The sequence below is a fragment of the Amblyraja radiata genome, unplaced genomic scaffold (assembly GCF_010909765.2).
Source record: "Amblyraja radiata isolate CabotCenter1 unplaced genomic scaffold, sAmbRad1.1.pri S117, whole genome shotgun sequence".
Taxonomy (NCBI): Eukaryota; Metazoa; Chordata; class Chondrichthyes; order Rajiformes; family Rajidae; genus Amblyraja; species Amblyraja radiata.
This window is the reverse complement of record NW_022630103.1, coordinates 259748-331836: the sequence shown is the minus strand read 5'-3', so window position 1 is coordinate 331836 and position 72089 is coordinate 259748. Positions and strand designations below refer to the sequence as shown.

Sequence of the window (72089 nt, the reverse complement as noted above, 5' to 3'; positions counted from 1 at the left end):
CACACACACATATACACACACAGACTCATTCACACACACACACTCATTTACACACACACATACACAGACTCATTCGCACACACACACTCATTCACACACACATCCTCACACACATATTCACACACATATTCACACACACACACATATTCATTCACACACGCATATATTCAGTCACACACACACACATATTCACACACATATTCTCACACACACACACACATTCATTCACACACACATATATATACACACACACATATTCACACACAGACACTCACACACATATATTCACAGACATATTCACACACACACATACACACACATATTCACACACATATATTCACACACACACACACACAATACTAAAATGCCAAGTAACTTCAGAACGTGTTTTTTTTTAAATTATATTAGAAGTAAGTACAATAATGTGGTACCTTGTAGACACCTAATATATATTGGCATGTTACATTTTATGTACAACTTTTTTTTTTAGCAGTATATGGAAGAAAATAAAGAATTGTAGAAAAATAGAGAAGTGCGTGATATCGAACATACACAGGTGAAGAAAAGAAGAAAATAGCGAGAGAAAATAGCGAGAGAAAAAATGGCGATAGAAAACCGAGGACTGAAGGAGAAATAGTTATTTATTATTCTTGACCACCCTTCACCCGATCCTGGAACAGTTAATTTCTACAGTTATGTTGCACCATATGCATGTAAGAAGTCGATAAATGGAGACGAAATCATTAAGAATTGGTCTGCTTTGTCTGTTAGGAAGAGTCGCAAGAACGTGTTGAATATACAGTGTGTAAAACAAATCTTTAAATCCTGCTCTGGAGGCTGCTGCTGTAACAAAATGCTGCTTTTAAATAACATCTAACAAACACACACGCACACACATACAACTAAAATGCCAAGTAACTTCAGAACGTGTTAAATATACAGTGTGTAAAACGAATCTTTAAAGCCTGCTGTAGAAGCTGCTGCTGCTGAAATAAAATGCTGCTTTTAAATAACATCTAACAAACAAACACACACACACAGCCAATACTAAAATGCCAAGTAACTTCAGAACGTGTTGAATATACAGTGTGTAAAACGAATCTTTAAAGCCTGCTGTAGAGGCTGTTGCTGAAACAAAATGCTGCTTTAAATAACGTCTAACAAACACACACTGACCATAGACAAAGCAGCCAGCACTGTTGAATTATTCAGCAGCGCCTGCACTCTGTCTCTTCTGCAGTCAGCGCCATCTTGCCACCGACTGGAAATGACGTCATGGACGCCATCTTGCCGCTAACCGGAAATGACGCCAGCGACACCCTCTTGCAACCCAGCCAAAATCACAGAATGAGCGCCAATTTTAAAATTAAACACAGTTCTGATCTAATAAAACGTTTATTCATGCTTTATCTATCTGAAAACGGTTGCAACCATTTTAAAACGCAAGAGAAACAATTTGCAAACAAATACGTTTTCTTTTCTGTAAACATTTATTTTAAACAGCCAACAGAAACAAATTTGCAAACCCTTTTTTTTGTATATATTTTTTTATTTGTTAGAAGTATAGTAAATTACAATAGTACAAGCCAGATATATCTTATTACATTTATTGTACCCCTTCATTTTTTAAGCTTTAAGGAAAGATATAGATAAAGAAAGTAGAGAAAGTGAGAGAAAGAAAGTTATGTTCGTGTAAAAGAGTGATCAATGAAAAAAAAGACCCATTGGTTAGAGAAAATAATTAAGAAATAGACCCTAGAAAAGAAAGAAGGAAAAAGGGAAAATAAACAAAAAACAAAAGCTTTATTATAAAAACCGCGCAAAAGGGATATACCAACTTCATATTTTTCCTCCCCCCTTACCAGATCCTGACACCATTTCTTTTTTTGAAGTACTGATGCACCTTATTTTTGTTGTAAGTCGATAAATGCAGACCACGTCTTTTGGAAGTGGTCTGATTTGCCTGCAATGAGAAGTCACATATCTTCCAGGTGTAATGTTTCAAACATATTTGAAATCCACATATTTATTGTTGGTATAGGAGCGTTCTTCCAGAATTTTAGTTTTTTAAGCTTTTTTCCAGTTATTAGCCCATAATTAAATAGATTATTTTGAAACACATTTAGTTCAGGGCTGCCTTCAATTGTTCCAAAGATAATCCATTCAGGGTTTGGTATCAGTTTTATTTTTAATAGTTTTGTGAAGATTTCAAAAAAAAAATGAGTGCGCTATAGTAGCTTCTTGAGATCGGCATTTATCACAAATAGGTGAGACCTTAGGAAAAAGTTTACTTATTTTGGTTTTCGAATAGTATAATCTGTGTAAGATTTTGAATTTAATTAGAGTATGTCTGATGTTCATCGAGCATTTATGCACATTTTGTAAATGTTTATGCCACTTCTCTTTTGAAATTCTTGTTCCCAGTCTTCTAATACCGTCGGTTGGTGGTAATTCTATATTTAAAATAATGTTATGCAAGTATGATATTAAGTTTGCTGATTCGGCCTTTGTCTTCATTGCTTTGTCCAGTAAATCTGGTGGCATATTATAATAATCTTGTGTATATCTTTTCAGGTAGTCAGATATTTGAAGATATTTAAAGTAATGGTTATTTCTCAGATTATATTTTATTTGTAATTGTTGGAATGATAATAATTTTCAATTTTCGTACAAGTCTCCGAGCGTTTTAATTGTTATTCTGTCCCATTGTGTAAATGATTTATCTATAATAGAGGGGTTAAATGACGGATTATTAGCTATTGGAGATAACAAAGATAGATTTCTTAAGTTTAGGTTATGTTTTATTTGTTTCCAGGTTCTAATTGTACTGTGTATAAGTGGATTTTTATTATAATTTGTGATATTCAAGTTCATTGGTGAGAGGAGGATCGCTCCAATATTACAAGGGGAGTAGTCCTCTCTCTCCATTATAATCCAATCCACCTGCTGGGCAGTATTGTCCAGCAGGTGAATCATAATTTTGATATTTACTGCCCAGTAATAGTACATAAAGTTAGGAAGAGCTAAACTACCCAATTATTTAGGTTTGCTCAAGTGAGTTATTTGTATTCTGTAGGATTTATAGTCCCATATAAAATTTGTAATATCTGAGTCCAGTTTTTTAAAAGCTTTTTTGGTAGATATATAGGGATTGATTGAAATAGGTATAGAATTTGTGGTAGAAAGATCATTTTTATAGCATTTATTCGGCCTATTAAAGACATCAGAAGCGTTTTCCAGAATTTAATTAAAGTATTTAATTTCTTAAGTAAGTAGGGGACTATAATTAGCGTTATACATAGCTTGATATTTTCTAGTTTTCGATTTCGATTCCCAAATATTAAAAAATTTCTGTGGCTATTTTAAAAGGGAATTTTGAGAGTTGTGTTGAGTCTTTCAGTTTTATCGACATAATTTCACGTTTATTCCAATTTATTCTGTATCCTGAGAAAGATCCAAACTCCTCGATTAGGTCTAATATGTTTGGTATATAGTTTGCGGGTTTGTGATGTAAAGTAGTACACCGTCTGCGTATAAGGATATTTTATTATTTGAATATTTTGTATTATAACCATGGATATTCGGATGTGTTCTAAATCTTTCGGCTAAAGGTTCAATTACCAGAGCAAATAACAGTGGTGAAAATGAGCATCCTTGTCTGTTGCCCCTTGATAATTGGAATTTCGTAGATACTATGTTATCAGTTAATATTCTAGCCGTAGGCTTATTATATAATAATTTTATCCATGAAATGAAGTTCTCTCCCATTTGAAATGTTTGCAGTACTTTAACCATGTAGTCCCATTCCACTTGGTCGAATGCCTTTTATGCATCCAATGAGACAATTGATAACTCTTGTTCTTCAATTTTATGGGAATGCATTATATTAAACAGACGTCTCAAATTATTAGATGATTGTCTCTTGGGTATGAATCACGTTTGATCCGCATTTATTAATTTACTAACATACTTACTTAGCCTTCCAGCTAGAGTTTTCGCTAATATTTTCTGATCTGTATTTAACAGTGCAATAGCTCTGTATGATCCGGATTTTTCTGTATCTTTATCTTTTTTAAGTATTAATGTAATCGTTGATTCTGCTAATGTATCAGGTAAGGTTTGGTCTTTAAAAGCATAAGTATATATCTTCTGTAAACGTGGTGTGATTATGTCTTAAAAACATTTGTAAAATTCATTACTAAATCCATCTGGTCCTGGTGTTTTTCCATTCTTTAATGAATTTATTGTGTCTTCTATTTCCTTAATTGAAATTTGTGCTCCCAATTCCCCTTGTTCCTTCTACTCTAGTTTTGGAAGATTACAATTGTCCAAGAACTCTGTAACTTTATTACTGTCTGTTAACGTTTTGGATGTGTACAAGTTCTGATAAAAGTGAGCAAATCTTTTGTTGATATCATTAGGTAATGTTAATAATTCCCCTCTATCTGATTTAACTTTAAGATAGTGTGTTCATTCTCCCTTTTTTTCAGTTGGCGGGCCAGAAGTTTGTGGGGTTTATCCCCGAATTCAAAATGTTCCTGTTTTGTAATTTGGAATAGTCTTATAACTTTTGCTGTTAATAGTTTATTTAATTTAAATTTCAATATTAGTGTTTTATTATGATTATCCATAGTTGGATCTTTAGCGTTATAACCATATAACAATTACAGCACGGAAACAGGCCATCTCGGCCCTTCTAGTCCGTGCCGAACACTTATTCTGCCCTAGTCCCATCTACCTGCACTCAGACCATAACCCTCCATTCCTTTCCCGTCCATATAACGATCCAATTTATTTTTAAATGATTAAATCGAACCTGCCTCCACCACCTCCACTGGAAGCTCATTCCACACAGCTACCACTCTCTGAGTAAAGAAGTTCCCCCTCATGTTACCCCGAAACTTCTGTCCCTTAATTCTCAAGTCATGTCCTCTTGTTTGAATCTTACCTACTCTCAGTGGGAAAAGCTCATCCACGTCAACTCTGTCTATCCCTCTCATCATTTTAAAGACCTCTATCAAGTCCCCCCTTAACGTTCTGCGCTCCAAATAATAAAGACCTAACTTGGTCAACCTTTCTCTGTAACTTAGTTGCTGAAACCCAGGCAACATTCTCGTAAATCTCCTCTGTACTCTCTCTATATTGTTGACATCCTTCCTATTATTAGGCGACCAAAATTGTACACCATACTCCAGAATTGGCCTCACCAATGCCTTGTACAATTTTACATTGCTCTGATTTATAAAGGCCAGCACACCAAAAGCTTTCTTTACCACCCTATCTACATGAGATTCCACCTTCAGGGAACTGTGCACAGTTGTTCCTAGATCCCTCTTATCAACTGCATTCCTCAATTCACTACCATTTACCATGTACGTCCTATTGTGATTTGTCCTGCCAAGATGTAGCACCTCACACTTATCAGCATTAAAGTCCATCTGCCATCTTTCAGCCCACTCTTCGAAATGGCCTAAATCTCTCTGTAGACTTTGAAAATCTACTTCATTATCCACAACACCACCTATCTCAGTATCATCTGCATACTTACTAATCCAATTTACCACACCATCATCCAGATCTTTGATGTACATGACAAACAACAGTGGACCCAACACAGATCCCTGTGGCACCCCACTAGTCACTGGCCTCCAACCTGACAAACAGCCATCCACCATTACTCTCTGGCATCTCCCATTCAGCCACTGTTGAATCCATCTTGCTACTCCACCATTAATACCCAACAATTGAACCTTCTTAACCAACCTTCCATGAGGAACCTTGTCAAAGGCCTTACTGAAGTCCATATATACAACAGCCACTGCTTTACCCTCATCAATACCCGAGTAACCTCTTCAAAAAATTCAAGAAGATTAGTCAAACATGACCTTCCAGGCACAAATCCATGTTGACTGTTCCTAATCAGACCCTGTTTATCCAGATGCTTATATATATATTATCTCTAAGTATCCTTTCCATTAATTTGCCCACCACTGACGTCAAACTAACAGGTCTATAATTGCTAGGTTTACTCTTAGAACCCTTTTAAACAATGGAACAACATGCGCAGTACGCCAATCCTCCGGCACTATTCCCGTTTCTAATGACAATTGAAATATTTCTGTCATAGCCCCTGCTATTTCTACACTAACTTCCCTCAATGTCCTAGGGAATATCCTGTCAGGACCTGGAGACTTATCCACTTTTATATTTTTCAAAAGTGTCAGTACTTCCTCTTCTTTGAATCGCATAGTTTCCATAGCTACTCTACTTGTTTCCCTTACCTCACATAATTCAATATCCTTCTCCTTGGTGAATACCGAAGAAAATAAATTGTTCAATATCTCCCCCATCTCTTTTGGCTCTGCAGATAGCTGTCCACTCTGACTCTCTAATGGACCAATTTTATCCCTCGTTATCCTTTTGCTATTAATATAGCTGTAGGAACCCTTTGGATTTACTTTCACCTTACTTGCCAAAGCAACCTCATATCTTCTTTTAGTTTTTTTAATTTCTTTCTTAAGATTCTTTTTACATTCTTTATACTCCTCAAGCACCTCATTTACTCCATGCTGCCTATAATTATTGTAGATCTCTCTCTTTTTCCGAACCAAGTGTCCAATTTCCCTTGAAAACCATGGCTCTTTCCAATTATCTATGTTATCAGTTTCCAGTTATCTATGTCAAATTGTCTGATTTGTTCTTCTTTGTTCGTTCTTATTCTTTTTATTTCGAAAAGCTTGGTATGAAATTATGACTCCTCTAATAAATGCTTTGAAAGATTCCCATAGTAAAGTCTTGTGTATCATTTGTATCAAAAAATAACTAAATTTGTTGTTTTAGATATATACTCCCTTGCAGATCTTTTAAAGTTTGTGGGTTAAACCTCCTGAACGATTTATTCTTAGACATTCCTTCAAATTTTAAAAAGAAAGTTAGCGGGGAGTGACCTGAAATCGTACTGGTGTGATATTTTGTGTTCATAGTATAGGGAATTAGTTTTGTATCCACTAGGAAATAGTCTATACACGAATATGTTTTGTGTACCATTGAATAAAACGAGTATTCCCTTCCAACCGGATTCACGATCCTCCAAACAACTGTTATATTTGTATTTTTTATGTATGTATTTAAGAGTTCACTAGTTTTGGATTTCGTATTACCTCTCTGTTTTTGCATCGATTTATCTAAGTACGGATCTAAAACACAATTAAAATATCCTCCAATTATAACGTTTTGGTAATTAAACTCTGCAATTGTATTCAGGATTTTATTTAAAAATAATAAGGATTATCAAAATTGGGGGCGTATATATTTACCAAGGTGATTGGCGTAGCGTGGATCTCTCCGGTGACTATAAGATATCTCCCTTACTTATCTGATATGATATTCTTTGATTTAAATGGTATGCCTTTACGAATAATAATTACCGTAACTCTGGATTTCGTGGTGTATGAAGAATGATATATTTGGCCTATCCAATTCGCCCTCAGTCTAGCCTGATCTTGGGATTTGACTTGAGTCTCTTGTAAAAAGGTAATGTCTGAGTTGTACGATTTCAGCTGAGCTAATATCTTACCTCTTTTAATAGGTTCATTAACACCCTTAATGTTCCAACTGCAGAATGTGATTCCTCCCAATTTCTTTTGTTTATCGTCTTGCATTTTAAATGATTTTGACACCCTTGAGTCTGTGGTGCATCCCATGCCTCAGATCTCTGGGTATTGGGGGAACGTTTACGCTACAGAATTCCTTTGGTAGATCCCTTTTGCGGTTATCCTTAAAAAAAAACCCACAAAGATGTGACATATTGTGATTTAAAAAAAAGATTGAAACAGTGAGATTACAGTGTCTAAAATTGTCGGCACTGTAACCCGTGAACAACCGGTGGGTGGGATTGACGTTACTTAGACTTCCATTGTTGATATTATACAATTAGCTCCGCTCCCTAAATTACTCTTAGCATAGGGGGCGGGACCCATTCAAAATCAATTGTGTATCTCCTAAGACTTATCAAATCATGTGTTCAGCTACTCTAAGACTTATATATCTACCACTTATATCTATTAACAGTTTATACATAAAGTTATACCTTCGGTAATAATCAACTGTTGGTTGAAGGGGTTAACCAGAATCAGGCTCCTGGATCTGAGCCAGGTGCCTTCTTCTTCTCCCCTCCCCCAGATGTACTTAGAACTGAAACTTATTATATTATGTGAGTTAGTTCTTTAATTTGATTATTAGTTAGTTCCTTATCTCTACATAACTATCCCACTCAGTATGAGGAATGCTCCATCTTTCTAAGACATTATTACATGTATATTATATAACTAGGATATTATCAGAACCAGTGGCCACAGTTTAAGGATAAAGGCTAGGTCATTTAGGATTGAGATGGGGGGAAAACATTTTCACCCAGAGAGTTGTGAATCTGTGGAATTCCCTGCCACAGAAGGCAGTGGAGGCCAATTCACTGGATGTTTTCAAGAGAGTTAGTTCAGTTCACATTTACTGTCACAATCACCAGTTGAGGTACAGTGATATTTGAGTTACCATACAGCCATACTAAGTAAAAAGCAACAAGACACCCAGCCACATAAAATAAAAATTAACCGAAACATCCACCACAGCGGAATCCACATTCCTCACTGTGATGGAAGGTAATAAAGTTCAATCATCTTCCTTGTGTGTTCACCCGTGGTCGGGGCTGTTGAACCCTCCGCTGTCACTGCTGCCGACGGTCCGATGTGTGAAGGCCTCCTGTCGGAATGACGGAAACTCCGGCGTTGGGAAGGATTTTTACACTCCGCAGAATGGAGCTCCCGAGTCGGCCTCTTCTTACCGGAGACTACGGGCCCCGAGGTTGGAGCTCCTCACGGGCGATCCTCGGCAAAGGAGAAAAATCGCAACTCCGTCGAGGTAAGTGACTGAAAAAAAGTTTCCCCCTATCACCTCCCCCCCCCCCCCCACCACCATGTAAAACAAACCTAGAAACACTAAAACATACTTTTAAAACATACTTAAAATAGGGAAGCGGTGACTCCGGATTAATCCTGACGCCTTTCGCCAGCGAGAAAAATACAGAGGAATGACGAAGAGATGACCCACGAGGGAGAGGGGGGATGTCCGTTTAATTTGGAGAATTCAATGTTCATGTCATTGGGCTGTAAGCTATGAGATGCTGTTCATCCAGTTTGCGTGTCACCTCACTCTGGCAATGGAGGAGGTCCAGGACAGTAAGACCAGTGTGGGAATTGGAAGGGGGATTAAAATGGTTGGCAACCGGGAGATCCAGCAGACCTTGGCGGACCGAGCGCAAGTGTAGGGTGAAATGCACGGCTAGTCTAGATACAAGGAACAGCAAATGCTGGTTTACAAAAAGAGACACAATCTCCTGGAGTAACTTGCATCTCTGGAGAGCATGGACAGGCAACATTCTAGGTCAGGACCCTTCTTCACACTGCTTGGTGTGGGGGGGAGGGGTGGAGATAGTTGGAAAGGAGAGGTGGGAGTGGTTGCCTTAGATTGCCTTCCCTCTACAGATACGGCCTGACCCACTGAGTTCCTCCACCGCTTTAGAGGGAATGGACAGACAACGTTTTGAGTCTGGACCCTTCTTCAGACTGAGTGGAGAGGGTGGGGGGAGGAAGCTGAAAAAGAGAGATGGGGCTGGACAAAGCCTGGCAAATGATAGGTGGAAACAAAATTCTGGAGTAACTCAGCGGGACATGCAGCATCACTAGAGAGAAGGAATGGGTGACGTTTCAGGTTGAGACCCTTCTTCAGAAGTGAGAGGTGGATATAGGTGCGGGAGACACAAGAAACTGCAGATGCTGGAATCTTGAATAGAACACAATTTAGTTAGATGAACAGAATCTCTTGCCCAGAGTGAGGGAATCGAGGACCAGAGGATATAGGTTCAAAGTGAAGGGGAAAGATTTAATAGGAATCTGAGGGGTGGCTTTCAACAGAGTGGGTGTTTGGGACAAGCTGCCGGAGGAGGGAGTTGAGACTGGGACTATCCCAACTTTTAAGAAACAGTTATAGACAGGTCAAGTTTGGAAGGATATGGACCAGATGCAGGCAGGTGGGACTCGTATCGCCAAGACATGTTGGTTGCTGTGGGCATGTTGGGCCGAAAGTCCTGTTTCCACACTGTATCACTCTATGACTAACACAAAGTGCTGGAGTAATTCAACGGGTCAAGCAGCATCTGTAGAGAACATGGATAGGTGACGTTTCGGGTCAGGACCATTCTTCAGACTGACACTATGTTAACAGATGAGGGGGTGATCGGCAGATGAGTGAAGTAAGTGACAGAGGCGAGGGAAAATAGGGAGATAAAAGGATGTGAGATAAGGAGAGAGGAATGTATATGTGCAGCTTTAAGGGATATTGGTCAGGTAGCATTTGGAGTATTGCATACAGTTCTGGTCACTCCAATACAGGACTGAGGTGGAGGCTTTGGGGAAGGTGCAGAGATGGTTAATCAGAATGGTTTAAAAACAAGGAACTGCAGATGCTGGTTTCTAAAACAGGACACAAAATGCTGCAGGAACTCAGCGGGACAGGCAGCATCTCTGGAGAGAAGGAAAGGGTGACATTTCGGGTCGAGACTGAGGTGGGTCTCGACCAGAAATGTTACCCATTCCTTCCAGCATTTTGTGTTTAACTAAACAGCGCCTATCTATCCACGTGACAGTGTGCCAGCAGGCTGGAGGAGCGAGCAAAGGCCTTGCCACATAGCGGGCAGGTTAAGGGGCGCTGACCGGTGTGGACACGCCAGTGCTCCAGCAGGTGGTCAAGGTGGGTGAAGCCCTTACCACAAGACGGGCAGGGGAAGGGACGCTCACCACTTTGGGTACGCCGATGCTGCCACAGGCTGGACATGCGGGTGACACCCTTGCCACTATCAGCACACACAAAGGGTCTCTATCTGGTGTGTATCCGCTGGTGCTCCCGCAGCCCCCATGCTCTCTTGTCACAGTGGGAGCAGCTGCTCGCCGACGTGGGCCCGCCGGTGCTGCCGCAACCCCCGCAACCCCCGCAAGCTGTCAAACGCCTCACCACAGTACGGGCAGTCGTAGGGCTGGCCACTGGTGTCCACGTACTGGTGAGACAGGGCGTGGGAGGCCATGGCAAAGCGCTCACCACTCACCGGGCTGGGGACAGGACGGTCGCCGGCGTGCACCCGCTGTTAGGACAGCAGCCTCGTGGAGCGGATGAAGCCATTGCCTCACTGGGCACAGGTGTAGAGGAGCTCGCCGGTGTGGGTGACCTGGTGATTCAGCAGGTGACTGGAACGGGCGAAGTCCTTGCCGCACTGGGCACATGTGTAGGGGCGCTCGCATGTGTGGGTGCGCTGTTGCATCAGCACGTGACTATTGGTTGAAGTCCTTGCCGCTCTGGGCACAGGTGTAGGGGCGCTTGCCGCAGTCGCTGCAGGTGAAGGGCCGCTCCCCGGTGTGCAGCCGCCTGTGCACCTTCAGGTCTTTGGACGACTTGAAGCCTTTGCCGCAGTCGGAGCAGGAGCAGGGCCGTTCACTACTGTCACCCGTTGGTGCTCCCGCAGCCCCGAAAACACGGTAAAGCTCTTGCCGAATGTGAAGCAGCCATAGGGCTTCTCGCCCGTGTGAACCCGCCGGTGGGCCTTCAGGGCACTCGCCGTCTTAAAACTCTTGTCGCACTCTGAGCAGTCGAAGAGGCATGCGCCCGCCGGTGGCTCTCCAGCTTGCTCGGGCACTGCCAGGCCTTGCCTCACACGTCGCACTCATAACGCTTCTCCTTGTTGTGCCCCGTCATGTGGTCCTCCACTGAAGCTCAGCCCCTCGAAGCTCAGCCCGCACACCGAGCAGATGGGGGGGGGGGGGGGGGGGGGGGGCTCACCTGCACCCTGGCCGCCCTCAATGGCCGCTCACGTCCCCGTCTCTCCGGCCACAGCAACGGCTCCTAAACCCCGCAGGAAAGGAACACAGGGGGTCAACAAGCTGGCAAACATGACTTTACTAACGCGCGAACATTCCTAGTGCTTGAAGTGGGGTGTGAGGGCAGGGCAGGGGGGTGAGAGGGGAGGGGGAGGGGAGAAGGGATGAAGGAGCGGGCGCTGCAGTCGGAGGATTAGAGACGGTGGATCGCAGCCTGCCGCCAACAGGGAGGGGGTGAAGGGGGATGGAGAGGAGGGAGTGATGGGGGGAAGTAGTGGAGATGTGGTGAGCAGGCAAGGGGGGAAGGGGAATGAGGACAGTGGAAGTGAGGGGAAGGGGAGAAGAGTGGTGAGTGAGGGGAAAGGGGACTGGAAGAGTAGTGGGTTAGGGGGAGAAGGGAGTGGGGTGAGGAAGAAGGGGAGCGACCCTCCCCCCGTGACGCACCCCCGCCCTGCCCTGTGACGTTTCCCCGCCCTGCCCTGTGTATCCCCGCCCTGCCCTGTGACGTTTCCCCGCCCTGCGCCGTGACGTACCCCGCCCTGCGCCGTGACGTACACCCGCCCCACACACGCACGACCGGCGCCTTGAAGTGTTCAAGAAGGAACTGCAGATGCTGGAAAATCGAAGGTACACAAAAAAGCCGGAGAAAGTCAGCGGGTGCAGCAGCATCTATGGAGGAAGAAGGGTTTCTGAGGAAGAAGGGTTTCGGCCCGAAACGTTGCCTATTTCCTTCGCTCCATATATGCTGCTGCACCCGCTGACTTTCTCCAGCTTTTTTGTGTACCTTCGGCGCCTTTAAGTCACGCTGCAGTCGGAGGACCAGAGGGCGCCCAGACTCACTCACTGACATCCATCTCCGCCCGCACGCCTCGGGCTCCGGCTCCCCGGGTCCGGCCGCAGGATCGGCCTCGGGGAGGGAGGAGGGGGCGGGGAAAGGACGCGGGGCGGCTGTTCCCAACTGAGCTCCCGGCGCTGAGCGGAGGCCCCGCCTCTTAGTCTCACATCACAATGGACTAGGTCCCGTCCCCTCCTTGCGACCAACCAATCAGAGCCATGACCCCGCCCCTCGTACGGACAGCGCCCTCTGCCAACCGGAGCCGTCCATCCCGCCCTAGCAACGGTTGCCATGCCGCGGCTGGCCCCGCCCCCGCGTTTCCTACACCACGTGGGGAGGAGGGGAAGCAATAGCAGCTGCATAGGCTTCAAACCTGAGATAAAACCTCAAGGGAGAGGAGGGGAGGAGGGGGGCAGACTACAAAATGCTGCAGTAACTCAGCAGGACGGGCAGCATATCTGGAGAGAAGTAATGGGTGACGTTACGAGGTCGAGACCCTTTCTCAGACTGAGAGTCGCAGGAGAAATATAGATGGTGATATGGAGTGAAAAGCTTTTACATAGAAACATAGACAATAGTAGGAGTAGGCCATTCAGCCCTTCGAGCCAGCACAGCCATCCAATATGATCACGGCTGCTCATCGACAAACTGTACCCTGTTCCTGCCTTCTACCCATATTCCCTCATTCCGCTATCTTTAAGAGCTCTATCTAGCTCTCTCTTTAAAGTATCCAGAGCCTTCTGAGGCAGAGAATTCCACAGAGTAACAACTGCATTGTGTGAAAAGGTGTTTCCTCATCTCCGTTCTAAATGGCTTACTCTATGTATTCTCAAACTATGGCCCCTGGTTCTGAACTCCCCAAACATCGGAAACATGTTTCCTGCCTCTAGCAAAGTGTGTCCAGGTTCGTGTTGGGGCACTGGAGAAGCAGCTGGATGACCTCAGGCAGAGCCGTGGTAGTCGGGGACAGACAGGGGTTTCTATGGCAACAGGTGGGAGTGTTGCTTCCCTGGTGCCAGGATCCAGGATATCTCCGGTTTGCTTCCAGTTCCTCGTGCTGGTGAGGGAAGGAACAGGGAGATAGAGTATCTCAATGTGTGGCTGAGGAGCTGGTGCAGGGAGCAGGGATTTAGATTCTTAGACCACTGGGATCTGCTTTGGGGGAAGGGCGAATTGTACAAAATGATGGGTTGCACCTTAACAGGTGGGGAACAACAATGGCAGGTATTTCTGGGAATAATACAGAAGGTGCAGGATTGGTTCATTCCAAAGAGGAAGAAAGATTCCAATGGGAGTAAGGGTCTGGCTGACAAGGGGGGGAGAGAGAGAGAGAGAGAGAGAGAGAGAGAGAGAGAGAGAGAGAGAGAGAGAGAGAGAGAGAGAGAGAGAGAGAGAGCTAGTGAGAGAGAGATTGCGAATAGCCTCTCAGATAGAGAAGAGAGATAGAGAGATCTATGCATCTATCTGACTCGCCGTCGCTCTCTCTCTCTCTCGTCTCTCTCTCCGTCTCTCTCGCCTCTCTCTCTCTCTCTCTTCCATTATTCTCCGCTCATCCACAGAATGCAGGATTCCTTCACACACCCACCACTTCTCATAAAACCCAAATCGTCTTCCTCCCAAAGACATTACCCACTGACCAAATTTATATCCTCCAAAACCACACTGATCCATTAAACACATTACACCAAGCGAAAAATGGGAAAATATTTGCCTGTTTTTTGCCTTTTAGAAAGCATTTGACTCTATTTGGCTCATGAAGGTATATGACCTTATAAATCAATGTATCTGAATAATAAATGGGGCGTTAAAATTGGGAACAAACGCACTGATCTCTTCGCCCAGAGAAGAGGCATCCGGCAAGGCTGCAATCTGAGCCCGACACTGTTTAATGTATATATCAATGATTTGGCAGTAAAGTTGGACCAGAGCACAGCGCCGGGCCTCTGTCTTCTGGACGGAGAGGTAAAATCCCTGTTTTATGCAGATGACTTGGTCCTGCTGTCCCCCACAGAACAGGGACTGCAGCAACAGTTGGACCTACTTGATGAGTACTGCCAAAATTGGGCCCTGGCAGTAAATCTACAGAAAACCAACATCATGATTTTTCAGAAAAGACCCAGATGTCAGGAAGATAAATACAAATTTACTCTCAATGGTATTGTTATCAAACATACTATGAGCTATACTTACCTTGGTCTAACTGTTTCAGCATCAGGGAACTTCAATGTGGCAGTGAATGCACTAAAATAGAAAGCTCGAAGAGCTCTGTATGCAATAAAAAGAAGATTCAACAACATCCAAATCCCAATTAAAATTTGGCTTAAAATATTTGACAGTGTAATCCAGCCTCTTCCGCTTTATGGTAGTGAAGTATGGGGTCCGCTCAGTCACCATAGTTATAGTAAATGGGAAAAACATACAACGGAATGCTGAATTTTGTCGGAACAATCTCCGTACCCAAAGAAAAACACCAACAAACGCATGTAGGGCAGAACTAGACAGATACCCACTGATAATAAATATCCAGAAAAGAGCACTAAATTTTTGGAGTCACCTTAAATCTAGCCCCCCAGATACCCTCCAGTTTAAAGCCCTTCAAACACAAGAGGGGAACCCAGAAAAGAGTTCCCTGTGTCAGTTGGTACTGAGACTAACTACCCCTATTCAGTTAAACCCTATTCAGTTAAACCCTGACCGGCCCCAGATCAATACTGACCCCCAATCACCAGTTAGAGTGAACCAAATTATCAAACAATGTAAAGAAACGTACTTGGAACATTGGGATAAAGAAACCAAAAGCCAAAGCAAATTAGAATGGTACTGTTCCCTAAAAAGAGATTATAAATTGGCAGACTATCTCTCAACTGTTAGAGACATAAAGCAGAGACAGACCCTCACCAAATACAGGTTAAGTGATCACTATTTGGCAGTTTAAAAAGGAAGACAGAAGAGATGCTGGCAACCAAGAGAAAACAGAATATGCGGCCACTGTTTGACAGATGAGGTTGAAAGATGAGGTGCAATTCCTCCTAAAATGCAAAAAATTTGACAAAACAAGGAAAGCATACTTTGACAAACTCAGTGTGGCAACCCCTGACTTTAAAGAACTAGATGATACATCAAAACTAAGAATAATCCTTGGCGAAGGAAATACAGCACATCTTGGTGCACAATACATAACAGCATGCCATAACCTGAGAGACGGTGAATGACCAACATGCACATATGTACATGCACACTAATCGACAATAACTAACACTAAGAAATTAATATTGAATTGCTAAACTTGCTATTGTGTTGTACTGCTTACAGCTGCAAGAACGTGTAGCAATCAATAAAAGGCTATAGGCCTATTGCAAGTTTATGTACAGGGACATATCTATCCATGCACTGTATACTTGTATTTATACTTATTCATTTCAAGTATGTATGTCATGTTTTATACTTTGGCAATATAACAATGCAATTTGTTATCATGCCAATAAAGTTTTTAATTGTTCACATTGTTTGGGGATGGGGAGGGTCTTGCAGTATAGGAAGTCAAACCAGGGCAGGATCTTCACTGTGAATGGCGGGACACTGGGGGAATGTGGAAACAGGCCCTTCGGCCCAACTTGCCCACACCTACCAACATGTGTCAGCTACAATAGTCCCAGCCTCAACTACCTCCTCTGGCAGCTTGTTCAAGCATTAAATGTCCACCTATCACTTGCCAGGCTTTGTCCAGCCCCCATCTCTTTTCCAGCTTCCTCCGCCTATCCTCCCCAGTTAGACTGAAGAAGGGTCCTGGCTCAATACCAGGAGTTTTGTCCATTCCTTTTAAAGCAGTGCAGGAACTCAGTGAGTCAGGCCGCATCTGTAGAGAGAAGGGAATTTAAGGCGAACACTCCCACCTCTCCTTTCCAACTTTCACCACCCCCAACCTCAAGCAGTCTGAGGAAGGGTCCTGATCTAGAATGTTGCCTGTCCATGCCCTCCAGAGGTGCAAGTTACTCCAAGAGATTGTGTCTCTTTTTGTAAACCAGCATCTATCTGCTGTTCCTTGTATCTAGACTAGGCGTGCATTTCACTCTGCACTTGCGCTCGGTCCACCAAGGCCTGCTGGACCTGCCGGTTGCCAACTGTTTTAACTCCCCCTCCCACTCCCACACTGATCTTTCTGTCCTGGGCCTCCTCCATTGCCATAGTGAGGTGATATGCAAACTGGAGGAACAGCACCTCTTAGCGTACAGCCCAATGACATGAACATTGAATTCTCTAATTTGAGGAGACACCCCCCTCCTCCAAATGAAGTCCTGGAGTCTATCTTGATCCCAACTCTTTTTTCCATCACCCCTCCCCCCCCCCCCCCCCCCCCCCCCGACTCCATTGGTCCAAAGAAGGGTCCAGACCCGACACGCCACCTGTCCATATCCTTTCCAAAGTGCTGGTAGAACTCAGGTGGGAAACGGATGGAGAAGTGTTCCTAATATGAGCCCTCCTTAGACCTGTTGAGGAGAAGACAATCAACAGTATCAGCATCTTCTCATTCATACTGTACCCAAGGCTGCAGGAGGATCGGGCATCTATAACACAGCAAAGAGTAGCCGGAAGCCAGAGGATTGGGAAAGTTTCATAGGACAACAGAAGGAAACAAAACGGGCAATACGGGCTGAAAAAATGAAATATGAGGGGAAGGTGGCCAGGAATATAAAGAAGGACAGTAAAAGCTTCTTTAGATATGTTAAGGGAAAAAGTGTAGCAAAGGCAAATGTGGGTCCCTTGAAGGCAGACACAGGAGAAATTATTATGGGCAACAAGGAAATGGCAGAAGAGTTGAATAGGTACTTCGGATCTGTCTTCACTAAAGAAGACACAAACAATCTCAAACAAACAAACAAACTTAGAATAAAGAGGAGGTCATTTAAGGTCATTTAAGAAGGGGGGCAATGGATCAGCGTTCTCGTCGTGCCCCCCGTCAGTATCCAGGCTCGCCTGGGGAAGCCAATGATCCTCCCAGCAGACTAAATTCTACAAGACGACGCCTGAGAGCCAAGTCAAAGAATCCGAGTCATTATCCCAAAGCCGAAAGCAGCAACAACGACCAGCCTCAAGAGCACCAAGCAGTTGGACCTGCTCTCCGAATACTACAACTGAATGTTGAAGGCCTCTCTGCAGCCAAGCGACGCCTCATCGAAGTCCTCGCCCACCAACACTCCATCGACATCATCTGTCTCCAAGAGACTCACGTTGGGCACAGAGGAAGCGGGCCGTTACACCATCAATGGCTTTGATCTTCTTTGCTATTCAGGACTGGACATGGCCCCTGCTTGGCCAGCCTTCACAAATGGGGCAGCAGCCCAACCCCACGGTGTGCTTGTGGAGAGCAGCAAACAAGCAACACATCATTGAAGCATGCCCTCAACAAAGACTCAAAGGAGGACTTGTCACCCTTCATACAGCAGATCAAGAGGCAACTGCTTGGCTAAAGGACTTTGTATTCGCTAAATAAAATTTAAGACTGATGTGAGAAACTTTTTCACCCAGAGAGTTGTGAATTTATGAAATTCCCTGCCACAGAGGGCAGTGGAGGCCAAGTCACTGGATGGATTTAAGAGAGTTAGATAGAGCTCTAGGGGCTAGTGGAGTCAAGGGATATGGGGAGAAGGCAGGCACGGGTTATTGATACGGGATGATCAGCCATGATCACAATGAATGGTGGTGCTGCCTCGAAGGGCCGAATGGCATCCTCCTACACCTATTTTCAATGTTTCTATGTTTCTAATCTCCCAGATGTACTGGAGGACAGAGGATCTAAGTACGTAAAGGAACTGAAAGAAATTTTCCATAGGCGAGAAATCGTATTAGGTAGACTAATGGGACTGAAGGATGATAAATTCCCTGGACCTGATGGTCTGCATCCCAGGGTCCTCAGGGAGGTGGCTCTAGAAATAGTGGTCGCATTGGTGATCATTTTCCAATGTTCAATAGATTCAGGATCAGTTCCTGGGGATTGGATGATAGCTAATGTTATCCCACTTTTCAAGGGAGGAGCGAGAGAGAAAACGGGGAATTACAGACCAGTTAGCCTGACCGGTGGTGGGAAAGATGCTGGAGTCAATTATTAAATAGGTAATAATGGGGCATTTGGATAGCAGTAAACGGATTAGTCCAAGTCAACATGGATTTATGAAAGGGAAATCATGCTTGTCTAATCTTCTGGAATTTTTGAGGATGTGACAAGTAAAATGGATGAAGTGGTGCCAGTGGATGTAGTGTATCTAGACTTTCAGAAAGCCTTTGATAAGGTCCCGCACGGGAGACTGGTGACTAAAATTAGAGCACATGGTATTGGGGGTAGGGTGTTGACGTGGATAAAAAATTGGTTGGCAGACTGGAAGCAAAGAGTAGGAGTGAACGGGTCCTTTTCAGAATGGCAGGCAGTGGCGAGTGGAGTGCCGCAAGGCTCAGTGTTGGGGCCGCAACTGTTTACCATATATATTAATGATTTGGAAGAATGAATTAGGAGCAACACTAGCAAGTTTGCGGATGACACAAAGCTGGGTGGCAGTGTGAACTGTGAAGAGGATGTTAGGTGGTTGCAGGGTGACCTGGACAGGTTGAGTGAGTGGGCAGATGCGTGGCAGATGCAGTATCTACATTACTAAAACTCTGATCTTGACAGCTTTTGGCCCGCTGTGGCGTGATTTCCGACAGAACGCCGCAACCTACGGCCGTCATTTTTGGCCACCTCGCTCAGAGCCGCCCTCCGCCTTCCGGGAGCGTAGGAGTTTTCCCGTCAATGAAAAATGAGAGAGATATTAATGTTTTTACAAAATTCCCCATTCTCTCTGCTTCCCCCTGCTGGTGGCAGGGGGAGGGACTATTAAATCCGGAAGGGTCGTGCCTCACTCAGTCTCTGCCAGACCCAGGAAGCGAGAGAGTCAGAGCTCTCTGAGCTGCGAATAACACTGAACGCTCGTCCACTCCACGGTGAGTCCTCTCGATGTGGCTGTAAAGTGGCTGCTGCCCAAGTATTTGCCTCGCCTTTTTTGTTTTAAAGTTTGTGTTCACAAAAATAATTTTGGCTGTCAGGTGGCTGCTTGCTGCCTAATTGTTTGCCTCGCCTTTTGTTAAAAAAAAGTTTGTGTTCACAAAATGAATTTTGGTTGTCAGGTGGCTGCTTGCTGCCCAATTGTTTGCCTCACCTTTGTTTAAAAAAGTTTGTGTTCACAAAATGGATTTTGGTTGCCAGGTGGCTGCTTGCTGCCCAATTGTTTGCCTTGGCTTGGCTTTTAAAATTGTTGCAACCATTGGCTGCCAGCCCAAGAATCCATTCGGCCCACAATGTCTATACTAGCCCTCTGGAAACCAGTACCTCCGGCCTACAACAACCAACACTAGCGCAACAGAAAGCCCCCCCCCCCCCACCCACTGGCGAGCAATATTGGAATTGGTGGAGAGGTGGAATATTGCGTTGGTGACCAGCCCTCCCGTGTGATGCTGGGACCCATCGGGTCACACTTAGTCTAGTAAAGTAGATACATCTGAGGTTATCCACTTTGTTGGCAAAAACAAGGGGGCAGATTATTATCTCAATGGGGTTAGGTTAGGTAAGGGGGAGGTACAGCGGGACCTGGGTGTCCTTGTATACTGGTCACTGAATGTTGGTGTGCAGATGCAGCAGGCAGTGAAGAAAGCTAATGGCCTTCATAACAAGATGATTTCAGTATAGGAGTAAAGAGGTTCTTCTGCAGTTGTATAGGGCTCTGGTGAGACCACATCTGGAGTATTGTGTACAGGTTTGGTCTCCTAATTTGAGGAAGGACATCCTTGTGATTGAAGCAGTGCAGCGTAGGTTCACGAGATTGATCCCTGGGAGGGCGGGACTGTCATATGAGGAAAGATTGAACAGACTATGCTTGTATTCACTGGAGTGTGCAAGGAGGAGGGTGATCTTATAGAAACATATAAAATTATAAAAGACTGGACAAGCTAGATGCAGGAAAAACGTTCCCAATGTTGGGCGAGTCCAGAACCAGGGGCCACAGTCTTAGAATAAAGGGGAGGTCATTTGAGACTGAGGTGAGAAAAAACATTTTCACCCAGAGAGTTGTGTATTTATGGAATTCCCTGCCACAGAGGGCAGTCGAGGCCAAATCACTGGATGGATTTAAGAGCGAATTGGATAGAGCTCTAGCGGTTAGTGGAGTCAAGGGATATGGGGAGAAGGCAGGCACGGGTTATTGGTAGGGGACGATCAGCCATGATCACAATGAATGGCAGTGCTGGCTCGAAGGGCTGAATGGCCTCCTCCTGCACATATTTTCTATGTTTCTATGTAATGTTCTTTAGATTCAGGATCAGTTCCTGCGGATTAGAGGGCAGCTAATCATCCCACTTTTTGAGAAAGGCCGGAGAGAGAAAACAGGGAATTATAGACCAGTTAGCCTGACATCGTTGGTGGTGAAGATGCTGGAGTCAATTATAAAAGATGAAATGGCGGCACATTTGGACAGCAGTAACAGGATTGGTCCGAGTCAGCATGGATTTACGAATGGGAAATCATGCTTGACTAATCTTCTGGAATTTTTTGAGGATGTAACTAGGAATATGGGCAAGTGGATGTAGTGTACCTGGACTTTTTGAAAGCATTTAATGAGGGCCCACATAGGAAATTTGTGGGCAAAATTAAAGTACATAGTACTGGGGGTAGAGTGCTGATATGGATAGAAAATTGGTTGGCAGACAGGAAACAAAGAGTAGGGATTAACAGGTCCCTTTCAGAATGACAGGCAAGGCTCGGTGCTGGAACCGCAGCTATTTAGAATATGCATCAATGATTTAGATGAAGGGATTCAATGTAACATTCGCAAATTTGCAGATGACACAAAGCTGGGTGGCAGTGTGAACTATGAGGAGGGTACAATGAGAATGCAGGGTGACTTGGACAGGTTGGATGAGTGGGCAGGTGCATGGCAGTTGCAATTTAATGTGGATAAATGTGAGGTTATCCACTTTGGTAACAAAAACAGGAAGGCAGATTATTATCTAAATGGTGTCAAGTTGGTAAAAGGAGAAGTACACAGGATCTGGCGATCCTTGTTCATCAGTCAATGAAAGTAAGAATGCAGGCACAGCAGACAGTGAAGTAAGCGAATGGCATGTTGGCCTTATAACAAGATGAGTTGAGTATAGGAGCAAAGAGGTCCTTCTGCAGTTGTACAGGGACCTAGTGAGACCACACCTGGAGTATTGTGTGCAGCTTTTGTTCCCTTAATTGAGGAAGGACATTCTTGCTATTGATGGAGTGCAGCGTAGGATTACAAGGCTAATTCCCGGGATGGCGGGACTGTTATATGTTGAGAGAATGGAGCGGCTGGGTTTGTATACTCTGGAATTTAGGTTGAAACTGGGATCTTATTGAAACATATAACATTGTTAAGGGTTTGGACACTTTACAGGCAGGAAACATGTTCCTGATGTTGGGGGAGTTTAGAACCAGGGGCCACAGTTTAAGAATAAGGGATAAGCCATTTAGAACGGCGATGAGGAAACAGAGAGTTGTGAATCTGTGGAATACTCTGCCTCAGCGGGTGCTGGAGGCCGCTTCTTTGGATACTTTCAAGACAGAGCTAGATAGGGCTCTTAAAGATAGCAGAGTCAGGGGATAAGGGGAGAAGGCTGGAACGGCGTACTGAATGAGGCTGATCAGCCATGACAGGGCTGCCAACATTGGGTGAGAGTTGGTAATGAGAAATTGCGTGAGATCAAGCCTGAGGGAGTGTAGCGACCGAGGAGCGGTTATGGAGCTTTTGCATTTTTCAGCTTGAAATTGTGCATTCTGATGCATACTGTAGCGAGTCTTTTAACCTACACTTGAATGCAATATTTCTGCTTTAAATTGGATTAGCTATGAATAAGGTTAGGCTAATTTATATTCCTAATTACATTCCACAGTAGAGCCAGGCTCTGATCAACATGTGCAGCACATGAATGATCTTAACAATACAATACAATACAATTTATTTGTCATTTGAACCCCAATGAGGTTCAAACGAAATGTTGTTTACAGTCATACACACAAAAAGAACCAAGACACAACACAATTTACACAAACATCCATCACAGCGCATCTCCTCCTCGCTGTGATGGAAGGCAAAGACTTATCTCTCTCCTGCACTTCCCATTCCCCTCCCGATGTCAGAATCAAAGTCAAAGCCCCCGGCGGGCGATGGTAATTGTCCCACGGCCATTTACACCGCGCCGGGTGATGCAAGGCCACGCTCCGGGTCTTGTTGCTGGAGACCCCGGCGGGCGTTAGCAAAGTCTCGCAGCCATTCCAAGCTGCGCGGGGCGGTGATGTAAGGCCCCGCTCCAGGTACTCTTCAACCCCGCAACTCGGGCGGGTGAAGTCGCCGTTGCGGAAGCCCCGAAAAGCGGTTTCCCAGCAGGGACCCGCGGGCTCCCGGTGTTCCTGTCTGCCAGACCTGCGGTAAGCCTCCGAAACGCCGGGGTCTGGTCGCAGCAGCAAGCCACCACCGCTCCTCCCGCTCCGAACTCGGCCAGCTCCATGATGGTGAGTAGGTCCGCAGCTCCGTGACTGGAGGCCCAGATCGTTCCTGCTGGAGGCCGCTCCACGGTGCTAGGCCCCAACGACAACGGAGACCCGACAGAGAAAAGGTCGGGTTCTCCGTGCAGGATATAGATTTTTAAAAGTTACCCCACCCCCCGCCCCCCACACACATACCCACACCCATACACAAAAAATAAAATAAAAACTACATTCAAACGAGACAAAAAATAATAAAAAGACAGACGGACTGCAGAGGCCGCTGCGACGTGAGTCGCGCCGCCCACCGGACCACATAACATGTTCATGTATGGAAATTCATAACATGTTCATGTATGGAAATCAGATTATAATCAAACACTTGACCCATGTTGACCAACCTGGGTCTCACTGCACACCTGGTACTACTGCTGACCCTGACTCCAGTTGCATACCTTCCCTCATTCCTGACCCTGAGTCCAGCCTTACACCTGTCCCCCTACTCTACCCTGATCATAGCTGCTTACCTGCTTAGGTTCCCTGCGCTGAACACTCCCATTGTCCCAGCTTTGACTGGACACCTAGTACTATTCCAGACCTTGACTCTGGATGCACACTTGGCCTAGCTCCTAGCCCCTCTGCACTGACAATATATATGGCCCACACATAAAGCCCCATATCTGACCCCCTGGACTTAACCTATTACATTCAAGTCCACAGGTGCTTGTCTAGTGCGGTAATCTTTTATGGGGCACTTCACGGACCAAATTTTGTATAACAACATTTGCCACATCCATTGGCATCCTTGTTATCTAACATGCTAGTTACTTTGTCAAAGAAGTTATCAATTGGTTGAACACAATTTCTCATCCATAAAATTATACTCACTCAGCTCTATAAGTATTCTGTTACCATTTCCTTCATTTTCCTAACAAACTGTCCTGAAGTCATTTTCACCCCCAATATTTTCTGTATTTTGCTGTCTTTCTCTCAGCTGGGACTTTTCTGAAATGCGAAGTCCAATAACTATATATTTAAGCAATATTATTTTATTAAATGTGATCTTGAGAGTACATAATATTTTCTGTGGTATTCATAACACAACAATGATAAAAAGATCTTTGTTTTGATTGCACCTACCAATATGCATACATTATTATATTACAGTTAATATGTACCGAGGGCAAATTTTTGTTCCAATGCTCCGCATTCCCAATTATTTTTACATTGAAGTTCCTCGCAGTGATCTCTGTCTGAACCAGGGGCCACAGAACGTTTTTGAAAGTGGGGAGGCTGAGTGATCACTCATCACTGGCCTTGGGGGTACCCGGCAAGGGAGTGGAGCAACCAAGTGGGGGGAGGGTGTGGGAGGGGTGTGTCCTCCCTCCCACGGTAGGGACTTTTTGAAATTTGATGTGTTAAAATCATGTTTTAGCGCATTGTAGAAGTGTGATTTCAATGTTTTTTGTTTGAAGTATTTTTAAAAGGTAACTTTTTAAGGGGTAACTTTTTCACACAAAGGGTGGTGGGTGTATGGAACAAGCTGCCAGAGGAGGTAGTTGAGGCAGGGACTATCCCATCATTTAGGAAACAGTTTGACTGATACATGGATAGGACTGGTTTGGAGGGATATGGTCCAAAAGCAGGTAGTGTAGCTGGGACATGTTGGCAGGTGTGGGCAAGTTGCGCCGAATGGCCTGTTTTCACACTGTATCACTCTATGACTACATTATACCTTCACCATGCATGAATGCTTGAAAATCAAGTGGTCGAGTTTTATTGCCATATAGTCAAGCATAGAAACATAGAAAATAGGTGCAGGAGTAGGCCATTCAGCTCTTCGCGACAGCACTGCCATTCAATATGATCATGGCTGTTCATCTAAAGTCTGTACCTCTTTCCTATTTTTTCCCCATATCCCCTAATTTCGCTAGCCCCAAGAGCTAAATATAACTCTCTCTTGAAAACATCCAGTGAATTGGCCTCCACTGCCTTCTGTGGCAGAGAATTCCACAGATTCACAACTCTGCGTGAAGAAGGTTTGTTCTCATCTCAGTCCTAACTGGCCTACCCTTTATTTTTAAACTGTGACCCCTGGTTCTGAACTCCCCCAACATCGGGAACATTTTTCCTGCAGTTACATTAAGTGAAAATTTAGCAGGCAAGCAGGATGCTTTCACCAACCACCCCAATTTGAAGGCCACTATCTTCCACCGCTTCTATCCAGTGCTTGGTACTTACGTATAACCATATAACAATTACATCACGGAAAAAGGCCATCTCGGCCCTTATAGTCCATGCCGAACACTTACTCTCACCTAGTCCCATCTGCCTGCACTCAGCCCATAACAGCTCATTCCAGACAGCTACCACTATCTGAGTAAAGAAGTTACCCCTACACTTTTGTCCCTTAATTCTCAAATCATGTCCTCTTGTTTGAATCATCCCTACTCTGAATGGAAAAGCTTATCCACGTCAACTCTGTCTATCCCTCTCATAATTTTAAAGACTTCTACCAAGTCCCCCCTTAACCTTCTGCGCTCCAAAGAATAAAGACCTATCTTGCTCAACCTTTCTCTGTAACTTAGTTGCTGAAAACCAGGCAACATTCTAGTGAATCTCCTCTGTACTCTCTCTATTTTGTTGACATCTTTCCTATAATTTGGCTTCTGGTTGTCCTCGTGGGAGTGCGGGGGGGGGGGGTGCTGTGGGGGAAACCGTTTAAATCTCTTCCCTGTGCGGGGAACCGACTATTCCCTGTTGGGTCTCGGATGTCGTTGGGTCTAACATCGTGGTGCCGGCGGCGACCTCCGGCCGGGACTAACCTGAGGGCTCCAGTTGCAGAGCCTGCGGAACTGACATCGTGGAGCTGGCCAACTTCGGAGCGGGAAGAGCTGTGGTGGCGTGCGGCCGCGACCCGACTTTTGAAGTTCGGAGGCACCGGCCGCAGACCCGGTGGACGGGAACATCGGGAGCTCGCAGGTCCCTGGTGGGAGACCGCTTTTCCGAGCTCCGCAACGGCGACTTCTCCCGCGGGAATCGCGGGTTTAAGGACATGGAGCCGGGGCCTAACATCGCCCGGCGTGGCTTAAACGGCCTCAGGACTTACCATCGCCCGCCGGGGCTTTAACATCGGAGCCCCAGTTCGCCTTGACACTGCAGTTGGACTGCTGAACCGTGGGAGAAGGAACAAAGGGAAGAGATAAAGACTTTGCCTTCCATCACAGTGAGGAGATGTTGGAGACTCACTGTGATGGATGTTTATGTAAACTGTGTTAAGTGTGGGTCTTGGATTGTTTTGTCATGTAAAAAACTGTAGAAATGACATTTCGTTCAAACCTAGGTTTGAATGACAATAAATAGCATTCTATTCTCCAGGATGCACCGAGCTGCAGCCTGATCCATGCCGGTCACCTGGGCGAATTCGGCACAAAGACTCTCACGGCAGCGGCACAACGGCCCGGGACTCTTGAACTGAGGCTGCTCCATGGCCGGAGTGCAGCCTCCCATGGCCCTGAGCCTGCTCCATGGCCGGAGCTGCAGCGAGCGACTCGCCAGCCCGGCAAACACTCGCCAGCTCCGGCTCCCCATCTGCATCTGTCCCCACTGCAGCTTCTGCTTCTACTACTGCTTCCGTCCCTCCTTCGGCCCAGCTCTCCATCACCCAACAGAGCGTGAGAAATTTGTGATCAGCGTGAGGGCGTGAGAATTTGGCCAAATAAGTGATTCTCACGTTCAATGCGTGAGCGTTGGCAGCCCTGCATGATCACATTGAATGGTATTGCTGGCACTATGGACAAAATGGCCTACTCCTGCACCGATCGTCCATTGTCTATTGAGACCCTTCTTCAGACTGATGTCAGGGGAGTGGGCGGGATAGAGAAAGAATGTGGTCTGAAGCAGTAAAACTGGTGGGAGAACTGGCAATGGGGAGGGGATGGGGAGAAGGCTGGGCTGTTTGAAGTTAATGTTCACACTGGGGTGCCAGCTACCCAGACAAAAAATTAGGTGCTATTCCTGCAATTTGCACTGGGCCTCACTCTGACAATGGAGATAGTACAGGACAGAAAGGTCAGAATGGGAGGGAAAGTTAAAGTGCTGAGCAACCGGGAGATCAGGTAGGTTTAGGCAGATTGAGCGGAGGTGTTCAGCTAAAACGATCGCCGAGCCTGCGCTTGATCTCACCGATGTACAGAAGTTGAAACATGGAACAGCGGATGCAGTATCTGAGGTTGAACCTCTGCCTCACCTGAAAAGACTGTCGGGGTCCTTGGATAGAGTCGAGGGGGGAGTTAAAGGGATAGGTGTTGCATCTCCTGCAGTTGCAGGGGAAAGTACCTGGCGAGGGGTGGTTTGGGTGGGAAGGGACAAGTTGACCAGGGAGTTGCGGAGGAACGGTCTCTGTGGAAAGCAGAAAGGTGTGGAGATGGGAAGATGTGGCCAGGAGTAAGATCCCGTTGGATGTGGCGAAAGTGTTGGAGGATTATGTGCTGTACGCGACTGCTCATGGGGTGGAAGGTGAGGTGAATGGATAGGACAGGTTTGGAGGGATATGGACCAAGCGCAGGGAGGTGGGACTCGTGTAGCTGGGACATTGTTGGCCGTTGTGGGCGAGTTGGGCTGGGGGGCCTGTTGCCACACTGTGTCACTATTGCCAAGGGGGAATCTGACCTTGGTGCGAATGGGGGGAAGGGGAGAAAGCAATATTTGCTTTCATCTGGGCTTTTAATGAGACCTTACAAGGTCGAGCATCAGTGTTCACGAAGGAACTGCAGATGCTGGAAAATCGAAGGTACACAAAAATGCTGGAGAAACTCAGCGGGTGCAGCAGCATCTATGGAGCGAAGGAAATAGGTAACGTTTCGGGCCAAAACCCTTCTTCAGCCTGATAGGGGGTGGCGGGGAGAAGGAAGGAAAAAGGAGGAGCTGGGGGATGGGAGGAGACAGCTCAAGGGCTAAGGAACGGGAGGAGACAGCAAGGGCTAACAATTTTAATTAATTAATTTAATTTCCTTCGCTCCATAGATGCTGCTGCACCCGCTGAGTTTCTACAGCATTTTTGTGTACCTAAGGTCGAGCATCAGATTATTTTCAATTTCCTTTAATTAAAAAATATCTGTTCATATGTTACACTGGATGTGATATCTTCCTGGGGTCGGGGCTGGGAATCGAACCTGCAGCACTGAGGCGGGGCGGGGGGGCGCTGGCATCGGCTGAGCTGGGGAAGTGCGCTGGGGATTCAGGGCGGGGCCGCGTTCAAGGGCCAGCCCCCATTGCCTGTCAGTCTCCGGGCGATGTCGTCATCGCCCTCCCACCATGCGCGGCCCGGCTCGCGCGGTCACGTGACAGTTTAGTGGCCGCGCACGCGCAGGCAACGGTCACCTGAACCGCCAACCGACAACGCAGGACCCTCTGTTCCCATTGGCTGCCGGCGCTGTCCGTCAATGGCGTAGACCAATGGCGGCGTGCTCATTGATGGGCGTATCCCTTGCAGAGCCCGCCCACTGTCATATCGCCCCTTTGTCCCCATTGGATTAGGGCGGTGTCCTTCACTAATTACAGCCAATAGCATTTGCGATCCCGATGAGGAGGTGTGTCGCCCACAAGCCCCGCCCCCGGTCGCTGCCCGAACAGACGGGAACAATCCCGCGCATGCGCGCGTAACCCGGCGCGAGTGTGGCGCCGTTGGTCGCGCGAGTCCCCGCTCATCAGCCGAGCGGCTCGTGCGGCCACAGACGCCCCGGGGACGGAGGCCCCGCTGTTTATACAGGTCGGGGCAGAGAGGGGATGTCCGTCAGTTCATAACGAGGAGCAGGATTAGGCCAACTCTACACCGCCATTCACTCATGGTCATGGCTGATCTAACTCAACCCCATCCGGGGAGGGAGGGAGGGAGGGAGGGGTTGGAGTGGAGGGGGTGAGGAAGTGTGAGGTGGGATTGGGGAATGGGGGAGGGAAGCATTGTGATGGATTTGGGGGAAGGGGTGAGGATACTGAAGCTTGGGGCTCAGTTATTTTTCAGTCTCGACCTCCTGCATGATCATGGCAACAACCTGCATCAAGTGCAAGGAGTTTCACACATTTCTATTCCACTCTGGTGATCGCACATCAGCAGAGAGAGCAGAAAGGGAGAAAATGCCAGGAGACCAACGGCGGATATGATGCACTGAAGGGCCTGTCCCACTTAGGTGTCATTTGTGCGTCATTTACACAACATCATTCATGTGTCATTTACGCGACATCATTTACGCGTCGTGACGCGGACGTGATGCGTGCATTAAGTGCGCATGACGTGCATTACGTGCGCATTGCACGTGGCGGTGTAGGCAGCGAAGACCGGTAGCGCACAGCGCCCCTGGATTTTGGGATCCTCAAAATCGTCGCGCGACACCTTCGTGACACGGAAATAACGCCCAAGTGGGACAGGCCCTCCAAGGTTTGCTGTAGCCAGTGGCAACAATGGCACAGTGTTACAGTTGCTGCCTTACAATGTCAGATCCATGTTCAATCCTGACCTCAGGTGCTGTCTGTGTGGAGTTTGCATGTTTTCCCTGTGACTGCGTGTATTTCCCCCGAGTGCTCCGGTTTCCTTCCATACTCCAAAGACGTGCAGATTTGTCGCTGCTCTAAAGTGAGTGGGACTTGTATCGGACTACAGGACTGGGGACTGACAGGATTGTGGGGGAAGGGGAAGTAGCATTTATGTACATCATCTCAAGACGTTCCAAATCCTGACGCATCCATTTGTAACTTTTATTCCTCAAAAATCACTGTCAGTTATTGGGATGAAAATTGAACATACGGGGAAACTGTCAGCCGATCGGTTGACAATATGGGATGTCATCAGCCAAAGGTTGTCCTGCTCCTTTGAATTGTTGTCTATACTAGCTTGTAATCCGTTTATTACAGAGCAGCGGGGCATGTGAACGGCATTCACCACCGTGTTGATGGAGCGGACCAGGGAGGAGATCCAGTGACCTTGACAACGAGGACAGACGATGGTGTGTTGCAGAATTATGTCAGATATAAATGTCCCAACAATGTGACCGGATCAGATTCCCTGACCTGCAGCACGGACGGGGAGCGGGAATAGGGAATCAATGGAAGGGCAACAGACCTGAATCGGAGGGAGAACAGTAATTGTAAGGCAAATCTGTCTGTATTAGGGTCATTTAATGAGTAGGAAAGTAGTGCCTGAGAGCAGCTACTAGAGGGGAACGAACTGGTGATGTTTGGGGTTTTCTTAAAGCGGGATTACTCAGTGTGTCAGCGGAACAAGCAAAGAAGTTAAGTTTTGTAAGCCTTCGTGAACAAAGGATGTTGAAGGTCTGATTAGGGAAAATAAGTAAACATTTGTCAGGGACAGGAAGCTACTCTCAGTGAGTCATTTGAGGTTTAATGGGGAAATGAGAGAGAACCAAGGAATTAAGGCGGTCAAAAGAAGCCTGAACCCAAAAGGGTTAATTGTAGTTGTGGAGAGAAAGCGGAAAAAGTGGTGGGAGCCTGGCAAGTGAAAGGTGGATGTGGATGAGGTGGTGAGGGGGGAGGGGGTGTTGATTGGCAGATGGTTAGAGATGAAAGGGCGACAAACCTGGACTAAAATGAGACTAAAGAGAAAATGAGTCAAAGGTCTTGCAAGGCGACCAGATGTTTGAATGACATGAAATGTAAAGCCAGTGGAGGTATTTGGGTGGAAGGGTTAGGAGAAATGTGCGGATAGGGAATAGGTTATGCATCGGGATAAGGAAAGATGGAAAGGGGATAATAAATATTGAAAGTTGGAGAATTCTATCTGTAATAGTACACTGCAGTACAAGAACAGGCCCTTCGGCCTATGCTGTCTGTGTCGAATATGATGCCAGATTAAACTCATCTGCTCACGTAAAGTTTGCACGATAATGTAGAACTAGTGTGAATGGATGATCGATCGGCTCCGTGGAGTCGATAAACTGAATACCCTGTTTCTATTGTGTATCTTTCAAATTAATACTCCCCAGATTCCCTGCATATCCACGGCCCTAACTTAAAGCTCTTCAATGCCATTCTCTTACCAGCATGCACCACCAGCCTTGACAGGGGGATGCCCTTCAGATATTACAAAGTTCTTCCGCTTAAACCTGCCGTCCAGTTCTTGGTTCCATTCCCCCTTAAAAAAGTTGCCAGTTGAGGCGCATACAATAACATGATTTTAGTGACATTTGGGCAGGTACATGGACAAGAAAGGTTTGGCGTAATCATGGCAAACATGGTCAAATAGGGCTGGCTCAGATAGGGCACCTTGGTCGACGCATCTGCGTTTGGCTGAAACATCTCTGTCTGTGCGGTGTGACTTCCGTGATTCTGCCAAGTGGCGAGAGAGAAATAGTCTGACAATGCCTAACTTGGAAAGAAAGATCAAAGCAAGCCATTAAATAAAATTGAATTATATCATTGGGATTACAGGATGCAAGAGACGTGTTTGAAGTAACAAGGCGAAATGGAAAATAATACTAGGCGATTTCATACATATAATCAGCAAATGTAGATAGAGTATAGTAATGTTTACTAGAATGTTGCCTGGGTTTCAACAACTAAGTTACAGAGGGAGGTTGAATAAGTTAGGTCTTTATTCTCTGGAGCTCAGAAGGTTAAGGGGGGACTTGATAGAGGTCTTTAAAACGATGAGAGGGATAAACAGAGTTGATGTGGATCAGCTTTTCCCTTTGAGAATAGGGAAGATTCAAACAAGAGGACATGACTTCAGAATTAAGGGACAGAAGTTTAGGGGTAACATGAGGGGGAACTTCTTTACTCAGAGAGTGGTAGCGGTGTGGAATGAGCTTCCAGTGGAAGTGGTGGAGGCAGGTTCGTTGGTATAATTTAAAAATAAATTGGATAGGCATATGGATGAGAAGGGAATGGAGGGTTATGGTATGAGTGCAGGCAGGTGGGACTAAGGGAAAACAGTTGTTCGGCACGGACTTGTAGGGCCGAGATGGCCTGTTTCCGTGCTGTAATTGTTATATGGTTAACGTACAGCACAGAAAAGGTCTTTTTGGTCCACAATGTCCATGCGGACCGATGCCAAGTGAAACTCATCTCCGCTGCCTTCACATATTCCATATTCCACAATTCTCTGCTTATCGAAAAGCTTCTTAAATGCCCCTATTGTATATGCCCCAACCACCACACCTGGCAGCGCGTTCCAGGCACTCACCATCCTCTGCGTATAAAAAATAACTTCGCCCGCACATCTCCTTTGAATTCCACCCCTTTCAGCTTAAAGCTGTGGACATGCAGTCTTCCCACAGAACCCCAGCCAGAACAACCCTTTGTCTTCTCAGTAAACCAGTTCTGAATTTATAGGACCATGTTACTGTGAATCCTGTGCATTTTAATTCTGCTGTTATCAGTACTAAAAGATCCTTCTATTTGTTTGGACACAGTTCCAATTTTTACAAACTATTTGATTGTGGACGTTGTCTCTGAAACTGTATCGCTACATGCGGAGAAAACTATTCAGCACTCTCTTCGGTCTACGTGCTGTACTTGCGCTTGGCTTGATTGTATTTATGTATAACTAGACCAAGTTGGGTCCCATCCCCTCGACAAAAGGTTGCGGTGGTGGGGGGGGGGGGGGGCTGTGGGGGCACGCACACCCAAACCACCCTAACCACCCAACACACACACACAAACCACCCGCTTGATATTATATTACTATTTTTCATTGGCTCCTTTTACCCCATACATACCCTATCCACTGACGCAAAGCCCCCACCCAACTCGCTGGTGCGTCTAGAGAGGGAGTGAGGTAGAGAGTGAGGGCAGGGAGGGGGTGGGGCAGAGACAGAGAGAGAGGGGCAGAGACAGAGAGAGGGGCAAAGGGAGAGGGGGGGAGGGGGAAGGGAAATGGAGGGAGGGGATGGGGGATACAGCGTCAGCCTGGGGACCATTGTGTGGGCAAACCGAGGACAGCAGCCGGGTCTCCCTCCATGCAGTTTATGGGTAAATCCAGCACATGGCCTGGCAGCAACTCGCTGAGTGGAGCGCCTTACCTCCGTCATGTGGTCCCCGTTTAGCAGAGTGAGGTGGTGACACAGCTATCGGTGGAGGAAAACAGACAACCCTTCATGATTCCATTCTTTTTATTCACAGCTCATACAATGTCTCGATGACGGAGGTCCTGGAAAGGTTTGATGATTTGCTGCTGCTCGAATTGACAAATCATTGCATCCAGAGGCTGGAAGAGGCGATTCAAGAGGTGGTGGTAGAATGTCATTTTCGTTCTAGCATACGAGAGATATTTCAGTGACCAAGAGTACAAGGTAAGGAGAGGAATGGATTACTTGAACCGATACTCAAATGTTTTCATGCACAAATATTGTGGGCCGAAGGGTCCATTCTTGTGCTGCACCGTTCTGTATAATTAGAGCTCAGTACAAAGAATATCTCCTACAGCGGTGGTGAGCTTCTCAAACATGTCGTTATATTCAGGATGTGGCGGATAACACACTGAGACAACCCAAAGCGTTTCAATGATTCACATCGCTTGCACAATTTCAAAACACACTCGACACAATAGTTCTATGCGCATTTCACATTGTTGGGATAATTAATAGGTGATCAACTTCTCTTGCATCGTTGTTTTTCTCCAGAGTGATTTTTAATCTTCTCTGCCAAATAATACAATAAAGGCCTTCTGTTATTTCCTGTTTAAGAAAGAACTGCAGATGCTGGGAAAATCAAAGGTAGACAAAAGTGCTGGAGAAACTCAGCGGGTGAAGCAGCATCTATGAATTGAAGGAGTAGGTGATGTTTCTTCAGACTGGTGGGGGGCGGGAAGAAGAAAGGTAGAGGTGGAGACTTGGGCTGTGTGAGAGCTGTGAAGGGGAGGGGAAAGAGGGAGAAAGCAAGAACTACCTGAAATTGGAGATGTCAATGTTTATACTATTGGGGTGTAAACTACCCAAGCAAAATATGAGATGCTGCTCCTCCAATTTGCGGTGGGACTCACTCTGGCCATGGCGGAGGCCCAGGACAGAAAGGTCAGATTTGGTCTCACTGATGTAGAGCAGCTGATACCTATAGCAGCGTATGAAATGGAGGAGGTGCAGGTGAACCTCTGCCACACCTGGAAAGACTGCTTTGGTCCTTGGGTCGAGTCAGGGGGTGGGAGGTAAAGCAACATGTGTAGCATTTCCTGCGGTCGCAAAGGAAAGTACCAGGGGAGGGGTGGTTTAGGTGGGAAGGGACAAATTGACCAGGGAGTTACGGAGGGAGCGGTTTCCGCGGAAAACCGAAAGGGGAGGAGATGGGGAGATGTGGCCAGTGGTGAGTCCCACCACAAATTGGAGGAGCAACACCTTGTATTTCGCTTGGGTAGTTTACACCCCAGCAGTATGAACATTGACCTCCAATTTCAGGTAGTCCTTGCTTTCTCCCTCTTTTCACCCCGTCCCAGCTCTCCCGTAGCCTACTGTCTCCGCCTCTTCCTTTCTCCTTCCCGCTCCCCCCACCCCTACGTCCGTCTAAACAAGGGCCTCGACCCGAAATGTCACCTATTCCTTCGCTCCATAGATGTTGCCTCACCCACAGTTTCTCCAGCACTTTTGTCTACCTTCTGTCATTTCCTGGTCAGTGAATGGCCTCATCCTGATTTACAAACTCGTATGTTTATCTTTACTCCGGCCAGCTATGCCTTGTAATCTAAATACTTTCTGTATCTATAATTGCCCCTCCCAGTATGAGGTGTAATTTACCTTCAATATGTGGGCCTTTCTTCCCAACCTGCTTCCTTAGTATGTAAACGCTTTTACCAGACTTGCCTAATGCTCTTCTAAATTTCAGGATGTCCAACATCAATGACTTGGCCATTTTGTTTAACATCAATTGTTAGCAAGATGATAGGCTCAATAATCAAAGAAGAAATATCAAATTATTTCGGAAAGCAGTAGCAAGTCAATCTACTATAATCATACCATGTAATCATACCATGTCAACATGCTTTTATGACAGCAAATTGCATATGATAAATGTATTTGAGTAGGTTGAAGATTGAACAAGCAGATTACATAGAGGGGAACACGGGGAACTGCAGGTGCTGCAATCTGAAGCAAAAATCAAAGTGCTGGATGAACTCAGCGGGCCTGGCAACATTAGTGGAACGAAACAGATAGACTACATTTCCGATGGGGCCATTCTTTGGAGCATATTGAGGGGAATCTGTGGCATTAAATGGACCTTCGAATGACATTTGACAATGAGCCTCGTAAAATGCAAGTATCGGGATCTTAGTTTAATTTATTGTTGTCACGTGTACCGAGGTAGAGAGAAAATCTTTTTGTTGTGTGCCATCCGGTCAAAGAAAATATGATTCATGATTATAATCAAGTCGTATCAGAGTATAGGTTAAAGGATCAAGGGTACAACAATTATTGCAAAATAAAGTCCACTTAAAGATCATTCAAAGGTCTCCAAATAGGTAGCTAGTAGGTCGGGATCACACTCGACTTGGTGAGAGGATGGTTCAGAAGCCTGATAATAGCTGGGAAGAAACTGTCTCTGAATCTGGAGTTATGCATTTTCACACCTCTGTCCCTTTTGCCTGATGTGAGAGGGGAAATGATGAAGTGACTCGGATGAGTCTGGTCATTTGTTATTCTGATGCTCCACAACTCTGTAATTTCTTGCAGCCTTGCATGGAGCTTTCCCCCAAACCATACTGTGCTGTATCCCAATAAAATGCTTTCTACAGCGCACCTGTAGACGTTGGTGAGCTTTATTGGGGTCATGCCAAAATTCCAAAACGCTCTAAGGTAGTAGAGGCATTGGTGTACTTTTGTGGTCATTGTTTCGATGTCTCTGGTCCTGGACAAATCACTTGTGATATTTATTCCTTAGAATCTGAAGCTAACGGCCATCTCTACTTCAGCGCCATCAGTGTAAACCGAGGTCTGTGTATTGCTTCACTCCCCGAAGTCAATCATAATTTCCTTTGTTTTTCTGTCATTAACTGAGATTGTTATCTTGGCACCAGATGATGAGGTTCTCAATCTCCTTTATGCGTCTCATCGTTTGAAATCCAACCCACTTCAGCGGTGTCAGCTGTGATATCCTAGTATTGAAGGGAGCGTGTACGTGTGTGTTGCAAGCTGCTTATTGCAGAGTCGGACATGTTTTCAAGTTGGAAAATGTAACTTGTTATTTTTCCCAGGGGTGAATTCTTGCCCCGCAGTTATTTGCTATTTAATTCCGCGCCAGGAGGAGGGGAATCTGGAGAAGATGCTTGTGTCGATTATTAAAGATGTAATAATAGCGTATTTGGAAAGCAAAGTCAGCATGGATTTATGAAGGAGAAATCATGCTCGACTAATCTGGAATATTTTGAGGCTGTAACAAGTAGAATGGATAAGAGAGAGCCAGTGGATGTGGTGTATCTGGACTTTCAAAAAGCCTTTGACAAGGTCCCACACAAGAGGTTACTGCACAAAATTAAAGCACAAGGGTAGTGTATTGACGTGGATAGAGAACTGGTTGGCAGACAGGAAGCAAAGAGTAGGAATTAACCGGTCCTTTTCAGAATGGCAGGCATGGACTTGTGGGGTGCTGCAAGGCTTAGTGCTGGGACCCCAGTTATTTATTATATAAATAATTTAAACAAAGGAATTAAATGTAACATATCCAAGATGGCGGATGACACAAAACTGGGTGGCAGTGTGAAGTAAGTGAAGGATGCTATGAGGCTGCATGTTGACTTGGTTATCCACTTTGGTCGCAAGAACAAGAAGGCAGATTATTGTCTGAATGGTGTCAGGTTAAGAAAAGGAGAGGTGCAACAAGACCTTGGTGTCCTTGTACATCAGTCGCTGAAAGTAAACATGCAGGTACAGTGAAGAAAGCAGGTGGCATTGTTGGCCTTCATAGCAGGCTAATTTTAGTATAGGAGTAAGGAGTTCATACTGCATTTTTACTGGGCCCTGGTGTGACCACACCTGGATATTGTGTGCAATTTTGATCTCTTAATTTGAGGAAGGACATTGTTGCTATTGAGGGAGTTCAGCATAGGTATACTAGGTTAATTCCTGGGATGGTGTGACTGACAAATGATGAAAGAATGGATCGACTGGGCTTATATTCACTGTAATTTAGACGAGAAGGGATCTTATAGAAACATATAACATTCTTAAATGATTGGACAGGCTAGATGCATTAAATGTTCGTGATGTTGGGGGAGTCCAGAACCAGAGGTCACAGTTTAAGAATAAGGGGTAGGCTATTTAGAACTGAGATGTGGAAAAACCTTTTCACTCAGAGAGTTGTGAATCTGTGGAATTCTCTGCCACAGGCACTGGAGGCCAATTCACTGGATAAATTCGAGAGAGTTAGATTTTGCTCTAAAGGCTGACGGAATCTAGGGATATGGGGAGAAAGCAGGAATGGGGTACAGATTTTGGATGATCAGCCATTATCGTATTGAATGGTGGTGCTGGCTCAAAGGACCGAATGGCCTACCCCTGCACCTATTGTCCATGTCGCTATGTTTCTATCATTTATGGCACCGTGACTCCAGTAAATCCATCGACAAGGTTGGCCAAGGGTTCCGTTTCCGTGCTGTACAGCTCTATAACTGCATGTCTCTACGCTCTTCACAGCAAATCATCAAAGGCACAAATAAAGGATAACGTGCGGCCAGTTCCAGACTTCTCCTCAAACTGGTGACAGAGAAAGAGCCCCGGGTCCGAAAACTGATACGGAAATGCTTCGTGAAAATGCACAACGTGCTCTCCTAATGAGAGGAATTGCTGAAAGCAATGGGGGTAGATGGTACAGGACATGCATGGTTCGATATGGAATCTGTTCTTATCATCAAAACACAACCCACACTCATTCCATGAACTGATTCCAACAATTTGTGATCTTATCGAATCGTTCAAAGCCATGCAGGCTTCCTTGGAACTAGCTGCTGAACTGAAAGGTATTCAATTGCATGCTTTGTTTAGTTTGAAGACACAGCATAGAACCATTACATTCGGACCACTGTGTACATGCTGTCCATCGATCACACGTTCACGATGGTCCTATTTTGTCAAATGTTTATATCAACTTCCTACAGACGAGGAACAATTTACAGAGGGCCAATTAACCTACATCTTTGTGATGTTGGAGGAAAGCGATGGACACATTTGTCTGTACTGTAGTAAATGCCTTACTATTTTTCTGTGTGCTTAAGCAAAGCAAGAATTTCATTGTCCTATACAGGGACACATGACAATAAACTCACTTGAACACTTGACTCAGAGAAAGCCCAGGCACTAACAGGGAGAAGGTGCAAACTCCACACAGACTGCACCCGAGATCAGGATCAAACCCAGGTCTCTGGCACTGTGACGTAGCTGATCTTCCAGCTTTCTCCACCCACCCCCACTATAAACACTCTGAGGAAGTTTCCTGACAAGACATGCCTCCTATCCATGTTCTCCAGGGATGCTGCCTGACCCGATGAGTTACTCCAGCACTATCCTTTTTTTCTTGTAAAGCTGCAGTGGGAATTCTTGATTCTCATACTGAATGCCCTAATAGGAGAAAGCATAGCATATTCTTTCTTTACCACTTTACCTACTGTCGGCACTTTCAGGGGTTATGGGTTTTTACCACAAAGATCCCTCTGCACATCAACCCTGTCGTGGGCATTGCTGCCATAACTATACCTTTTGATTTCTTAAAGTGCAACACATGACACTTGCCCTTTGTATCTCATTCCACTTGTCATAGTTCTGAATATTTTAGCAGCTAATCTTCCCGCTACATACTTTGACAACCATCCCAACTGTCTGCAATTTCACCAACTTTGGTTGTGTCAACAAATCGACTAACCAGCTCATCTATGTTTCTATCCAAGCCATTTATATATATATATATACTAGACTAAGTGGGAGCCGTTGGGTCCCAGCATCACACGGGAGGGCTGGTCACGATCGCAATATTCCACCTCTCCACCAATTCCAATATTGCTCGTCAGTGGGGGGAGGGGGTTGTTGGTTTCTGTTGGTTGTTGCGGGCCGAAGGTACTGGTTTTCAGAGGGCTAGTATAGACATTGTGGGCCGAATGGATTCTTGGTCTGGCAGCCAACTGGTGCAACCAAAATTCATTTTGTGAACACAAACTTTCTTAAACAAAAGGCGAGGCAAACAATTGGGCAGCAAACAGCCACCTGACAACCAAATTCATTTTGTGAACACAAACTATTGTTTTAAAGGCGAGGAAAACAATTGGACAGCAAGCAGCCACCTGACAACCAAAAACCATTTTATGAACACAAACCTTTTTTAACAAAAGGCGAGGCAAACAATTGGGCAGCAAGCAGCCACCTGACAACCTTTTTTTTTAAAGACGAGGCAAACAATTGGGCAGCAAGCAGCCACCTGACAACCAAAATTCATTTTGTGAACACAAACCTTTTTTAATAAAAGGCGAGGCAAACAATTGGGCAGCAAGCAGCCAGCTGACAACAAAAAATCATTTTGTGAACACAAACTTTAAAAAAATAGGCGAGGCAAACAATTGGGCAGCAAGCAGCCACCTGACAACCAAAATTCATTTTGTGAACACAAACCTTTTTTTAACATAATACGAGGCAAACAATTGGGCAGCAAGTAGTCACGTGTCAACCACAATTCATTTTGTGAACACAAACTCTTTTTAATAAAAGTATTTTTAACAAAAGGCGAGGCAAACAATTGGGCAGCAAGCAGCCACCTGACAACCCTTTTTTTTAAAGGCAAGGCAAACAATTGGGCAGCATGCAGCCACCTGACAACCAAAATTCATTTTGTGAATACAAACCTTTTTTTTTTAAAGGCAAGGCAAACAATTGGGCAACAAGCAGCCACCTGACAACCAAAATTCATTTTGTGAATACAAACCTTTTTTTAACAAAAGGCGAGGCAAACAATTGAGCAGCAAGCAGCCACCTGACAATCAAAATTTTGTGAACACAAACTTAAAAAAAAAGGCGAGGCAAACAATTGGGCTGCAGCCACTTTACAGCCGCATCGAGGGGACTCACCGTGGAGTAGATGTGCATTCAGTGTTATTCACAGCTCAGAGCCATGACCCTCTCACTTCCTGGGTCTGGCAGAGACTGAGTGACGCACGACATCTCCGGTTTTTATCATCCCTCCCCCTGCAGCCAGCAGGGGGTAGCGGAGAGAATGGGGAATTTTGTAAAGACATTAATATCCCTCATTTTTCATCGACAGAAAAAGTCCTCTGGTCCCGGAAAGCGGAGGGGGGAGATACAATCAAACACCTCGATCTGGAGTACTGCCGCATTCAGTGTGACGGTCTCCGGCGGCTGGGACCGGCTCTGCACCAGTGTCAGTACTTGGGGTAACTGTCCGTCTGACGCTAACTGTAAAATTGTTTCACTATATTGTGCTTCCGGCCTGCACCCCTTCTATGGGGCCGGCTGTCACTTTTGCCTAAGTGCACGACACCCCTCTTTATGTTCCCCTCCCCATGTTGTCGGTGGTCGACTGTACCCCCTCCCCCATGTCGCCGGTGGTCGATTCCGTCCCCCCGCCCCCTCCTCCAGGTCTGCAGTGGTCAACTCTGTCCCCCCTCCCCCGTGTCAGGTGTGTTGCAGCCGTTCTCTGCACAGGGAACATTTCCCCATCGTCGGGGAATGAGACTAAATGGTGAAAGTCACCAAACACCACAAACACAGATATTTGCGGATGACACAAAGCTGGGTGGCAGTGTGAGCTGTGAAGAGGATGTTAGGAGTTTGCAGGGTGACCTAGATAGGTTGAGTGAGTGGGCAGGTACACAAAATTGCTGGAGGAACTCAGCGGGTGCAGCAGCATCTATGGAGCGAAGGAAATAGGCGACGTTTCGGGCCGAAACCCTTCTTCAGACTGGGCAGATGGGCAGATAAATGTGATCATCCACTTTGGCGGCAAAAACAAGGGGGAAGATTATTATCTCAATGGGGTTAGGTTAGGTAAGGGGGAGGTGCAGGAAGACCTGGGTGTCCTTGTACTGAAAGTTGGCTTACAGGTACAGCAGGCAGTGAAGAAAGCTAATGGAATGTTGGCATTCATAACAAGAGGATTTCAGTATAGGAGTAAAGAGGTATAGGGCTCTGGTGAGACCACATCTGCAGTATTGTGTACAGTTTTGGTCTCCTAATTTAAGGAAGGACATCCTTGTGATTGAAGCAGTGCAGCGTAGGTTCACGGGATTGATCCCTGGGATGGCGGGACTGTCATATGAGGAAAGATTGAAAGGACTAGGCTTGTATTCACTGGAGTTTAGAAGGATGAGGAGGGATCTTATAGAAACATATACAATTATAAAAGGACTGAACAAGTTAGATGCAGGAAAAATGTTCCCAATGTTGGGCGAGTCCAGAACCAGGGGCCACAGTCTTAGAATAATGGGGAGGTCATTTAAGGCTGAGGTGAGAAAAGAACGTTTTCACCCAGAAAGTTGTGAATTTATGGAATGTCCTGCCACAGAGATCAGTGGAGGCCGAGTCACTGGATGGATTTAAGAGAGTTAGATAGCGCTCTAGGGTCTAGTGGAGTTAAGGGATAGGGGAGAAGGCAGGCATGGGTTATTGATTGGGGACGATCAGCCATGATCACAATGAATGGCAATGCTGGCTCGAAGGGCCGAATGGCCTCCTGCACCTATTTTCTATGTATTTATTCAATCGTTTGCGGTGCTTCCAGAAATATCAGTTTGGAAGAAGTTTTTCCAGCCCGGGAGTTGGTTTCAGATTATTTCTTACTCTGTCTGTTTGTGTTTAGACTGGGAGGGAACAGGCTGGGAGATTACGGAGTGAAACTGCTGTCTGCGGCTCTGGTAAATGCGGACTGTAAAATACAGAGACTGGGGTAAGTTCCCGACTGAGAGAGATTGTGTTTACAGTCACAGTGTGTCTGACACTGAACATTAATATGATCAGTAATTGTGTCACTGATAAACACTGGGGGTTTGCACTGTTTCCTGTCTCTCCGTGTCCCTCACCCTCAGTCTCTCTCATCTCTAGGTTGTGGCGTATCGGCCTCACAGATTTTGGTGCCAAGATTCTCGTCACCGCTGTTTGTACAAACCGCTCACTGATGGAACTGAACCTGGGAGGAAACAACCTGGAAGATTCTGGAGTGAAACTGGTGTCTGCAGCTCTGAGGAACCAGGACTGTCAAATACAGAGATTGCAGTAAGTCTCAGACTGTGAGGGATTGTGTTTACAGTCACTGTGTGTCTGACACTGAACATTAATATGATCAGTAATCTTGCCACTGATAAACGCTGGTGATTTGCACTGTCTCTCTGTGTCTCTCACACTCACACTCTCATCTCCAGGCTGCAATGTGTCGGTCTCACAGATTCTGGAGCCGAGGATCTCGTCTCTGCCCTCAGTACAAACCACTCACTGATGGAGCTGGAGCTAACTGAGAATAAATTGGGAGATTCCGGAGTGAAACTAGTGTCTGCGGCTCTGAGGAAGCCGGACTGTAAAATACAGAAACTGTGGTAAGTCCCAGACTGAGAGAGATTGTGTTTACAGTCACTGGGTGTCTGACACTGAACATTAATATGATCAGTAATTGTGTCACTGATGAACACTGGGGATTTGCACTGTCTCCTGTCTCTCTGTGTCCCTCACCCTCAATCTCTCTCATCTCCAGGCTGGACGCTGTCGGTCTCACAGATTCTGGGGCCGAGGATCTCGTCTCTGCTCTCAGTACAAACCCCTCACTGACGGAGCTGGACTTGGTAGGGAATGGCCTGGGAGATTCTGGAGTGAAACTGGTGTCTGCGGCTCTGAGGAACCCTGATTGTAAAATACAGATACTGGGGTAAGTCTCGGACTACGAGATTGTGTTTACAGTCACTGGGTATCTGCACTGAACATAAATATTTGCACTGTCTCCTGTCTCACCCTCAATCTCTCATCTCTAGGCTGTGGGCTGTTGGTCTCACAGATTCTGGAGCCGATGATCTCGCCTCCGCTCTCAACACAAACCGCTCACTGACAGAGCTGAAACTGGGGAACAATGAACTGGGAGACTCTGGAGTAAAACTTGTGTTAGCGGGTGTTAGGAACTCGGACTGTGAAATACAGCGACTGTGGTAAGTTTCAAACTATGAGATTGTCTGTGCAGTCTCTGGGTTTCTGGCACCAAACATTAATATGATTACATAGAAACATAGAAACATAGAAATTAGGTGCAGGAGTAGGCCATTCGGCCCTTCGAGCCTGCACCGCCATTCAATATGATCATGGCTGATCATCCAACTCAGTATCCCGTACCTGCCTTCTCTCCATTATTAGTAATAGTGTCGCTGATAAACACTGGAGATTTACACCATACTCTGTCTCTGTGACCCTCAATCTCTCATCTCCAGGCTGGACAGTATCAATCTCACAGATTCTGGACTCGATGATCTAGCCTCCGCTCTTAGTACAAAGCTCTCACTGCTGGAGCTGGAGCTGGGATCAGACTCCCTCACAGACTGATCTGTTGCCTCTCTTCTCCGCCTCATACTTGCCCTCCCGAGTCTGGAACGGATCAGGTGAGCATTTGTGTTAAAATATCAGGGAATCCGCTAGCTTCTCTGGTGATATTTGTAAGTAATGTTGAAATATTAATCGACTGTTTCAGGCTGGGGAGGAATCGGTTCAGTGCAGATGGACGGAACCAGCTGGAGAGTCTGCGTGGAATCAGACCCGGGCTGAGTGTGGAGCTGTGAACATCTCCATGTGTGAACGTCACCTCCCAGGGAATAGGAATAATGTTGGCCAATTTCCCGCCCACCCCTTTAAACGGCCGCGCTCCGGGATTAACCCTCAGTGGTTCCCGGCTCGGGCCGGGCGGGCTGTGACGTGAGAAGCAGCCGTATTGACACGTGACCCGGACACGAGGCGCTGCTGCTGATGCCGGATATCCGGTGCTGCCCCCAGTTTGACAGGTGAATTGCAGCAATCTAGGATGTGACTTTATCATCTTCTGGGGATTACTGATCATATTAATATTAATCTTCTCGAGTCAACATCACAAGATTATGATGATATTGATCATCCAGGGCTGAGCACACTTCTCGGCATCTTCATTATCGGCAGCGAGATCGGCTGATGTACATTGGCTTCCCAGTTGAGGGCACTTCAGCAGGTATTGCAATGTTAGTGGTTCAATAGCACATTCGCAGGTGACATGGTTCGAGTTATATCCCCACTTGTTTAGAGACACCTTGGCTCTGCCAACACCAGTTCTCAACCAATTGAGGCATTTCCATCTGGCCCAACTTGCGTCTACACCAGGAGGGAGTTGCTCACTTGCCTTCTGTCCCTTGGTAGTTGAGGGAGGTATCATCCCATATGCAGACTCGGGTTTCACTTGTAATGCCAGCCTCAAGAGGAGTCACACAGTTACGAAAACCTTTCCTCCACTTTAGGCCGCTCAGAAATGGTACCTGGCCAAATATTGGATGTAGTGCATCTATTATCTGCCGCTGGCTCTGTAATTATGCTCCTACAGCTCACCCCCTTAGTCTAGTTCAGTAAAACACTGTCAAGCACTGGATCAACTATTCTTTATTCTTCTCAAACATGAACGGACTTCCTATACGATACCTAACCATAGAAACATAGAAAATAGGTGAACGAGGAGGCCACTCGGCCCTTCGAGCCAGCACCGCCATTCATTGTGATCATGGCTGATCATCCCCAATCAATAACCCGTGCCTGCCTTCCCCCCATATCCCTTGATTCCACAAGCCCCTAGAGCTCTATCTATCTCTCTTAAATCCATCCAGTGATTTGGCCTCCACTGCCCTCTGTGGCAGGGAATTCCACAAATTCACAACTCTCTGAGTGAAAACAGTTTTCCTCACCTCACTCTTAAATGACCTCCCCTTTATTCTAAGACTGTGGCCCCTGGTTCTGGACTCACCCAACATTGGGAACATTTTTCCTGCATCAAGCTTGTCCAGTCCTTTTATAATTTTATATGCTTCTATAAGAGCCCCACTCATCCTTCTAAACTCCAGTGAATACAAGCCTAGTCTTTTCAATCTTTCCTCATATGATAGTCCCGCCATCCCAGGGATCAATCTCGTGAACCTACGCTGCACTGCCTCAATCACAAGGATATCCTTCCTCAAATTAGGAGACCAAAACTGTACACAATACTCCAGATGTGGTCTCACCAGAGCCCGATACAACTGCAGAAGAACCTCTCTACTCCTGTACTGAAATCCTCATGTTATGATCCAACCTGGGTCCGATCCTTAATCAGGATCCTTAATAATAACATACAGGTTAGACAAATGTTGCTCTTTGTATTTATTCGGGTGTGCCATGGTAATTGCCCTTTTCACCATTGTTCCTAGATCTTTAGCACTTGCTGGACCATTTACTTTGCTGGTGAAATGTGGAGCAACCGCTGCAGCCCTTTTCCATAATTTCACTGGTACCTCAGCGTACTACGCAATGCCCTCCTTGCCTTTAACTAGTGCCAAAATCCTTATTTCCAGTCCTTCATACGGTTTAAAGAAGGCTTCCATCTCCCTATTCTTACCACTCCTGTCGTAAGCCGATGTAATATGGTGTGGAGGTTCTTCATCCAAATCTAAGGACCACCATTGGGGGGTCACTGTCGAATTACACTGCCTTTCGGGAGCCCAGGGGGTCACTATTATCCCACCATTGCCGCACTCGATCTTTAATTGAAATGCACAGAGCAAATCTCTGGCCATTAAATTGCAATCCACTATAAACCCACTGACTCCCATGGCTATCTGGACTACACTTCTTCCCACCCTGCTTCCTGTAAGGACTCCATCCCCTACTTCCAATTCCTCCGCACATGCCGCATCTGCTCCCAGGATGATGCGTTCCACACCAGGGCATCAGAAATGTCCTCATTCTTCAGGGAACGGGGATTGCCCTCCTCCACCATAGATGAGGCTCGCACCAGGGTCTCTTCCATACCCCGCAACACTGCTCTCTCTCCCCATTCCCGCACTCGCAACAAGGGCAGAGTCCCCCTAGTCCTCACCTTTCACCCCACCAGCCGTCACATACAGTAAATAATCCTCCGTCATTTTCGCCACCTCCAACGTGACCCCACCACTCGCCACATCTTCCCATCTCCTCCCATGTCTGCTTTCCGCAAAGACCGCTCCCGCCGCAACTCCCTCGTCAATTCTTCCCTTCCCTCCCATACCACCCCCTCCCCGGGCACTTTCCGTTGCAACCGCAGGAGGTGCAACACCTGTCCCTTTACCTCCCCCCTCGACTCCATTCAAGGACCCACGCAGTCGTTCCAGGTGCAACAGAGGTTCACCTGTATCTCCTCCAACTTCATCTACTGCAACCGCTGCTCTAGATGTCAGCTGATCTACATCGGTGAGACTATGCGGAGGTTGGGCGATCGCTTCGCCGAACACCTCCGCTCGGTCCACAAGAACCTACCTGACCTCCACGTGGCTCAGCACTTCAACTCCCCCTCCCATTCCCAATCCGACCTCTCTGTCCTGGGTCTCCTCCATTGCCAGAGTGAGCAACACTGGAAATTGGAGGAACAGCACCTCATATTCCGCTTGGGGATTTTGCATCCAGCGGGCATGAACATCGAATTCTCCCAATTTTGTTAGCCCTTGCTGTCTCCTCCCCTTCCTCAGCCCTCGGACTATCTCCTCCCATCCCCCAGCACTTGGGCTCCTCCTCCTCCTTTTTTCCTTCCTTCTCCCCGCCACCCCCTATCAGTCTGAAGAAGGGTTTTGGCCCGAAACGTTACCTATTTCCTTAGCTCCATAGATGCTGCTGCACCCGCTGAGTTTCTCCAGCATTTTTTTGTGTACCTTTGATTTTCCAGCATCTGCAGTTCCTTCTTGAACAAATTGCAATCCAATCCAGTTGTTATCACAAATCTATGCTTTATTGCTTTTCCTCTGTACACCTCCTCAACTGGCTCAGAGATGGGAAACTGGCAGTCTTGTCCTTGAAAACCGGACGGGCTCTGGACATCTTGCGATTCAGGGAGCTTGTAAATTGATTGGAGTGATGACATGGACTATGTCCACCAAGAAGGTACAGATTTTCCCTTCTACTTGTAATGACAGCACAGATTCTTTGTAAGATTTGCATCCAGTCGCCACTAAATTTGCCAATCATAGGCGTGAAAACATAGAAACTGGGTGCAAGAGTAGGCCATTCGGCCCTTCGAACCTGCACCGCAATTCAATATGATCATGATCATCACCGCAATATGATCATCCAACTCAGTATCCCGTACCTGCCTTCTCTCCATACCATCTGATCCCTTTAGCCACAAGGGCCACATCTAACTCCCTTTTAAATATAGCCAATGAACTGCCCCCAACTACCTTCTGTGGCAGAGAATTCCACAGATTCACCTCTATGTGAAATTGTTTTTTCTCATCTTGGTCCTAAAAGATTTCCCCCTTATCCTTAAACTGTGACCCCTTGTTCTGGACTTCCCCAATGTTGGGAAAAATCTTCCTGCATCTAGCCTGTCCAACCCCTGAATAATTTTGTAAGTTTCTATAAGATCCCCCCTCAATCTTCTAAATTCTAGCGAAATGGGGTTATTGTGAGAGAAGGATGTTGGTCTTCTCTGTTCCTAATTTTCCTGCCAGTTCCCTCTCTGCTCTCTCTGATCTCATTGATCTCTGAAATCTCTTCTATCCCTCTGATCTTGGAAATATCTTTGGTGACCCCCCTCTTCTGTTCCTTCCTCTGGTTGGTCACTCCCTAATCCAGTGACCTGCCCTTCCACAAGTATAGCACCTATCTGGTCCCCCATTTGATGTCTTCCGCCATGGTCCCATTAAGATTGGCTCTCGGGCAGGCGCATTATCGTAATAATGATCTAAATACTCTGGAACTCTAATTTCTCCCATTCCATTCATTGCTAACATTTGAGGACTCCATGGTCCTGAGTCAGAGTTTGGTGCCTGCTTTTTAACTATGTACTCTGTTTTTGTTTTTACTGCAGGCTGACCTTCCTGCTTTTTGACATCTTTCCAGTGGTATCTTATCGCTCTGGCCATCTGACTGGAACTATTTTATGACCAGTCCATATTATTCGTTTTAATCGATTCGGCCACTTTAGTTGAAAGGCAGTTCAGTAAGATTGCACAGTACTGAGGAGAATTTACCCCTTTCCTTCAATTCAGATCCCCTGATTGATCCACGTATAATTCAGCAAATCTTTCAAATAATTCATCTGCTCCCACTTCCTTTTTTGGTCTCACATCCAGAATCTTTGAAATATCTATAGGCTTCTGAAGAGCATTGGCAAGTGCAGTTAAAACTGCATCTTCCCTCGCTCTTCCATCAGTGATCACATTAGCCAGTGCTTCATGAGTTGGGTGTCCTAAGGCTGCTAACCATCTGGTATGTTCTGTTGGAGGAGTATCTGTTGTATCACAGCTCATAGATCTCGGAAGTCTGCGTGGTACACACGCATTGTAATTCTTAAGCAATCTACAAAGGAAGCGGGTGATTTATTTCTATCAGGGATCTTGCTTAACACTGCCATCATCTCGTTGGGTTTCCATGGGGTATATACCTCTATTGTTCTGGGATTATTTGCACCCACTGACTAATCGGATCAAAAGGAGGAAACTGACTGGAATCTGCCTCCAGGATACTTGCTCTGCCCTCAGAATTTTTGCCATATCGGTATCTCCAGCTATTGTCTCATCATATAATCATATAACCATATAACAATTACAGCACGGAAACAGGCCATCTCGACCCTTCTAGTCCGTGCCGAACACGTATTCTCCCCTAGTCCCATATACCTGCGCTCAGACCATAACCCTCCATTCCTTTCCCGTCCATATAACTATCCAATTTATTTTTAAATGATAAAAACTAACCTGCCTCCACCACCTTCCCCGGAAGCTCATTCCACACAGCCACCACTCTCTGAGTAAAGAAGTTCCCCCTCATGTTACCCCTAAACTTCTGTCCCTTAATTCTCAAGTCATGTCCCCTTGTTTGAATCTTCCCTACTCTCAGTGGGAAAAGCTTATCCACGTCAACTCTGTCTATCCCTCTCATCATTTTAAAGACCTCTATCAAGTCCCCCTTAACCTTCTGCGCTCCAAAGAATAAAGCCCTAACTTGTTCAACCTTTCTCTGTAACTTAGTTGCTGAAACCCAGGCAACATTCTAGTAAATCTCCTCTGTACTCTCTCTATTTTGTTGACATCCTTCCTATAATTAGGCGACCAAAATTGTACCCCATACTCCAGAATTGGCCTCACCAATGCCCTGTACAATTTTAACATTACATCCCAACTTCTATACTCAATGCTCTGATTTATAAAGGGCAGCACACCAAAAGCTTTCTTTACCACCCTATCTACATGAGATTCCACTTTCAGGGAACTGTGCACAGTTATTTCCAGATCCCTCTGTTCACCTGCATTCTTCAATTCCCTACCATTTGCCATGTACGTCCTATTTTGATTTGTCCTGCCAAGATGTAGCACCTCACACTTATCAGCATTAAACTCCATCTGCCATCTTTCAGACCACTCTTCCAACTGGCATAAATCTCTCTGTAGACTTTGAAAATCTACTTCATTATCCACAACCCCACCTATCTTAGTATCATCTGCATACTTACTAATCCAATTTACCACACCATCATCCAGATCATTGATGTACATGACAAACAACAGTGGACCCAACACAGATCCCTGTGGCGCCCCACTAGTCACTGGCCTCCAACCTGACAAACAACCATCCACCATTACTCTCTGGCATCTCCCATTCAGCCACTGTTGAATCCATCTTGCTACTCCACCATTAATACCCAACCATTGAACCTTCTTAACCAACCTTCCATGAGGAACCTTGTCAAAGGCCTTACTGAAGTCCATATATACAACATCCACTGCTTTACCCTCATCAATTTCCCGAGTAACCTCTTCAAAAAATTCAAGAAGATTAGTCAAACATGACCTTCCAGGCACAAATCCATGTTGACTGTTCCTAATCAGACCCTGTTTATCCAGATGCTTATATATATTATCTCCAAGTATCCTTTCCATTAATTTGCCCACCACTGACGTCAAACTAACAGGTCTATAATTGCTAGGTTTACTCTTAGACCCCTTTTTAAACAATGGAACAACATGCGCAGTACGCCAATCCTCCGGCACTATTCCCGTTTCTAATGACATTTGAAATATTTCTGTCATAGCCCCTGCTATTTCTACACTAACTTCCCTCAATGTCCTAGGGAATATCCTGTCCGGACCTGGAGACTTATCCACTTTTATATTTCTCAAAAGTGTCAGTACTTCCTCTTCTTTGAATCTCATAGTTTCCATAGCTACTCTACTTGTTTCCCTTACCTCACATAATTCAATATCCTTCTCCTTGGTGAATACCGAAGAAAAGAAATTGTTCAATATCTCCCCCATCTCCTTTGGCTCTGCAGATAGCTGTCCACTCTGACTCTCTAATGGACCAATTTTATCCCTCGTTATCCTTTTGCTATTAATATAGCTGTAGAAACCCTTTGGGTTTACTTTCACCTTACTTGCCAAAGCAACCTCATATCTTCTTTTAGCTTTTCTAATTTCTTTCTTAAGATTCTTTTTACATTCTTTATACTCCTCAAGCACCTCATTTACTCCATTCTGCCTATAATTATTGTAGATCTCCCTCTTTTTCCGAACCAAGTGTCCAATTTCCCTTGAAAACCATGGCTCTTTCCGATTTTTACTATTTCCTTTCAACCGAACAGGGACATAAAGATTCTGTACTCTTAAAATTTCACCTTTAAATGTACTCCATTTCTTTTCCACGTCTTTCCCATAAAACAAAATGTCCCAATTTACTCCTTTTAAATCCTTTCGCATCTCCTCAAAGTTAGCCTTTCTCCAATCAAAATCACAACCCTAGGTCCGGTTCTGACCCTCTACATAATTATATTGAAACTAATGGTATTGTGATCACTGGTCCCGAACTGTTCCCCAACGCATACCTCTGCCACCTGACCCGTCTCATTTCCTAACAGGAGGTCCAGCACCGTTCCTTCTCAAGTAGGTACTTCTATGTATTGCTGCAAAAAACTATCCTGCACACATTTTACAAACTCCAACCCATCCAGCCCATTTACAGAATGTGTTTCCCAGTCTATGTGTGGAAAATTGAAATCTCCCACAATCACTACCTTGTGCTTACTACTAATATCTGCAATCTCCTTACATATTTGCTCTTCCAATTCTCGCTCCCCATTTGGCGGTCTATAATACACCCCTATAAGTGTTGCTACCACTTTCCCATTTCTCAGTTCCACCCAAATAGCCTCCCTAGACGAGCCCTCTAATCTATCCTGCCAAAGCACTGCTGTAATATCTTCCCTGATAAGCAATGCAACACCTCCACCTCTTGCCCCTCCAATTCTATCACACCTGAAGCAACGAAATCCTGGAATATTTAGTTTCCAATCACAGCCCTCCTGCAACCATGTTTCACTGATCGCCACAACATCATACTTCCAGGTGTCAATCCAGGCTCTGAGTTCATCCACCTTTCTTACAATGCTCCTAGCATTAAAATATACACATTTAAGAAACCCACCCTCTCTTATTCTCTGTTTATTGTCTTTTTCTTCTCTCTCGCCTACATTTTGGGTCAGAGTGCTACCATTCTCTGCCTCCTGCCTCACACACTGACTGCTAGCTTTCCCAATTTGAGTCCCTCCCCCCAACCATACTAGTTTAAAGTCTCCCCAGTAGCCTTTGCAAATCTCCCCGCCAGGATATTGGTCCCCCTCGAGTTCAAGTGCAACCTGGCCTTTCTGTAAAGGTCACACCTTCCCCAAAAGAGGTCCCAATGATCCAGAAACTTGAATCCATACCCACTGCACCAGTCCCTCATCCACTCATTTATCCTCCACCTCGCTCCATTCCTACTCTCACTGTCGCGTGGCACAGGCAGTAATCCTGAGATTGTTACCTTTGCAGTCCTTCTACTTAACTCTCTACCTAACTCCCTAAATTCTTCTTTCAGGACCTCTTCTCTATTTTTACCTATGTCGTTGGTACCTATATGTACCACGACCTCAGGCTCCTCTCCCTCCCATTTCAGGATTTATTGGACACGTTCAGACACATCCCTGACCCTGGCACCAGGGAGGCAAACTACCATCCGGGTCTCCTGTCTGCGTCCACCGAATCGCCTATCCGACCCCCTGACTATAGAGTCCCCTATTACAATTGCCCTCCTCTTCTTTTCATTACCCTTCTGAGCAACAAGACCGGTCTTTATGCCAGAGGCCCGGCCGCTGTCGCTGCCCCCAGGTAGGCTGTCTCCCCCACCTTTACTCAAACATGAGTACTTATTTTCAAGGTGTACAGCCACCAGGGTACTCACCAGTCCCTGCCTCTGCACGTTGCCGTTCCTAACTGTGACCCAGTTTTCTGTTTCCCGTGGTCTTGGAATGACCACCTCCCTGTAACTCCTATCTATGACCTCCTCGCTCTCCCTGAGCAGACAGAGGTCATCAAGTTGCTGTTCCAGGTTCCTAACACGGTCCCTTAGGAGCCCCATCTCGACGCACCTGGCGCAGATGTGGACATCTGGAGGGCACTCAGACTCCATGACCTCCCACATCTGACATCCAGAACAGTAAACTGCCCAGGCCCTCATTCTCCCCCTTAACCGAATACAATAAAGCCTTCCCCGGGATACAAGCCAATCAGCTGCTTCCTCTAGTCCGTTTGACCAATCAGAGGCTTCCACCAGACTCCTTCTCTGGAAGTGAGATCTGCGAATGGAACGTTGCAGATTTTGGCTCCTCCCTCTGTCACGGCTCCCGGGCCTCTGTTGAGACAAGCCCCGCGATGGGTTTTTAACTCACCACACGGAGGTCGCTCCTCCCTCTGTCACGGCTCCCGGGCCTCTGTTGAGACAAGCTCCGCGATGGGTTTTTAACTCACCACACGGAGGTCGCTCCTCCCTCTGTCACGGCTCCCGGGCCTATGTTGAGACAAGCCCCGCGATGGGTTTTTAACTCACCACACGGAGGTCGCTCCTCCCTGTCACGGCTCCCGGGCCTCTGTTGAGACAAGCCCCGCGATGGGTTTTTAACTCACCACACGGAGGTCGCCCCTCCCTCTGCCACGGCTCCCGGGCCTCTGTTGAGACAAGCCCCGCGATCGGTTTTTAACTCACCACACGGAGGTCGCTCCTTCCTCTGTCACGGCTCCCGGGCCTCTGTTGAGACAAGCCCCGCGATGGGTTTTTAACTCACCACACGGAGGTCGTTCCTCCCTCTGTCACGGCTCCCGGGCCTCTGTTGAGACAAGCCCCGCGTTGGGTTTTTAACTCACCACACGGAGGTCGCTCCTCCCTCTGTCACGGCTCCCGGGCCTCTGTTGAGACAAGGCCCGCGATGGGTTTTTAACTCACCACACGGAGGTCGCTCCTCCCTCTGTCACGGCTCCCGGGCCTCTGTTGAGACAAGCCCCGCGATGGGTTGTTAACCCACCACACGGAGGTCGCTCCTCCCTCTGTCAAGGCTCCCGGGCCTCTGTTGAGACAAGCCCCGCGATGGGTTTTTAACTCACCACACGGCGGTCGCTCCTCCCTCTGTCACGGCTCCCGGGCCTCTGTCTCCTCAGATATGCCTTCATCTTCAGCAAGGGGATCACGGTACCTTCTAAAAGACTCTGTTCTCTCGCTGCTCGTCTAATTTGTCTAGGTTTAGGCTAGCTGAAACAGAGGTCGGCAGCTAAGATCCTCCGCTATAGGATCTTTGGTCGGGAGTCAGACTGGCGCGATGCCCCCAGGCCCACAGCCAGCGCAGAGAAGCAGCGCTAAACCCAGCTCAACTCTGCCTGTCCCGCCAGGTGAGCCTACAACCCTTCCTGGACTAGCGGGAAATATGGCCAGCACGGAGAAGCAGCCAGCGCTGGTATCCCGTCAGTCCAGACAGGACTGTAGTTAACCCGGTGAGACAGGCAGAGTTGAGCTGCATTTACCGCTGGATTGAGCCTCCGAAGCCTCGCGCGCACGTGTGTGTGTGTGTGTGTGTGTGTGTGTGTGTGTGTGTGTGTGTGTGTGTGTGTGTGTGTGTGTGTGTGTGTGTGTGTGCACAAACAATTGGGTCCCCCCCGGTCCCCTCCATGTTTTGATAGCGAGTTCCGCTCTTGACAGTGCGGGTTGTACTGTGTCTCTAATAACCTCTCCCCCCTTAAATACTGGAGCTACTACTTTGTTTTACTCCTGGTACCGTGAGCTACTGGACTGGACTCTCTGCCAATAATGAATCGGATGGAGACAAAGAACCGTGTACTCGTGTTGCTGCTGTTTGTAAAGCAGACTTTATTGTGGAATCTGCAGGTGGTGTTAAAGGTGCTGCAGGCTCTGAATGTCTTGTGCGCACAAGCTGTACAATGTGTGGGTGGAGCCCGGGGAACATAAGAGGAATATGGTGGAGGCTGCGAACTTCTTCTAATTTGAACTCTTTCCCAATCTTCCAAATATTCGTCTTCTCCTCCTTCAAAGCCAATGCCAACCATCGGGTCCTTAAATTCAAAATTTACTGGTGCCAGTTTCCCTTCAGGAGATCTATCTGTCTCTTGTTCCTTATGTTCTCTAATACATCCACACCCCTCTGCCCAGGTGCCTGGAGGCCGGTTTACGTCATCATTTCAGCTCTATTCCCAGCTTTAAGGCTGCTTCTTGCCAATTCTCCATTCTCACAGCTTCTCTACCAGCTTTCTGCGCTTCATAATACTTCTTCCAGAATCCTGTTAACTCCTTCGCTATATCGCTATTACTACATTGCCAAATAATCTTTTCAATATATTTCACACCCTTCAATGTTCCAACGACCCACTCAGCCCATAAATCACCTTGCAATTTCCTATTCAATGCTCCCAAAATGTTCCTTAATCTCTCAGCCTTTTGTGGAAACTCGCGACATAATAATTGGAGCGGACTCTGGATCCTCCACCATATCTGCCTCGATCTGATTTCCAATCTTTACCAACAATGGACACAAACTCAGCAATTCACACAATCTTCCAACAATTCACGCTTCACGCGTAATCTCTAGACTTATCAAACTCGCTCACGAACAATGGCTAAACGTCCCGCAGGGCGTCGGCAGTCTCACACTTCTCACAGCACAAACATGCAATCAATCCTTTCATACGGGTACCCAAATTCCTTTACAGTCTCACACAATTCACAACTCCCGCAACTTTCAACCTGTAAACAATTTCAAGTACAATCCTTGGTCGACAAAAAGTTTAGGTGCTTTAGCAGACAATCAAACATACTCTTCAGCAGCAATTCTCCCACACTCAAAACACTTTAATCTAAACACCGAGAAATTAGCTCAAAACATGCAAGCAAAATTCGTACTTAGACAAGAAATCACACCACTTATTACTATCATGCAAAAACACACTTCAATGTATAATACAAGCATTCGTCTAATATCGCATTTGTTAACTTCACACACTGCACGTATACAAAGTGAGAAAGACACACATACACACACAATCACAGAGCCACACACTCAGATGCTCACACACAAAACTCACACTCAGACACACACACACCCACACATGCACAGACACACACAAACACACACAGTGATCACCATTTCACGCCTCACTACAGACAGATTGGGGGTGGGGAGGGGGGCAGAGAACGGGTGCAGAGAGATATGTGGGTGAGGGATGGAGGGAAAATAGTGGGACAGGTTTAGGATGTATACCTCACCGAGTAACAGGGGATGTCAAATATCAACATTGCCCCACGCTGTCCCGTTGTACAGCGTGTCTCAGTCCCACTCGTTCTCTCAGCAGGATATCTGTACGCTGACCGGTGTCTCAACCCCTCTCACTCTCTGGGGATATACCAATGCTGACCAGTGTCTCTCAGTCCCTCCCCCCATCCCTCTCTTGTTGTGGTTCAGTATTCTTAAACAGACTAAAATGCAAATAAAATCAGTGATCATGCAGTACAATCTTTATTTCGCCAGGCGGGTGTGGTAAAACTCTTAACAGTATGCAAATTACAGACCATACCGAGTTCTCATCCCCACACAAAGGGGCAGTGATCAAATTACATATATATACTCCAGTAATCGACGATTCAGCAATACGTTATCTATAAAACTTAGCAGTCACTTGCTTCTTAAGATTGACAGATCCTGAAGATTGACAGCATAAGAAGATTGACAGGTTCGTCTGACAGCGGAAGGGTTAGCCATATATGGTTATGTGCGAAGGTTATATTTCTGCAGAACAAGCATTTAGTTTTTTTCTACTTATGACGCACATCATAATCTTATAGTCTGAATTCTTTCTCAATGTTTACATTGTAGAGGAGACATTCATGAAGCTGGGCTTGTTATCTCACGTGTTATTGGAAAGGGAACATCAACAGTCTACTAGCTTTGTTAATGTACTGAAAGCAAAGGTTAGTGCGTTTTTGCTAACTTTACAATTTAATAGAAGACAGTGAAAACCTGTCTTAGTTTCAGCGGAATCCATTTTGTATATTTAAATCATTATTAACTTCTGCACTCCCTCTCAGGGGGATATCGTACAATGACTGGTGTCTCCCTATCCATCTCTCTCTCAGGAGGATATCCGTAGACTGACCAGTATCTCTCATTCCTTCTCTCTCTCTTTATATCTCAGGGGGATATCAGTAGACTGCCCAGTATCTCTCATTCCCTCTCTCTCTCTGGACACTGACCGGTGTCTCTCAGTACCCCTCTCTCTTTCTCAGGGCGATATGCGTACAATAACCGGTATCTCATTCCCCCATCTCTCTCAGGGGGATATCCATATACTGATCGAAATTGTGTCCTGGTGAGGGTGCACGGGTATCACTCATCTTGCTCAGCTTTTTCAAAAGATACTCAAAACCTTCCAAAAATATGTGTGCAGCTGCATAGAAATAAAACAATAAAATATAAATTGTCTGCCCCTCTGGATACCACAAATCTCTTCAAAGTGACTCTCCACAACTTGTAGATAACTTGACGGTGTCTTCGCCATCATCGTCCACAGATTTCGTCATGAATAGTCTCCGTCACACACACATCTCGTCAACGGAGATAGTAGAAAGGTACAAGTGAAACATGGTGGTTAAGACGGATATATCAACCATAATTGAATGGCGGAGTAGACAATTGACCGAATGCTGGTTCTATAACTTATGAACATGAAATCTCAACTCATGGAAAGGCCATAAAGAAGCCTACCAATGCAGGGGAAGAAGCTGTTCTCGGGTCTAGTGGAGTGCGCTTTCAAGCTTCTGTGCCTTTTGCCAGAGGAGTGCATGTAGTAGAACGAATGACCGGGCTGGGACAAGTTTATGTGTATTGGCTGCTTTTCTGAACAGTGTGAAATGTAGATGGAATCAATGATGTTTGTGTGATGGGCTAAGAAATATTACACTCCAATTACCTGCGCCTTGAACAGTGTTCATGAACCAAGCAGTGTTGCCACCCGAGGAAATGCTGTCCACGTTTATCCGTAAGACTCATTGGAAAGAAGCCAATTTCCCTCCGTCTCCTCAGGAAGTGAAGTCTGGTGAACCTTCTCTGCACTCCCTCTATGGCAATAATGTCCTTCCTCAGATTCGGAGACCAAAACCGTACGCAATACTCCAGGTGTGGTCTCACCAAGACCCTGTACAACTGCAGTAGAACCTCCCTGCTCCTATACTCAAATCCTTTTGCTATGAAAGCTAATGTTACGGGTCCCAGGAATGGGCACCGTAAGGCAGATAGATAACCTGTATAAAAGCAGGTGAGAGAAAGCAAATGTGGACACGGTGCGTCTCGTTCATCTCCAGATTGCTTCTGCTGGTTGTTTTATTCAATACCCAATAATCATGTAAACATAAAACATTGCTCTTATCATCATTTCAGTCATCCATTTTGTCTCTTATTTTCACATCCATTTTGTCTCTTATTATCAATCTCCATCATCTCATTACAATGTTACAGTTTCACTCACAAACAGTCATTTTCTATGTTTCCCTTGTGCTTAATACACCTTTTATGTGATTTACACACGTATTTTGATTCTAAACATCAATAAATATTGTTAGGCTCTTACTTAACCTTTACTGCGCATTTTCAGTAACATTCGAAAAGTTGACATTTGGCACCTTTAATATGCCATATCCTCATAACAGCGTCTGCAATTATTACAGGTTATGGAATGACTTGTCAAGAAACATGCTTAAGTTACATGTTATGATATTTTCCAACACAGCATAAAGAAATATTAGCAACCAGTAACACATTAACTTGGCTTAGTTTAACCTTACATCTTAATAAAATGCATTATATTCATGAACAGCTTTAACATTCACGATGTACCGGAGCATTCAAAAACCATTCTCTCTGTCACGTGGTCCCAGTTATCCCCGTGCACAGGTGCGCAAAATGGCGTCTCCACCTTTTCAAAGTAGTGAAAAATCTCTCGCTAAACTTGCTCTCATCTACACCAGTCAACATTCTTAACACTCAAAACAATACAGAAACTTTACACAACTATATTCAACCTTAGAAGTGCATATTTGTGTGTTTTTGACAATTTCCCGACCTGTATAAAAGCAAGTGAGAGAAAGCAAATGAGGACACGGTGCGTCTCGTTCATCTCCAGATTGCTTCTGCCAAGACGGGGGGAAGCGCCGCGCTGCGCTGTTTACAGTCCCCGCAGCAACCGGAGTGACACAAACGTTCCGCCTCACTGCCGCACATTATAAACTGTACCTGTTATTCTGTAAAGTGTTTCCTCAGTGAATACAAACGAAATACATATAAAATACAAAATTATTTATATTTGAATTCCTGCAAGATTTTATCAAATAAATTAAATCAATGTGGTCACACCATCTTAGGTGCGCCACACGAACATACCATTCGCTTTCTTCACTGCCTGCTGCACATACATGCCTACTTTCAATGACTGGTGTACCATGACACCCAGGACTCGTTGCATCTCCCCTTTTCCTAATCGGCCACCATTTACATAAAAGTCTGCTTTCCTGTTTTTGCCACCAAAGTGGATAACCTCACTTTTATCCACATTATACTGCATCTGCCAAACATTTGCCCACTCACCCAGCCTATCCAAGTCACCTTGCAGTCTCCTAGCATCCTCCTCACAGCTAAGACTGCCCCCCAGCTTAGTTTCACCTGCAAACTTGGGAGATGTTGCCTTCAATTTCCTCATCCAGATAATTAATATATATTGTAAATAGCTGGGGTCCCAGCACTGAGCCTTGCGGTACACCACTGGTCACTGCCTGCCATTGTGAAAAGGACCCGTTTACTCCTACTCTTTGCTTCCTGTTTGCCAGCCAGTTCTCTATCGACATCAATACTGAACCCCCAATACCGTGTGCTTTAAGTTTGTATACAAATCTCTTATGTGGCACCTTGTCGAAAGCCTTCTGAAAGTCCAGATACAACACATCCACTGGTTTTCCCCTATCCACTCTACTAGTTACATCCTCGAAAAATTCTATAAGATTCGTCAGACATGATTTACCTTTCGTAAATCCAAGCTGACTTTGTCCAATGATTTCACCACTTTCCAAATGTGCTGCTATCCCATCTTTAATAACTGACTCTAGCAGTTTCCCCACTTCCGATGTTAGACTAACTGGTCTGTAATTCCCCGTTTACTCTCTCCCTCCCTTCTTAAACAATGGGGTTACGTTAGCTACCCTCCAATCCTCAGGAACTACTCCAGAATCTAAAGAGTTTTGAAAAATTATCACTAATGCATCCACTATTTCTGGAGCTACTTCCTTAAGTACTCTGGGATGCAGCCTATTTGGCCCTGTGGATTTATCGGTCTTTAATCCATTCAATTTACCCAACACCACTTCCCGACTAACCTGGATTTCACTCAGTTCCTCCATCTCCTTTGACCCGCGGTCCCCTGCTATTTCCGGCAGATTATTTATGTCTTCCTTAGTGAAGATGGAACCAAAGTAGTTATTCAATTGGTCCGCCATATCCTTGTTCCCTATGATCAATTCACCTGTTTCTGACTGCAAGGGACCTACATTTGTTTTACTAATCTCTTTCTCTTCACATATCTATAAAACCTTTTGCAGTCAGTTTTTATGTTCCCTGCCAGTTTTCTTTCATAATCTATTTTCCCTTTCCTAATTAAGCCCTTTGTCCTCATCTGCTGGCCTCTGAATTTCTCCCAGTCCTCTGGTATACTGCTTTTTCTGGCAAATTTGTACGCTCATCTTTTGCTTTGATACTATCCCTGATTTCCCTTGTTATCCACGGATGCACTACTTTCCCTGATTTATTCTTTTGCCAAACTGGGATGAACAATTTTTGTAATTCATTCATGCTGCCTTTAAATGCCTTCCATTGCATATCCACCGTCAACCCCATTAGAATTAATTGCCAGTACACTATACTTGTATTTATACTTATGCATTTAAAATATGTATGTCACGTGTTATACTTTGGCAATATAACAATGTCTTTTTCATCATGCAAATTAAGTTTTTTAATTGAAATTGAATGTAATTGAGAAAGTCGGAGAGGGAGAGAGAGGGAGAGTGAGGGGGAGAGGGAGGGGGAGAGAGGGATCGGGAGAGAGAGGAAGGGGGAGAGGGAGGGGAGGGAGGGAGAGGAAGGGTGAGAGGAGGGGGGGAGAGGGAGAGGAAGGAGGGAGGGGGAGAGGGAGAGGAAGGGGGAGAGCGAGGAAGGGGGGAGAGGGAGAGAGTGAGGCTCCGCCAACAATGCCCCCCACGGATCGCCACCACACTTACAGCTGGGCCAAACACTGCAGCTGCTGCAAAACCCGAGCCAAAGAAAGAGACCCACAACGCTGGGTATGGGGAGGGAGGAATGGAGGGAGAGGGAGATGCAGAGGGAGGCGGAGAGGAAGGGAGGTTAGTAAAACCATCAGAACTGGTTAGGGTATGGAACCCATTTAAATTATTATGGGGAACAATGAAATGGCAGAAGAGTTGAACAGGTACTTCGGTTCTGTCTTCACTAAGGAAGACACGATCTCCCAGATGTACTGGAGGACAGAGGGTCTAAGGGGGTCGAGGAACTGAAATAAATTTTCATTAGGCGAGAAATAGTATTGGGTAGGCTAATGGGACTGAAGGATTATGAATCCCCTGGTCTTGATGGTCTGCATCCCAGGGTCCTCAGGGAGGTGGATCTAGAAATAGTGGACGCATTGGTGATCATTTCCCAATGTTCAATAGACTCAGGATCAGTTCCTGTGGATTGGAGGATAGCTAATGTTATCCCACTTTTCAAGAAAGGAACGAGAGAGAAAATGGGGAATTACAGACCAGTTAGCCTGACCTCAGTGGTGGGAAGATGCTGGAGTCAATTATTGAAGAGGTAATAATGGGGCATTTGGATAGCAGTAAAAGGATTAGTCCAAGTCAACATGGATTTATGAAAGGGAAATCATGCTTGACTAATCTTCTGGAATTTTTTGAGGATGTGACAAGTAAAATGGATGAAGGAGAGCCAGTGGATGTAGTGTATCTAGACTTTCAGAAAGCCTTTGATAAGGTCCCGCACAGGAGACTGGTGATAACATTAGAGCACATGGTATTGGGGGTAGGGTGTTGACGTGGATAGAAAATTGGTTGGCAGACAGGAAGCAAAGAGTAGGGGTGAACCGGTCCTTTTTAGGAATGGCAGGCATTGGCGAGTGGAGTGCCGCAAGGCTCAGTTTTGGGGAAGTAACTCTTTACCGCATATATTAATGATTTGAAAGAGGGAATCAGGAGCAACACTGGCAAGTTTGCGGATGATACAAAGCTGGGTGGCATTGTGAACTGTGAAGAGGATGTTAGGAGGTTGCAGGGTGACCTGGACAGGTTGAGTGAGTGGGCAGATGCGTGGCAGATGCAGTATAATATAGATAAATGTGAGGTTATCCAATTTGGTGGCAAACACAAGAGGGCAGATTATTATCTCAATGGGGTTAGGTTAGGTAAGGGGGAGCTACAGCGAGACCTGGTGTCCTTGTACACCGGTCACTGAAAGTTGGCGGGCAGATACAGCAGGCAGTGAAGAAAGGTGATGGAATGTTGGCCTTCATAACAAGTGGATTTCAGCATAGTTGAGAGGTTCTTCTGCAGTTGTATAGGGCTCTGGTAAGACCACATCTGGAGTATTACGTACAGTTTTGGTCTCCTAATTTAAGGAATGATATCCTGGTGATTGAGGCAGTGCAGCCTAGGTTCACGGGTTTGATCCCTGGGATGGCGGGACTGTCATATGAGGAAAGATCGAAAAGACTAGGCTTGTATTCACTGGAGTTTAGTAGGATGAGGGGGGATCTTACAGAAACATATAAAATTATAAAAGGACTGGATAAGCTAGAAGCAAGTAAAATGTTCCCAATGTTGGGCGAGTCCAGAACCAGGGCCACAGTCTTGGAATAAAGGGGAGGCCATTTAAGACTGAGGTGAGAAAAAAAATATTCACCCAGAGAGTTGTGAATTTGTGGAATTCCCTGTCACAGAGGGCAATGGAGGCCACGTCACTGGATGGATTTAAGAGAGAGTTAGATCTAGCTCTGGGGGCTAGTTGAATCGGGGAATATGGGGAGAAGGCAAGCATGGGTTATTGATTGGGGACGATCAGTCTTGATTACAGTGAACGGCAGTGCTGGCTCGAAGGGCCAAATGGCCTCCTCCTGCACCTATATTCTATGTTTCTATGTTTCTAACACACGATAGAACATCCCCACACAGCGGAATCAACGTTTCCCACCGTGAGGCGATAAAGTTCACTCATCTTCCTCTTTGTTTACCCGTGGTCGGGGCCTTTGAGCCGGCTAGGCCTCCTAACCTCCAATCGCCGCTACAGGCCCTCTCACAGGGATGATCGGTACTCTGACATCGGAACGGAAGAACATTTCTCAGCGGCTTGGAGTTTCCGAATAGGCCACTTCTTACCGGAGACCACGGCTCCCGAAGTCCACAGGCCGAGCTGGGCGGAGATTCAACACGGGCGGCCCTCGGCAAAAGGATCCCAGGACTTTGCGATGTTCAAATCAGCGCTGCCCGCTGCTAGAAGCTCCACAACCACAGCTCCACGATGTTAATGCAGGATGTGTGTAGGATGGAGCTAGTGTACAGGGTGATCACTGGTCGGCGAGGACTCGGTGGGAAGAAGGGCCTGTTTCCGTGCAGTAGCTCTAAAATCTAAACAATACTTGGTGGACTTGGCCTCCACCTTTTTTTAATTTAAGAATATGCTTTATTCGAGAAATAATTATATACAAGATCTATATAAACTCCATCCGACATTTTCGGAGGCTTTACATACATTCAATAGTTTCCCCAAACCACAGTTTTACCCCACACCCTTGCCACTCATGTGGCCCAATGGCGTGGAATCCCTTCCCTTATTTTGAGCAGCATCTCCACCGCACCCTGCCCCCCATGTTCAGCAGCGGAAGGACCCCAGACTGTGGTCCTCCCCACCGAGCCTTGGCGTTGGCTGCACCAAGTTTCAGTGCGTCCCTCAGCACGTACTCCTGCAGTCTACAGCTGGCCAGTTGGCAACATTCCCTGACGGACATCTCGCTCCGCTGGGTGGGGAACAACGCTCGGGCAGACCAAAGAGCGTCTTTCACCGAGTTGATGACCTTCCAGCAGCACTCAATGTCAGTCTCTGAATGTGTCCCTGGGAACAGTCCGTAAATCACAGAGTCATCCGTGACGGAGCTGTTCGGAATAAACCGTGACAGGGACCCCTGCAGACCTCTCCACACTCCCTTTGCCAATCCACACTCTACAAAGAGGTGAGCAACCGTCTACTCTCCATAGCAGCCGTCCTGAGGGCAGCGTGCGCTGGTAGTGAGGTTCCGACGGTGCAGGAAGGATCTGACTGGGGGGACTCCCCTCACTGCCAGCCAAGCCAGGTCTTGGTGTTTGTTGGTGAGTTGTGACGATGAGACATTTTGCCAGACAAGCTAGGCAGTCTGCTCTGGGAACCACGCCACAGGATCCAGGGAGTCATTTCCCTGCGGTGCCTGCAGGACGTTCCGTGCTGGCCACTGCCCGATTAACATGTGGTCAAAGGTGTTGGTCCGGAAAAACCTTTCCACAAATGACAGATGGTGCGGCAATGCCCAGCTGACTGGCACATTGTGTGCCACACACTAACCCCCCCCCCCCCCCACACACTAACCCCCTACACACACTAACGCCACCCCCCACACACACACTAACCCCCACACACACACTAACCACACACACACACTAACCCCCCCCCCCCACACACACACTAACCCTGTCCCACATACACACTAACCCCCACACACACACTAACCACACACACACACTAATCCCCCACACACACTAACCACACACACACACTAACCCCCTACACACACTAACCCCTACACACACACTAATCCCCCCAAACACATTAACCCCCACACACACACACTAAACCCTCCCACACACAACCCCCCCCCCCACACACACACACACACTAACCACCCCGTACACACTAACCCTTCCCACACACTAACTCCCACCCCACACACACACTAACCCTCCCCCACACACACACACACTAACCACCTCCACACACACTAACCATCCCACTTGATATTATATTAATATTATTCATGGGCTCCTTTTAACCCATCCCCGTCCTGTCCACTGACACATAGCACCTAACTCACAGGCACGTCTTGAGCGAGGGGGGTAGAGCGCGGGCAGAGACAGAGAGAGGGGGAATAGACAGAGAGAGAGGGGCATAGATAGAGGGGGAGGAGGTGTAGAGGTGGGGGAGGGGGGAGAGGAAGGGGGAGAGGGGGTAGAGAAGGGGGGATAGTGTGAGGTAGGGGGGGAGGGGTGGGGTTTGAGAGTGTAGAAGGGGAGAGGAGGAGAGGGAGAGGAGAGGGGGAGAGGAGGAGGGGGCGAGGAGAGTGGGAGAGGAGGAGGGGGAGAGGGCAGAGGGAGAGGAGGGGGAGAGGGGGAGGACGTCACTTGCAGCGCGTGGAACACAGCGCAGGCCGCGCGCAGCAGACCTATTGTGACATCATCAGCGAGACCATCTCGTTTATTTTCAAAGTTTTATCGGATCTGTAAACATCTTCATCAATAACACGAGAAATAAAGCATGAATTTTTCAGATAAGGCGGGTTTGGACTCCAGGAGGAAAATCTCTACTGGAATATGTAAAATGTTTACCGTTACCGTGTTGTTTTTTCGAGAAGATGTGATTACACACAAACATCACACGCACAAATACTTACACATCCAAGATTAGTTTTATAATGATAGCGACATGGAGGAAAGCTTATCAAGTTCAAGTTGGAATTTATTGTCACATAGATCAATTAAGGTATAGTGATATTTGAGTTACAAAGCAGCCATACTAAGTAAAAAGCAACAAGACACACAGCCACATACAATAAAATTTAACATAAACACCCACCACAGCGGAATCCACATTCCTCACTGTGATGGAAGGTAATAAAGTTCAATCATCTTCCCCTTTTGTTCACCCGTGGTCGGGGCTGTTGAACCCTCTGCAGTCGCCGCTCCCTGCCAACACACTACATAAAAGTCCCTTTAAACTACCATGATCCAAAGACATCCTCATGAAGGCCTCTGCTTGTACAGTTATCCAGCCAGAAGATGCGAAAGCATTGTGGGAGTTTGTGATATTTCTTAGAAATATGAAAGAAATGACTACCCTCTTAGACCACTTGCAAGAAATGAATGTTGTTAGCAATATGAAAATGATCACTCTAAAATTGCCCTATAGACTTAGAGAAAAGATAAAGCTGGTCTGTTCAAGGAAAATGAGAATTGAAAGGCCATGATCTGGTGAACTTCATACAAAAGGAAGTACGGTTCAGGTCAAATTTATGCTAGGGAGTATTCAAGATCCTAAACCAATCGCAACTGTCAAAGGTTCTAACTACTAAAACAAAAGGAAGATCAGGACCTAAGGGAAGTAGTTTGATTCCACTGTAATACCTGCTGAAACAAGAGCCAAGATGGTTCTGCTTGTCATTGAGACGAAGACAGAGGAATGACGAAGAGATGACCCACGAGGGGAGGGGGGGGGGCTGTCGATGACTGGTCAGCTCGGACCTTGCATCCCATCCCAAGAATGGACACCACATTCTTGACAGGACAAAGGAGGGCTTGTAATAGGAACACTTCTCCACCCGTTTCCCACCAGGGATGACTGACCTTTGGAGTTCTACCAGCAATTTGGAGGGGAATGGACAGGCGACGTGTTGGATCTGGACTCTTCTTTGGTCTTATGGGGAATCGCCTGACTCCAGGACTTGATTAGGAGGGGGGGGAGTCTCCTTAATTTGGAGAATTCAATGTTCATGTCATTGGGCTGTAAGCTATGAGGGGCTGTTCCTCCAGTTTGCATGTCAACCCACTCTGGCAATGGAGGAGGCCCAGGACAGAAAGACCAGTGTGGGAGTGGGAAGGGGAGTTAAAATGGTTGACAACTGGGAGATCCAGCAGGCCTTGGCGGACCGAGTGCAGGTGTAGGGTGGAATGCACGCCTAGTCCACATAAATTAGACATTAGACAAGAGACAATAAGTGCAGGAGTAGGCCATTCGGCCCTTTGATCCAAACCGCCATTCAATGTGATCATGGCGGATCATCCACAATCAGTACCCCGTTCCTGCCTTCTTCCCATATCCCCTGATTTGCTATCTTTAAAAGCCCCAACTAGCTCTGTCTTGAAAGTATTCAGAGATATGTGGAGGGGACTTCAATGTGGTCATGAATCATAATTTGGATACCACAAGCCTAAAAAAAACCCCAAGATGCATCTGACCAAGTTTATGAACATAGCAGTGTAGGAAATGGGCCTAATTGATGTTTGGAGAGAACTTCACCCTTTAGAAAGGGACTACACACACTATTCAGCACCTCATTCAAGATTTACTACTTTTTAATGATTACGGGTAAAAGCCACAGGATCACAGAGTGTAAAATCGGGGTATCTGGCAGATATATCTGATCACAGTGCGATCAGCTTGACAGTACACCTGAATAGTAGAAAAAGAAATACTATTTGGAGGCTCAATGTGGGTATTTTGAATAATAAGGCAAATGTGGAACCAATAAGGGAAGAGATAAAAATGTACATAGAAGAGAATGATAATGGGGATGTGGATCCTGTAATATTGTGGGATGCTATGAAGGTAGTTATTCGTGGGAAGCTGATCGCCCTGACATCATCACACAAAAAGGCCTGGCTAGCTACTTATGAACATAAAGTAGTAAAAATTGAAAGAATTGGAGAAAAAACATACAGGACCAGTTGGTACTAAAACAGATTAAGGAAATAAAGGGGGAGATAGATGAGATCCTAGGGGGAGATAGGAAAAAAAGGGCAAGATTTGTAAAGCAGATGTATTATGAAGCAGGTAGACCCCTGGCCAGACGCCTGCGTAAACAGCAGGCCTCTAATACATAATTCATAAAATAAGAGAACCTAAATCCAATCGATTATCACATGAGCCAGATGAGATAGAAAGAATATTTGAAGAATATTATTAGAAACTCTATTCTAAACCACCATCAACTGACAAAAGGACACTGAGAAGTATTCTTAACTCACTTGACCTGCCATCCATTGGTGAGACACAAAATAATACTATTACGTCACAATTTACGGTTAAGGAGCTGGAAGCTGCAATCAGTAGACTTAAGGCTAGTAAATCACCAGGCAGCGATGGGTTTCCACCAGAATGGTACAAGGCCTTTAAGAAAGAGCTAACACATCTGCTCCTGTCTTGCTTTAACTGGACCCTTAAAGAGGGCAGGTAGCAATTTATTACCATTTTACCCAAGGAAGGCAAAGACAAAGAGCAATGTAAACATTTCAGGCCAATCTCAATTTTAAATGTAGACTACAAACTATTTACCTCAATCATTTGCAAAAGACTCGAGACTTTTGTACCAGATCTGATTGATGAAGACCAAACTGGATTTATCAAGGTGCGTCAATCACAGGACAATATTAGAAGAACCCTCCACATTGTGGATAATGGTAAAAAAAAAGGATACAAATATGGTCCTGGTCAGTTTAGATGCAGAAAAAGCCTTTGATAGTGTTAGTTGGGTATATTTATAAGAAGTACTGAGGAGATTTGGTTTCAATGAAGATGCAATTCGGTGTATTAAAACAATATATCAGGAGCCTATAGCTAGGATTAAGGTAAATGGAAACCTATCAAAGTGGACCCAGTTAGAGAGGGGCACAAGACAAGGATGCTGCCTTTCTCCTACTCTCTTCGTTTTGTATATTGAACCCTTAGCACAAGCAATAACCAGAGAGAAGACCAGCAGGGGGTCAAAATAGGGGGGAAAGAACATATCATTGTTTTTTTTTGCTGATGATGTCATTATTTTTCTTGAACGACCAGATATATGTCTCCCAAATCTAATGAACCTATTTGAAACATATGGATACTATTCAGGATATAAACTGAATATAACAAAAACACAAATTCTTTCATTCAATTTCACTCGGGCACCATCTTGAGCAGCACAGGGGCTCCACAAGGAACTGTGCTGGCTCCGTTCCTGTTTACCATCTACACAGCGGATCTCCAATATAACACCAACAGCTGCTTTTTGCAGAAGTTTTCGGATGACACAGCTGTTGTCGGCCTCATTAAAGAGGGCAATGAGGAGGAGTATAGAGACATAATAAGTAACTTTGTGGAGTGGAGTGCACACAATAACCTCCATCTTAACACCAAAAAAACCAAGGAGATAGTTGTGGACTTCAGGAGGGGGAGGAGGAGGACTCAAGCAACACCAATCACCATTAAGGGCACTGAGGTGGAGGTGGTCGCTAACCACAGGTACCTTGGGGTGCAGCTTGACAGTGAGCTGAACTGGAAGTGTCATATGGAAGGCGGTGTACAGGAAGGGACAAAGCCGACTGTATTTTTTAAGGAGGCTGAGGTCATTTAACATCTGCCAACCCCTACTGTGCAGTGTCTACCATTCAGTGGTGGCCAGTGCTCTGTTTTTTGCTGTGGCCTGTTGGGGAGATGGCGCCCGCATAGCGGACAAAAACAGACTGGACAAGCTAATCAGGAAGGCCGGCTCAGTGGTCGGGGCTGAGCAACGAACGGTCCAGCAGGTGGCAGAGGCCAGAACTCTGAACAAACTGGGTTCAATAATGACCAACCCCACTCACCCACTCCATGCCCTGAAGGTGATCAAGAGCAGCATCTTCAGTCAGAGGCTGATTGCACCAATGTGCAAAACTGAGAGACATAGGAAGTCCTGTTTACCAGCTGCTATAAGGTTATATAATGCGCATAAATAACTGCACTTTTTTTAATTAATTGTATTTTAACTTGTATTTTAACTTGTTAAGTATGGAAGCCATTTGAGGAAATGTGTGGTGTTATGTTTGTCTTGAAGCTGTCGTGGCACTGTAATTTCCTGTAAAGGATTATTAAAGGTATAATCAATCAATCAATTATTCTCCATCCCAACATATCAAAGATGCATATAATCTGAAATGCAATTCTAAAACAATGCAGTATCTTGGTGTAACTATAACCAAAACACGTTACAACGTGGTTGAAACCAATTATAACAAAATTGAAGAAAATATCAAAAAAGATGTTGAAACTTCCTCTAAACTTCAGTGCCAGAATACCATATAACCATATAACAATTACAGCAGGGAAACAGGCCATCTCGACCCTCCTAGTCCGTGCCGAACACGTATTCTCCCCTAGTCCCATATATCTGCGCTCAGACCATAACCGTCCATTCCTTTCCTGTCCATATAACTATCCAATTTATTTTTAAATGATACAAACGGAAAAATGACTATACTACCTAAATTACTATATTTATTCCAATCTCTGCCAATTAATGTTCCCCGAGACAAATTCATAGCCTGGGATAAGATGGTCTCTAGATTCATTTGGAATAGCAAAAAAACAAGAATATAACTAACAACACTTCAACTGCCAAAAAGCCAGGGTGGAATGGCTTACCAAATCTGAGGAAATACTTTTATGCAGCTCAACTCAGACCTCTGGCTTGTTGGTGTAGACCTGATTATGAATCTCGATGGAAAGAAATGGAAAGGGAGATACAGGGTTACCAGACCCAGATTTTGATGGGAGACAAATATCTGAGAGGGGCTTTGAGACATGCTATGGATCCAATAGTAGCATTTACGTTAGAATATGGAATGATATAGTGGAAAAATACAAATTAAAAAGAGGGGTTCACGCATTGAAGGGGTTCACATATGACTCAAAGTTTAAGCAGGGGGTGTATGATTCAAGATTCAAAGAATGGGCACAAAAGGGCATAACAGCAATGTAAACAGTTTCAGAAAATGGCGAGTTTATGAGCTTCCAAGATTTAAAGTCAAAGTATGGTCTCGAAAACAAAGATTTTTTCAGATACTTGCAATTAAGAGACTACTTTACAAAAGAGATGAGGCCAGAACTAGATGAAACTTCAAATAACGTGATCAAGATGATTGTGGACGCATACAAACAGAAGGGATCTCGGGTCATCTCTGCTTTCTACCAAGCTCTGGTGGGAAGCAAGGGAGAATCAACGCTCTACATAAAAATAAAATGGGAAGCAGAATTAAAAATTCAAATAACAGAAGAATGGTATAAAATGTGTGAAACACAATGTTCATCCACAAGCTCACTAGTATGGAGAGAATTTTGCTGGAAGAATCTATCTCGCTTTTTTATAACACCCAAAATAAAAAGCAGTCATCCCGTGCAGGAGTACGGAGGCAGACCACTCGCATATTTTCTGGAACTGTGTAAAGGCCATACTGGGAAATTTTAACGCAGCTGTTAAAGATATCTTGGGTTATAAAATCCCAAATACCTGCCCGATGCTGTATCTGGGGCACATTAAGGATATTGTAAAGATAGACGATACCTATTTGATTAAAGTTATGCTTGCAGCAAGTAAGAAGGCCATTACCAGGCAGTGGCATAATGAAAAAAGTCCAAAACAGAAACAGTGGTTAGAAATTGTGCGAGACATCTTTAATCTGGAGAAACAAACATATTCCTTGAGAGTTTAGATTCTGGAGTAGTTCATGAGGATTGGAGGATAGCTAATGTAACCCCACTTTTTAAAAAGGGAGGGAGAGAGAAAACGGGGAATTACAGACCAGTTAGTCTGACATCGGTAGTGGGGGAAATGTTAGAGTCAGTTATTAAAGATGGGATAGCAGCACATTTGGAAAGTGGTGAAATCATTGGACAAAGTCAGCATGGATTTATGAAAGGTAAATCATGTCTGACGAATCTTATAGAATTTTTCGAGGATGTAACTAGTAGAGTGGGTAAGGGAGAACCTGTGGATGTGTTGTATCTGGACTTTCAGAAGGCTTTCGATAAGGTCCCACATAAGAGATTAGTATGCAAACTTAAAGCACACGGTATTGGGGGTTCAGTGTTGATGTGGATAGAGAACTGGCTGGCAGACAGGAAGCAAAGAGTAGAAGTAAACAGGTCCTTTTCAGAATGGCAGGCAGTGACTAGTGTGTTACCGCAAGGTTCAGTGCTGGAACCCCAGCTATTTGCAATATATACTAGACCAAGTGCAGACCCGTTGGGTCTGTTCCCCCAACGTGCAGTTGTGGGTGGGGGGGGGGGGTGGGAGGCGGCATGCAGCGTCACACACACTATCTATCCCCCCGCCCCACACTCACGCTAATTAGTCCCTTGATATTATATT

At 45.7% G+C, this 72089-nt stretch overlaps 1 protein-coding gene and 3 long non-coding RNA genes across 4 annotated transcripts; all 4 read left to right on the top strand.

The window, feature by feature from the left end:
• Positions 1 to 481: 481 nt before the first annotated feature.
• On the top strand, positions 482 to 3780 carry LOC116969168. The gene is made up of 3 exons (XR_004410657.1): positions 482 to 492; positions 2733 to 2736; positions 3612 to 3780. It is a non-coding gene; the product is annotated as an uncharacterized LOC116969168 (long non-coding RNA).
• Positions 3781 to 30185: 26405 nt separating this feature from the next.
• Positions 30186 to 38432, top strand: LOC116969166. Its single transcript, XR_004410655.1, has 3 exons — positions 30186 to 30288; positions 33422 to 33591; positions 37918 to 38432. It is a non-coding gene; the product is annotated as an uncharacterized LOC116969166 (long non-coding RNA).
• Positions 38433 to 40561: 2129 nt separating this feature from the next.
• LOC116969165 (NACHT, LRR and PYD domains-containing protein 3-like) lies at positions 40562 to 44283 on the top strand. The gene is made up of 8 exons (XM_033016088.1): positions 40562 to 40655; positions 42080 to 42166; positions 42322 to 42492; positions 42639 to 42809; positions 42965 to 43135; positions 43239 to 43409; positions 43686 to 43853; positions 43943 to 44283. The coding sequence occupies exons 3-7, from the start codon at positions 42395 to 42397 to the stop codon at positions 43795 to 43797; spliced, it is 723 nt and encodes a 240-aa protein (XP_032871979.1). The 5' UTR covers positions 40562 to 40655; positions 42080 to 42166; positions 42322 to 42394; the 3' UTR covers positions 43798 to 43853; positions 43943 to 44283.
• A 12276-nt stretch (positions 44284 to 56559) lies between these two features.
• Positions 56560 to 66232, top strand: LOC116969167. Its single transcript, XR_004410656.1, has 3 exons — positions 56560 to 56570; positions 64452 to 64454; positions 66037 to 66232. It is a non-coding gene; the product is annotated as an uncharacterized LOC116969167 (long non-coding RNA).
• Positions 66233 to 72089: the final 5857 nt, after the last annotated feature.

Excerpts from the sequence above, each read along its gene's own strand:
- LOC116969165 (XM_033016088.1), top strand. The coding sequence starts at position 42,395 with ATGGAACTGAACCTGGGAGGAAACAACCTGGAAGATTCTGGAGTGAAA. Across the intron at positions 42,493-42,638 it reads TGTCAAATACAGAGATTGCA|GCTGCAATGTGTCGGTCTCA; the intron begins GTAAGTCTCAGA and ends TCTCATCTCCAG. Across the intron at positions 43,410-43,685 it reads TGTGAAATACAGCGACTGTG|GCTGGACAGTATCAATCTCA; the intron begins GTAAGTTTCAAA and ends TCTCATCTCCAG.